Genomic DNA, 72,089 nt, shown 5'->3' on the forward strand with positions numbered 1-72,089 from the left:
GAGGGCTGTGCTGCCATTCAGAGAGACCTGGAGAGGCTGGAGAGGTGGGTGGAGAGGAACCTCCTGAAGCTCAACAAAGGCAAGTGCAGGGTCCTGCACCTGGGGAAGAATAACCCCATGCACCAGGACAGGTTGCGGGTTGACCTGCTGGAAAGCAGCTCTGTGGAGAAGGACCTGGGAGTGCTGGTGGACACCAAGTTAAACATGAGGCAGCAATGTGCCCTTGTGGCCAAGAAGGCCAATGGTATCCTGGGGTGCATCAGGAAGAATGTTGCCAGCAGGTCGAGGGAGGTGATTCTCCCCCTCTCCTCAGCCCTGCTGAGGCCACATCTGGAGTACTGCGTCCAGTTCTGGGCTCCCCAGTACAAGAGGGATGTGGCACTACTGGAGCAAGTCCAGCGAAGGGCTACAAAGATGATTAGGGGACTGGAGCATCTCTCTTATGAGGAAAGGCTGAGAGAGCTGGGCCTGTTTAGCCTGGAGAAGAGAAGGCTGAGACGAGATCTTATTAACGTGTACAAGTATCTGAAGGGAGGGTATCAAGGAGATGGAGCCAGACTCTTTTCAGTGGTGCCCAGTGACAGGACGCGAGGCAACGGGCACAAACTGAAACACAGACAGTTCCATCTGAACATGAGGAAAAACTTCTTCCCTGTGAGGGTGACTGAGCCATGGGACAGGTTGCCCAGAGAGGTTGTGGAGTCTCCTTCTCTGGAGATATTCAAAAATCCGCCTGGACGCGATCTTGGGCAACTGCTCTAGGTGACCCTACTTGGGCAGGGGGTTGGACTAGATGATCTCCAGGGGTCCCTTCCAACCTCAACCATTCTGTGATTCTGTGAAACATTTCATGTACCTTCATAATAGCGAGTTGTTTCCTGTTCACTACAAAGACATCTTACTGAAACAAATCAGAAGATTTATCTAAATAGAAAAACTTTAGGACTTCAAACTTGCAGTAGAGCCCCTCCCTGCTCCAGATAAATGACCAGATAAATGTTCTTTGCTTCGATGTTTGCAGAACTATGCAATTCAGTACTGCCTTTGGAGCAACAGCTCATTCTTTTCCCTATATGTTGCAGCTGATCTGCAGCCTGGGCGTTGTGAAACATTAGTGGAGTGACACGCTGAGAAACAACTTCAATATGAAATGTGATATTCTAACACTCAGCTTGCCGCTTCGGAATTCTTTCTTCAGAAAAATGGTGTTACTGAAGTACTTGGTGTACTTATGACTCTCGATGCAGTTTATTGTCTGTAAATTAGATCTCCTGCAAGACACCAGGCCTTAATCAGGAGTCTCAGCAGGTGCACTGTAATGAAGAATCTTTCTGTGAATTAATTTCCCCTACCCTTGGTTAGGGGTCCAGTCAACATCTATTCTGGGCTCCCCCTACAGACAAAGGAAGCAATATCACCTTCAAAGGACAATTCATCCCATCTTAAAATAAGTGTGATAAGCAGAAGGAATCATCCTCTAAGGGTGTCTTTGTTGTCATTGATTACAGGACATGCCCATCTCATTCCCTGCCCTTACTACTTTTTACTAGTGAAACTGATGACATAAGTGTCCTAGCAAATTCAGTGAACCCTGGTCTGTCCCTATTAACTCACAAACAAAGCTTAACAAAGCTTTAGATTGCAAACTTTCATATAAATTCTTTTAATAATAATAAGACCATATTCACGTAAATAGCAGTACAGTGTAAGATATCAGAGGAATCAGTACTGCTTATCTGACTCTGAAGAGCTGCAGTGCAACTCTGTGCAGTTTAAGTATGCCATCTGAATGTGAATCCATCTCTGTTACTAATTATGATCAAACTTGATAATTCTTCCTCTCATTAAAATGCACAGTCCCGATACACAGTTAGCTGGTTTTTCCACAGAAGACTCCTGTTGTCTCTAATAACACATCTACCCTTGGACTCGTGCCCTTTGTTAGATAACCTCTTTGGCTCATGGACCATCTAGTTTCAGGCAGCCTGCTCATCTGTGGAGCAGATATTTTGCTGTGATAACCTGTTCATCTGTGGACCATCCAGGCTCAGATTATGTGTCCATCCATCGGGGTAGATTTTTCTTCAAATGCAGATAGAAAATTCTTCAAGTAGGTAATCGCTGGTGATTTGCTTAGAGTTCTGGTGCCTCTGCCTTAACACTGCCTTTGCACTTGCACCCAATCCCACATATAATTTTCTTCTAAGGTCCTTGAATAATTAACTCTTTTGAAGAAAAGAAAAATAATGGTCTATTGGAAGATGTTGACATAGATATCATGCTTTAGTAAACAGTTTGCCATTAACCTCTCTCTGTTCTTGCAATATCACTGGACACTTATTGAAATTACTTTACGATAAGATGATGAAGACAGCTGTTCTGGGAAGCTGAGGAGCCTTTGAGACATATGAACGAAGACCCTTCCCCTGATTCTGGCAGGAGTTTAAGGACATCTCTACCTGCCAGAAAAGCTAGCTTACTTGTGCTACTTTGAGGGCTTAGAGGTTGTTCGACAAACTGTTGGCCTTCAGAGCAGAGAGCTGAATTGGGTTACTCAGCTGAAGAGTGATCTGCTCTGACCGTCCCTAGCAGGGAAAGCCATCAGTGAGGCTTAGGCAGGCAGAAATGTCCCAGGTAACACAGCCTTGGTTAGACTGTGCTTACAGTGGCTGCTCGTGTTGTGGAGTGGGGGCGACTCCTGGGACAATGAATGTGCAGTGCCATGTGTAAGATGATGAGTGAGGGAAGCTTGTCTCTTTGGGCTGCACCATGAGGTCTGCAATGTATTTGCATTGGACCGAGTCCTCTTCCAGACTGCATTAGACTGGCAATGTAATGGCTTCTGGAGTTCTCATCTAGACTATGAGAAAGCCGTGGTGTTCAGGAGATAGCTGGGTTAAAAGTGGATCAGCAGGTATTGCTTGTCTGGGTTATTTATCGTTCTTTGCTGCAGTCCTCTCTCCCAGTTTAGTCAGGAATATCTGAAACCTCCATGGTATTCTAGGAAGCATGAAAATGTTTGCTTGCAGAAAATTTGTACTTCTAGATGCTGCCAGAGTTGCTCTGGGAACTGACTGGTTATTGCTTAATGACACCTGTCAGTCTTAATGATAAAGCTGTGGATATGGAAGAGTGGAACATATTTCTTCCTCAGACACTACGTTTACACATTAAGGGGTCTAAGTGGTTCAGGATGGGCAGAATGGGTTGCTCTGAGTGATGACCCCCAGTGAGAGGGAGTGTAGCTTTTTATGGGACCTTTACTTGCAGTCCTTCCTAAGGATAGGGAAAAATGGTCTTACACCCATTTGTCCAATAACTCTGTGTATTGAGGCAGTGTTATAGCAGGTTACGTTTCCTTCTCCGTGCTACTTCCATGGCCAAAGCAGCTGAGACTGAAGTCTTTCTCTACTGAAGCCAGTGGCTTTTTGTTCTCTACGAGCCATAAACCTGAGCTGGTCACTCTACACTCTTCCTGTAATTCATAGATATAAATATAGACCTTTCAAGGGAGACAGAGACAGGTGTGATCAATCTCTCTTCCAAAACTATGGAGGCAAACAGACTTTTATTTGCCTTCATGAGCTATAGCAAGAGCCTACAAGTTTGGTTTATGCTTTGGCAGCTCATTAACAGAAGTCTAAACTTAAGTAGGATGAATCCCAGCCTCAGCATTTGTAAAAAATTCTTCTGTGTGCACATTTTTAGCCTGCGATGCATGTGAATTGGTTCAAGGATATTCACCCACAACAAAAGAGGGTAGGCTGTCCCTCAGGACCACCTGCTGTGTGGTAACTTTGTTCTTGCATGGAAGACTCGAGTCGCCCACATCACTAATACTGTAAACAGTCTAAGGTGCCTGATGAATGTGACCCACTTTTGCTAAAAGGTTAATGATCACCTTCAGACTGGGAGTCAGGAAAAGAAAGACTACAAGGATGTATGAGGTAAGGCAATGGAAACAGAACATGGAAGCCATACTGCTGAAGTGGTACTAGTTAGCAACAGTTGAAAACAAAGCTGGGATGTCTTCAAGGCATCAGACTTGAAAGTAAAAACTTAGGTGAAACTAATGGCCTTTCAAAAGTGTCACAATTGTACTTTCTCACAGTAAAGCTGTAGCTCTTGCTATTACAGAAAAGCTTTAAATATTACAGTTATTTCTTTCTTCGCTTCTGCATTCACTTTTCTCCTACTTCTGTTGCATAACGAGCAATTATTTCAGAATAAATTCATCCATGAACAGCTGTACTCATCATTTTAATTTTTTAAGCACCTGTTTTTTAAGCACCTGTTCCAACTCCTTTGGAGGTTTTATTGACTGACAAACAATTTTCTCCATGTAACAGTCTGTTCATTTACCTCCTTGGTCCTCAAGCTGTAGACTGTGGGGCTTACCATTGTATAAAACACAGACATCACCTGGTCTTGGTCAGGCAAGGAGCCAGAGCTCTGGGGTGTGTAGCTGGAGTGCCAAAGGATATGGCAAAAACTATCAAGTTTACAGGATGCACAGGTGGAGAAGGCTTTGTGCCTTCCCTCGCTGGAGTGACACTCCAGGATGGCAGAGATGATGTAGATGTAGCAAAATGCGTACCTCCAGTATGACAAAGATGTCACCTAAGATGCAAAATGCTGTGAGGATGATCTTGTTAACCCTGATGTCAGAGCAGGAGATACCACAGATCAGGGGTACCACACCACAGAAGTGACTGGTGATGCTGGAATGGCAGAAGGACACCCAAAAGGCACAGCTGCTGTGTATCATTGAGATTAGAGACCCACAAGAGTAAGAACAAAATCACAGCTGGATGCTGAGGCTTCATGACATGACAGCTTTGTATAGCAGTGGTTTGCAGCTAACAGGCCTTAATGGACCTGATCATCCTCGCCTGAGGCATCCACTTGCACCTCCTGCCCATGGCCCAGGAGCCCCATTTAAGCTCAACCCTGGGCCTTCAGTTTCTGTCTGAGCTACCCTAGAGGAGCACTGATCTCCAGCTCAGCTCAGCTGAGCTCAGCGTGCAGACTCCATTGCTCTGGACCCTGCCATGTGGACTGACTTCCCAGCTTGACCCTGGACTTATCTTGTCACTTTGGGCCTGCCCAGTAGGCACTGGACTCCTCTGTCCCTGGTTACCCTCACCAGGCCTGATCCTGACTCTGACCCGCAGGCTGACTTCTCAGCTTGACCTCATACCTGCTTCATCACCAGGAACTCTCCTGGTCATCTGGACTCTTGGTTGAACTCGGCTACCATCTCCAGGTCTTCTCTGCCCACCTGGCTCAGGGCCAGAGGGACAGGCCCTGGCTGCAGCCTCCTGAACTTATCATTCTACACATCCTGAATAGGGAAAAGGAAGGAAAAAATGGGCACTTCTATGGCATAACTCATCTCATCATGTAGCAGATGTCTAAGATGAACCATTCTGTAAAAACACCTGTTACTTTTTCTTCCTCCCCCTCCCTATTGAGAAGAAACTAAGATGGAAGACAGAAACGAAGGCATGCTTAAAGGTATATCTCTAGGTGAGATGAATTCCATAAGCAGGCATATGCATGTAGAGCTACTCCAGATTTATTACAAATAAACCAACTATTCCTTCAGTGCCATATTTATAACTGTGATACTAATATTTTTTTAATTCAGAAAAGGATATTAAAGTCCGCTGGTTGGATTCCAGCTGTTTCCAGTCAACTTGATGGCATTCCTCTAGACAAATGTCTGATAGAAAACACTCTTTGATTAATTCTGCTCGTTCCTGCACCAAACCAAGCTCCATTCACACTCATAACAAACTGACTGTCTGACTAGTAGGTAAACGGGTGTATGAATTCCTAAGCTGACTTTTGAAGGTGTGCAGGATATACAAAGTCACGTGCGAAGACAGAAATGGATGGTCAGCATCTCTGGGGAAAATAAGGTTTCAAATGCATTTGTCTGCATGGGATTACAATGATATTCCAGAGTAGATGTCAGCTGCACTTAAACTCCATGACTATGAAAAGAGTTAAATTCATATCCATTTTCACTTATCATGTCTTTATTAAACCAAAGGTAAGTAACTGCAATTTGTTTGCACGGAAGAATACATCACTACAGTCTGCTGCTGCTGTATCAATTCTATCAATAAATTGGACATACAAGCCACAAAGAACATGTGTGAAAATGAGGCTATTCTAGGATTCCTAGACAGTAACATTCTAGTAACACATTGTCCTGAAATGATGTTTTGCTAAATTTAAGTCTACTTTTAAATAGAAACAGACTTTATCTCTGTTATTTCTGTTTTGTATAACAGAGATGGTCTCTTTCCAAAATGTTGAGAAGATTTGGATTTATTCCACTCTTGGTAATACCCAGCACTCTGAAAAAGAAGGAGATCTGAACAGGCTTTTATCTATCTGGTTAACAATGGAGCTTCTATATGTGTGTATAGACATCTGGAGATCAAGGGTCATATGGCTCAGATATCTTTCTCAGCTCCAATATTTCAGGATACATGAGAAAGTAACCAGGTTATAATTACACTCACTGGATCATACAAGAACTTCCAAAGTGAACACAGATGTTACTTCCCAGTTGAGAAAGCAAGCAACTCCACCTGTGTTGAAATCCAGTGTTATAGCAGGCAGGATTAAGCAGTGGGTGTAAGAAAATGAATGGCCATCCTTCATAGCAAAGAGACTAGAGATGGGAAATAGATCTTTCAGCTACTGATTTCTAAGGCCAGGACAACACAAATTTCATACTAACCAGTGCAACTAGTAAATCCCCTCCTACATAATGTAAGAGTTAGAAAAAAGAAAAAGAGAAGTGTTTCTTTTTTTTTTTTAATTTGATCTTAGTATGTAATATGGCTCAGATATCTTTCTCAGCTCCAATATTTCAGGATACATGAGAAAGTAACCGGGTTATAATTACACTCACTGACTTGGATTCCCCAGACTGAAGGACAAGATGTGAGGTTTTTGCTGTCTGCACTTTGGCTGTCTATGATATAAGGTATATGATCTCAGAAGTAATAGCCTTCACCTAAGCTCTGCATCTCGTGTTCTTCATAGTTTACAAAGAAGATTCATGGATCCCGGGCTATGAAGATGTCTCTTCTAAGAAAAGATGAACAGTGCCCAAGAAGCGCCCTTTTATTTTTTTTAAATTAAGCTTAAAGGAAGATTAGATTGGTGAGGTCAGATGGACTCAAATCTGCTGCAGAGGTTTAAATTTGGGTAAGATCAATCAATGTGCTCAGCTATAACTGGAATAAGCTGGGACAGCCTTTTGCTCAAGCCTGTGACTAGATGCATAGTCAACTATCTGAAAAGAGCATGTCGGATATTTTTGTGCCACAACGCTCAGATATGATGCAATGCAATGTTGGTCAGTACAATATAATACAAGATAATACATTAAAACAAGTAGCAGCAGTAAACAATAAGTATCACCTATTTACAAAATAGAAGATCTCCAAATGATGTGTATATATAACTGATGGTATTATCAACAAATGTTGAAAAACGGAAACTTTCTCAACCATCTTACTTATTTAGAATTCTCATTTTCAAACAAATAGATAGGGTCCAAAAACTTTCTCAGCTCTGTGGACACGCTATGATCGTGCTTTGCCACCAGATGGCGAAGGCACACACCTGAGTGTATGTAAACGCGTATACGCTGGTGCTGATGTTTTCCGGTAAGTTGAAGACGGCTATTTTATTTGTTGGATTTTCTTTAGCCAGAGTAGGGCGCTATATTTTAAAAAACTTTTCTGAAAATTGTCATAATTCTCCTGCACAAGTTAATTATGAAAAGTCATACCAGGGGACATCCATAGGTAAAGGAGGAAGTGACACAATCCAGTATTATAGCTGGGGAGGCAGCACAAGTATTTGGGGAAGCAGAGTAAAGGGAAGACAAGAGGATTTTCTTCTGTGAGGTGAATTGAATAACTGTGAAACTTCCACCTTGCAGTAATTAAGTTACTGTGCTCCTTCAGCAAATTATCCATTATGAATGTATTAATTATGTCACCAAATACGTCAAAAGTTCAACATCTGGCAACAAGAGAAATACAGGGAGTTACATTATCTGTTTGTGTTAGAGTAACTGACTCTTAGGATTCAGTTCATCTCGCCTAAATTCACGCATCCTACTGAAGGACCTCATGCTGGTGCCTGGGTAGTTGGAGATCTCCCAGTAGAGATAAAAGGGAGAAATTAGGGAGGATTGTGGGTGAAAACGCTCATGTCATCTACCAGGAAGCATGTAAAAGCTTTGTCTGAATCTAATCTAGTCATCTAAACCCCCTCTGGACTCAACGGAGAGAGACAAGCAGCTCCTGGAGATGATTCAACTTGTCCTAAGGAAGAAGGGCTCTGTGAAGATGCTAACTTCTTTCTCTCTGATGAACACAGAGGAAGCCTGATTAGCTTTAAATAGGTCACTTGCATACAGCTAAAGCTCAGCAAGGAAGTCTTCCTGTATGTTTTCCCCAAGTATTTCACACCCATGAGCATTTGAAAGTGTAATCATGGAGCCTGGCCTCCTGCATTGCTGTGGTATGGAAATACGGTGTGATGGCATGGCGCAGAACTGCAGGCTTGGGAGGGTAAGGCTGGTGGATTTCCAGGGAAGGGTTTTTGGTTTTTTACACATGCACGTGCAATTTCACACATGCTTTCTCCATGTCATGTTGATTAGGCTCAATGCATCCCAGATTTTGGGATGTGCATAGTTTACTGTGCACATAAAGAGAGTCAGAACAGCACACGGTGCAGCTCAGTGTGATATTTCAGAGAATGTGAAATGCATCTCCTGGACAGAGCTGTGCAGTAGATCCAGACCCATCATGGATCTTGAGCACATGCCACATGTCTATACAGCAGATGGGATTCATCTCCCTGCAGTTAAGCTATTTAAAAGTTAGGGGACTAAATCTAATCTAGTTGTCTAAACTGCCTTTGTAGTAAGAAAAGGAGACAGGCCATTCAAGAAGATAATTCATCATCTCTCTCTTGCAAACTTATCTTACAGGGACGTGGGACATTTTCCATTTCCACTAATTTCCTGCTGGTATTTTAAATGCTATCTTAAATTTGCCCTCACTCCCACACCTGCAGAAAGAGAAGGAAGGTCAGAAGCAGTGGGGGAGTCATTGACATTCCTGGTGGAGGCTGCTCTCCAAAGATCTCCCATCTTTGGGCAAATAGTGTTTCTCTTCAATGGGGAATTCCTACTTCTCTAATCTTCCTTTTGCATGAGAGAGCAATGTTGAAACACTGAAATGTCTTCTGGGTCAATTACGCTAAATTTCAATTGAGAAAAATCAAAATGCTTCACTTTGATCATTTTGAATCATTTAATTTCAATAAAGAAATTATTAGATATTTCAGAATGTACATCATAGACATTGCAATACAGTCATATAATATGTAATAATAGAGTGTGTTTTGAATTAAATGAAATTGGCAAGAAGTAGGTATGAAAAATGCTTTGGAAACTGGAAGTGCTGCTCCATCTCAAATGTAACAATGGATCAAAGTCAAACTATACCAGCTGACTAGCTGGGCAGCTGGTTTAAAAGGAAGTGCTAAAAACCTGGGAATAGGAGCACTTACAGAGATGATTTATTTATTTATTTATTTGTTTATTTATTTTTCCTTGGGAGATGTTGTGCTGGAAGCGGGAAGGGGACCTGTGGGAAGATGGAGGCACTGCGGGATGCGTGGAGGAATACTGGGGCTATTAAGGTAGTGGGAATTCTGCATGTGTGTCCATCGCATGCATCTCTAAGCACATGAGGTTTATCAACTGGAAATAACTGAGTATGTAATTACCTCACAGGAACAGCTTTTGCGAAAGAGGTCTTCAGATATGCATGGGGGTGAGGGCAGACTGAAATAGCAGCAGGTGGCTATGGCCCAAAAGTGAAGGGGCTCAGCCGGACTTCAGGGAGAAATAACAGAATGGTGGAAACAGTGAATTTAGGAGCAGAGTTAGCCAGCTACAAACGAGGGACATGTCTGCAGAGGATGCGCAAATGACTTTTTTGCAATTGCTGATCGCCTCACAGCCTGTCATTGCTTGAAACAAGGTGAACCCTGGCCTCAGCTCAGTTCGGCCATTACGAGCATTCACAGTCTGTGTCGTTACCTGTGGAGGCTAGGTTGAGTGCCAGTCTGGACTTCCAGCTGCTTGAGCTTATCTAGGTAGTGCCCTGAACTGCACTTCTCACACTTGCTTCTGTCACTTGCTCCAATTACTCATTTCTTCTCCTCCTGCTACGCTGAGCCATGTCTCCTTTTAGTCCTCTCCTCCCTTCCTTTGCCTTCCCTCCATCCAGAGTCAGCGTCCTCACGCACAACCTAACCAGGCCACCACAGCGGGACCATTCTTTCCCCAAACAGCCCCTGGAGTCTTCCTCAGCTGAGTCCCTTGCTCCAGGAGTTCAGCCAGACCTTGGCACTTACTTCACAGACCCCCTCCGTGTTGGCTGTAGCCTGTGCAGCCACCAACACATACAGGTTCCCCCACCCCCTGGACTCTACCTTCTTCAGCCATGGCCTTGCAAAGGAGGCCACAGAGTTGTGCAGGGACAGCCCTGAAGAGCTGGAATTTACTACCCGCTGCTAAGGATAGAGAAAAAAAAAAGAAAAAGACACAGTTGCCAATTTGGGGAGGGGGCTGTTCTTCCTTCCCTGCCCCACTCCTTCAGTGACCACCTCCATTTATGCCCCACTGAAATTTTCCAGGATTCTGCTCTGTTGGGGTCTTGGCAATTTTGCCGCCATTACTTAGAAACCCCATTTTTCATTTAATTTTAGAATAAAGAACATTCTGAGGGAGCCTAGCAGGGAGGATGGAGCCCACCTGCAATGTGAGCTGCAGGGAGGGATTATTCCCTTGCAACAGAACTACCTCAGAGCATCTTGTCTCTATGTCTGAAACACAAATGGCCATGAAAGAAAAAAGGATCGTTCTCAGCCCCATGTCTAAAGGCAGCAGCTAAGCCTGTGATTGGCCTGGGCTTATAACGAGCATCCTTAGTTGGACAGCTCAAGACCTGACAAAGCTCATTAATCCCACTATTAATCAAAATCAGATTGCTTTGATCACATTACTCCAGGAACATAGTCCTGGTGTGGAGGCCAGAGTGCACGGTGCTCGAAATCTGCCACAGTCACTGCCCCTGTGGGCCCCTGCTGTGGAGGTTCAAGTTGGGGCCATGGGTCAGGAGGTCTCTGTGTTGGGCTCTGTGGGGCACCGGGACAGAGCTGGGGCCTTGGGGCAGTGAGTGGCAGCGGAGGCCATGGGGCAGGAGGTCTGGGCTGGGGCTGGGGGGCAGGGGGAAAGAGCTGACCGGGGCTCCATGGGGGCAGGGGCTGCGTCTCCCCAGGCTGAGCCGTGGTGCCCCATAGCAGCCCTGCTCCCAGCATGCTGTGGGGATGCCCCAAGGCATGCTGGGAGTGTGGCTGCCGCCAGCCCAGCCCTGCTGTGGCAGAGCCGAGGTGCTGGCAGCCTGAGGGCGCTGCCTTCCTGCCAGCTTAAAGCCATGGGCTCTATGCAGCCAGTGCGTCGCTGTCTGCTTTCCAGGGGCATGCAGTCGTGTGCCTTGCAACCACCTCGATCGCCTCCTTGGCGCACTCCAGGCTCCTTTGTGCGACCTTAGATCCCTTCTCCATGCATGCGCTGATGCTCTGGTCCCCTCACACCTGCTAAAGTCTCCTCCAGTCCTCTCCCTGCATCCTCAGGTTCCTTCCGTTTCCCTCCATGAGCACCTGAGCCCCCTGCTTTCCCTGCCCTCAGCACTCTCCTCCCTTCCATTTCCCCCAAGGATTCCTCTGATCCCCTCCGTTGCTCGCCACGCGCACCCTCAGCCCCTCCATTCCCTTCCCTCTGTGCTCCCGTCCCCTCCATTCACCTCCCGGCACGCTCGCATCCCCTCCCTTTCCCCCACTCACACTCACTTCCCCTCTACAGCTTCTCTCTTCTGCAGTCAGTGCTGCTGCCGAAGGCACCGTGCCCCTTCCACAGACCTCTGCAGCTGTACAGTTGGGGCAAGGGGGTCAGTAGGAACTCAGCTCTGCTCCCACTGTCTCGCTCACTCCATTGCTTCCTTTGAGGCTCCCTCACATTTGCAGGGCGGAAAATAATGTGCAGGAGATGCCTTTCAGGCACTCGGTGTAAAGCCACTCTGCTTTCCATGCAGCCATCTCAGCTATCTGTTCTGCTTCTGCAAGGGGTCTCTCAGCCTGCAGTGCTTACCAAGCAGGTGAGAAAGGAAAGACCTCAGGCATCGTTTCCTTCCGAAGAGGCCAGAGGGCCGGCCGCTCCTTGACCACCCTCAGGGCAGACTGAGAAGTAACCAGAGAGGGTCACCAGAATGTACTGCGTGCAGGCATTATTCCCGTGCCTCGTTCGGGTGTGTGATACTGCGTTGTCACGCTGTAGATGGGAAGCTGCTCTCAGTCTCCTCCACTGGGAACCCAAGCGGTGGGATGGCACTGCAAGTGTTGCAGGCTCCATCTGAGCATCACATTTTTCTTCTGCAAAACCAGTGACTTTAGAATGGAAATGGGCTTTTGGGGCTCCAGTGACAATCTCCACCTGGCGCCACCCTTCTTTTGGTTTTGTCCTGTTAGGATCACATCTTCAAAACCCCCCCAATTAGAACTCACCCCAAGAGCAGGATTCACAGACGTCGTCCCTAACGCAGAGAGAATTTAGTGCCGAGGGAAAGAAATGACCTTTCCGATAAGCGCTTTTATTTTTCTTGATTTTCCCAGGCTTTGACACCCTTTGGAGGCATTCATGGTGGATTTGCCTTAACACAGTTTTCGGGGTGAGAGAGCAAACCCCTCTGCTCCTTCACTAGGCCATGCCATCTCCATGCCTGTGGCCTAGGGAAGCAACAGCTAGGAGTTGGCCCTTCCTCCCCAGAGGCTGAGAGAGTGCAGTCACAGTTTTCCTCTTTATTCATCCACTTGCTCATTTAGGCCTTCCTTCCTGAGCAGAGCCTCTCCTTGCCAGCAGTTGTAGCCCCGCAACCCTGATCTGGGGACATTGCGGGAGTGGCATGCCTGAGGTGAGCCCCAGCCTGGGGGACCCCTCCTGTGGCTCCCCGTGCTCCCTGCTGTCCTTGGGGAGTGGGCAGTGAGGTGGGGGCAGCTCCCTAAAGTGCCCCAGGCAGCTCCCCTTGCCCTTGCAGGGCCCACCTTGGCAGCACCTGGGGGGTCAAGGAGTCCCTGCAGCCCCTCTGTGACATGGCCTGGGGCATCACGCAGTGCATCGCAGCAACAGCTGCGCCCTCCCCATATGGCTCTGGGAGCCTGAGCTGAGCCCAGGTGCTTGGGGCTGCTCTCGCCACGACTCTGCCCTGCCCTGCTCTGCTCTGGAGCAGCTGCTGTGCAGCGAGCAGGAGAAGGCGAGAGGAGGTGGTGGGACAGTGCGAGACGCTGTTTGGTGACCTTCCCAGCAGGTCGTTGGAGAGGAGCATTTCTTCCTGGCCACAAGAGCTCTTTGGACTAACTCAGTATGCTGGGAATTCCCTCTGTGCCCCTAGGGAAGTCCTCGGTGCTGCTGGGAATTGCTGCCTGCGGGAGCCCTCCATAATATGGTGCTGTCAGGGCTGCAGAACTTGCACGTTTAGAATCTTTGCTCCCCGGCAGCGCGTCCACCCCCGTGTTACTAGTCCCTTGTCAGCTGCGGTCATAGGACCTTTGGTCCTCGCTCCAGTAACTCTTTCCTCCTTTGCCGCTGTCACACCTGTGGTCCTTGGCACTGTGGAGCCAAGCTGGTTTGACAGGAGTGTTTTGGAGGTGGACAGTCATGGCTACTGGAGTCTTTGAGCACTGGGAAGGTGCATGAGAGGAGCACTTGTAAAGGTGCTTCATGTCTGAAGAATTTGCAGACGGCTCCTGTGTATTTCCCTGTTGCTGCTGTCTTCGGTTTTGGATCATCTTTCCAACCAGACCTTCCAACTTCTGCCCCTCATGTCTGTGGGCTCAGTAATTTACGTATTCTCTTGTGAACCAAACGCTTGCTTCACTCACAGGAGATTTACCTTGTCCTCTTCAGCAATTTTCTTTGCCTGAGAAACTTCTGCAAAAGTAAAGAGCTTTACTTCCATGCTTACAAAAGTTCATTTGTGGTTCATATGCTCTTTGAGTTCAGGTTCTGAGGAAGAATGGACCTCAGGCAGACTGAGCGAGTCCTTGCAGAAGTCAAAATGACTTTACCTTACTCCTTTTCGGTAAGTAATGGATTTCACACAGCACAGTGATGCCAGTGCACTTTTCGCTCAGCTGAGAAGAACTTCCTCCAAAGTGTACCACAGTCTAAAAGAACCTGTATCTTTGCTCCCTATAGGCACGCTATAGCGTGAGAGAAAGGAAGCCTGTTGTATGCTATCAAGCTCCACTGGAAAGTAGGTTATAGGCACAGCTTCTCGGAAGGGCTAATCTCTCGTGTAGAAGGGGGATAGAAGATGTTAAACGAAAATGTAGCTACGCACAGTGCAATCAGAAACTATGTCTAGGTTCTGTAATTGTAGGGCCATCAAAGGGCGGTGGACACCAAGAAGGGGAAGATGGCCAAGATGCTCACAAGGAGTATAACCTTCGGCGCAGGAATACTGTTGTCCAGTATCAAGAGCCTTTGGAATGTGGGTTACGCGCGCAGTTTGTCAGAAGGGCTGATTCCTTGGGCTTAAGGGTGGGAGCTATAAATTCTTGAATGAAAATGTGCATATGCAGAGACAAACAAGAAACGATGACTTGGTACTGTAATGACAGGGTCCTCAGAGGACGATGAAGAGCAGGAAGAGGATGACGGCGAAGATACTCCAAAGCCATCTAACCTGCGGCAAACTGCTGAAGACACTCAAGCCCCACTGGAAGGTAGCCTATATGCAGAGCCTCTCTGAAGGGCTAATTTCTTGTGCAGAAGTGGCATACATGTTGTTGAATGAAAAGCTATACGCGCACAGACAAATAAGAAGTTCTCGCTAGGTTCTATAATCATAGGGGCAACACAAGAAGGTGAAGGCCAAGAAGGGGAAGATGGCAAAGATCCCTGCAAGGAGTATAACCTTCGACCCAGGAAGACCATCACGTACTTCCAGCATCCACTGGAAAGTAGGTTCCATGCACAGTTTCTCGGAAGAGCTGATTTCTTGTGGATAGTGGGCTAGAGGTTGCTAAATGAAAAGACATATACCTCCCACCCAACCCCCCCCCCCACACACACACCTTTCATTTAAATTCCTTGCCTTCATTCTGCAGGTAAAACTCTCCCTTTGGGATCGAGATGCCTGTATCCTGCGCACACTGCAGTTCTTGGCCAGTGTGCATGCTCACTGCTGCTTTTCATTTCTTCAGGGCCATCTTCTCCTGACAGGCAAAGGGCTGCTCCGTCGCAAAGCCCATGCTGCAGAAGAACAAACAGGTTGGTGTACGGATAGTGATAGTTCTCAGGGATCCATAGCGGTGCCACTCCCATCACTCAGTAATGCTTGAAAAGATTTTCCGATTGATGGCCGTGATGGGAAAATCGCAGCATTGTAGCTGGCACAGCTGGAGGGTCTAGAGGAAGCAAGGCTTTTCCTTTGGGAGAGAAGATAACTTTCATTAGCCCACAGCTTTTAAAAAGGCAGGATTTGGGGGTCAGCGATGAGATGATTGCGGATTGTCCTGGCTGAGATTGGGGATCTGCAGTTCTTCTGTTCTGCACTTGAAGCCAGAATCCCCTTCCACAAATTGTCATTAGACGATTTCATCGTGCAGTATAAAAATGTCCACCTGCCTTTCTTCATGCTTGCATAGTGAACGCCAATCAAGACTAGGGAATATTTCATGGTTTGGGAAGTTTATGGCAGTGTATAAGCGCTTCTGCACTCACTTGCCAACATGAAAACCACAGCAATCCCGCTAACTGCATGTTCAGTTAGAAAGCCCCTTTCCCTTTCTCGTCCATTCACATCTGGTGTCTTCCCCAAAGCTCTGGGAAAGACGAATTCAAGGCAAAGCATGTGGATGGAAGGGAAACCGGAAGCACCCTGCCGGAAGCTGATCCAGTGCAAATCCAGAGTTCGGTAAGCAGTGGTAACTCGTTGTGTCAGTGGGGACTTTTCCAGGGGTCATGAAAACCTTCCCTACTGTGCTGCTGACAGCTCCCGGGCTTTACACTTTCCTCTCAGGGAACTTCAAGATCGTCCTGAGCCTTTCCTTTGTGCTGGCATAGGAAAAATTTGGAGGAAGCCTTTTTTTTCCAGGTGGCAGCTTTCTCTGACCTCTGACATGTCTTCTGTTGCATGTCTCTTTAGGTATGCTTTGATGGTGTGGGTGGTCTCTCTCACCACATTTCAGCCTTAAAGGAGATGGTCCTGTTCCCACTGCTTTACCCAGAATTCTTTCAGAGATTCCAAATCCGACCCCCCAGGTAACGGGCAGTGCATTCGAACTACAGAGCTAACTGCTGCAATATGCTTTTCAACATGAAAAGTATTCTCCTCTTTTTTTTTTCTTTTTTTTTTTTTGGAGGGGCAATATCTCAAGACATAATGGTTAGCTTTATATATTCTTGGCCAACAAAGCTTGACTCACTGGATGTTGAAATATGACTTGAAATCCTTTCCTTTCCATACCTTTAAAAGTGTGCAAATCTTCAGATGCTTTGCTGCTTTGGTCACAGGAATTCCCTTTTCTGGCTGATGTTTTAAGTAGGGTGTGGAAACACAGAAGACCTTTTTTGGCCTCCCAGCTGAAGGCTTCCTCCCCAGTGCTTCCAACAAATTCTGGGAGGCACAGTCCAAGAGACTCCAACTGTGGCAGGGAGAAAGACAGGCTTTGCTCGCAAATCTGTCTAAGACGGGAAGTGTTTTGGTTAGGAGGGAAGGCCGCTTTGCTTTCACAACGGGGGCTGTCATGGGCACTTTTCCATGTTTTTGTTGTAGCTACCTAAATCTCTTTTTTTCATGTTGCAGAGGCTGTCTGTGCTATGGCCCACCAGGCACTGGAAAGACACTGGTGGCTCAAGCGCTCGCAAATGAATGTAGGCAGGGAGACAAGAGAATAGCATTCTTCATGAGAAAAGGTGCCGACTGCCTCAGTCAATGGGTGGCAGAATCCGAGCAACAGCTGCGCTCATTATTTCGGCAGGTAAGGAGGAAATGCGCAGTAGGTTGGGTCAGAGTTGGACCTCTACTTTTCCGGGGTGGACGTCTTCCAGGAGGACTTGGCCTCTTGGGCAGTTTGGCAGTGTCTCCTGTTGAAAAGGGAACATCAGTGTTTCCTTTTCCCATGCCGTGCTGCTTTGCCTGAGGGGCTGGAAATCTTGCAGATGTTGGGTCCAGCACAGTGCCAGTGCCTTTGCAGCCATAATGTTTATCCTGCATGTGCTCGCTGCGTGGTGCTCTGTTTCACATACGTCAGTATGCCTGCATCTGTACTTCCCTTCCAGGCCTATGAGATGCGGCCTTCGATTATTTTCTTTGATGAGATCGACAGTCTCGCTCCTGTGCGCTCCAGTCGCCAAGACCAGATTCACAGGTACTTCCTTTCGCTTCCATCTCCATGTCATCTGCTTCATCTCTAGGAAAAGAAGACCCACCTGCTTCCCTTCATAGGACACACCCCCACCCCCACACTCTGAACTCCTCGAGTACAATGACACAGAGCTTCATAGCAGTTTAAAGGCAGGAGTTGAAATCAGGTCACTAAGCTTGGTGTCCGGACAAGGTCTCTCTCAAGACCTTGCCTCGCTTTTTCTGTCTTACCATGAGTCCTTTCGCTAACAACAGCTCATCCAGAAAAGCTTCTCCTTTCTGAGTGACGTGACTTTGGAGAAAGTCATGCCAAAGGTAACAAAAGCTACTAACCCAGGGAATCCAAACAACATTTTTTTGGTAGTTCTATTGTCACAACGCTCCTGGCGCTTATGGATGGCTTAGACAGCAGAGGAAGGATCGTGGTCATTGGAGCCACCAACAGGCCAGACTCCCTGGATCCTGCTTTACGAAGGCCTGGACGCTTTGACAGGGAGTTCCTTTTCACCTTGCCAAACAAAGAGGTAAGGCTGTTTCGTCAACCTTCCTGCTACTGGCACAAAGCCTTGCTTGACAAGAAAACTGGCTTACACCACAGCATCTCCGAGAGCGAGCAAGGAAACAAGTGGTATACGTGCTGCACACCTCCCGGTTCCCCATACAGAACTGGCAGGAAGGCTGCAAACAGGAGTTTCACTCCGCCTGGAGCACATGGACATTCTTCCTTGCCCAAGGGCTTGCTCTTTGCTTAGTTAGTGAGTCCACCTAGGCTCTTGCCTTCTGAGGTTGCCGCCTTGTTCTCAGTTCTCCAGTTGGGAAAGCCTCGGGGGAAAACTTGGGCTTGAGTGTGGCCGGGCTGGGAATCCTGGGAGCCGCCCAAAAGCATTTAGGGAGCTAACATTGTTACTGGTATTAGCAGGGAGCTCAGGCTCTCTTTCTTTTTCTTTTTTCTTTTTTTTTTTCTGGCTACCCCAGATTCTTTTGTCTTTAGTTCGCATTTTGTGGGGAAAAGGAGAAAAAGGTTATTGGATTGAAGGCTAGGAAAAATGCACAACACACTATACTGGACAGAAACAGGAAACACTTCACTGAAGCTCTGGCAAAGAGCAGCGATGAACATAGGCACAGCTTGACATTTGCTCGTTCAAGGACAGCAGCTGGAGTCAGAATTCTTGCTCCTACTACTGTCCTTACTCTTCCTATCTACTTGAAAAGTACTGAGCTTTGAAAAGCAGGCAGTGTGTTACTAGAATGTAAACATTTCTTAATTTTAGCAGAGGAAGACAAGCAATTACGGGAATGTGATGGGGGGAGGGGGACTGCGCATTGCTTATTTGCTTTTTGAGAAAGAGGCTTAAGACAAACCACAGTGTGACCACCTCGTTTGTAGGCTCGAAAAGAGATTTTCAAGATCCACACCAGAGACTGGAGCCCTAAGCCCCTGGACGCACTGCTTGAGGAGCTTGCTGAAAAATGCATCAGTAAGATGAAAAAATGCACCGAGTTCCTGCCTGTGCCTGGCTCCTGACAGCATCTGAGCTTGTGCCAGGCAGTACCCAAGCTGCTTCTGTCTCCTTGCCTTCCCTTGCCTCTGAGAACATGGAAGGCTCTGGGGGGCGTCTTCCTCAGGAGCTAAGGTTGGCTCAGAGGCCTACTTCCGAAGCACAGGCTGTAGGGCGCTGGGCCTCCCGTAATGCAAGCTCCCCATCAGGGCACTGCTCTGCAGTGCAGGAACTCTTTTGCCATTGCCCATGAAACTCTTCCCCTTTGGGCCACATGCAAAGACTTTGAGAGTGCCCCTCTGCAAAGCCTGTCCTTGACTCCTTTCTGCTGCCTGAGACTGACATCCCTTTGGATTCTGCTCTTGTTGCTCAGGATACCGCGGGGCCGATATTCAAGCCCTCTGCGCTGAAGCTGCCCTCTGTGCTTTGCATCGACACTATCCGCAGATCTACACAAGCAGTCACAAGCTGCACATCCATGTTGCTGCCATTGAAATCACAGCAACAGATTTTCTTGTGGCTATGCAGAAGACTGCACCAGCTTCACAGAGGGCTGTGGCTTCCCCTGGACAACCACTGCCACCCCTTTCCAAGCCACTGCTTCAGAACACGCTACAGAGACTCCTAAAAGGCGGGCAGAGGGTATTTCCCCACGCAGCACTTGCACTCCAGCAGGACCAACAGCCAGGTAGGGCTTCACTGCCTTCACCGCCGTAAAACTCTCCCAAAGCAAACACTGCTAGTTTGTGCAAGCAACAGAAACAAACCTTTCAGTCAGGATGAGGTGAAACTGAATGGTAGAGAGGGCAGAGCCGGGAACTCCTCCCACTTCACAGTACAGAACTCTATGTTCTCCACTCGAGCATCCAGTTTCTGAAGGCTGTCAGCATCATCTGTCCCGTTTGCAAGGAGAAAAGGAGCTTTCACCGCTAGCAAAACATAGCTTGCGCAAATCCAGACACTTAGGAGAGCTGTGTAGAGACTGAAGGCTTTGGAAAATGGCATTCAGCGTATGCCCCTCAGACGAAGAAATACAAGGCCCTGGGTTTCAGCTCGCATTTAGAAGCTGTCTTAGCACAGGACAGGGTGCAGACCCTTTGAGAAAGTTAACAAGCCTCTCTTGCCTTCTCATGGTACCACTCATTTCTTAGAAAATGACTGCATGGACATGACTACAGGCCAGTCAGTCTCACCTCCATCCCTGGAAAGGTGATGGAGCAGCTCATCCTGGAGGCCATTTCCAGGCATGTAGAGGAAAAGAAGGTGATCAGGAGTAGTCAGCATGGCTTCGCCAAGGGGAAATCATGCCTAACCAACCTGATAGCCTTCTATGATGGAATGACTAGCTGGGTAGATGAGGGGAGAGCAGTGGATGTTGTCTACCTAGACTTCAGCAAGGCTTTTGACACTGTCTCCCATAGCATCCTCATAGACAAGCTCAGGAAGTGTGGGTTAGATGAGTGGACAGTGAGGTGGATTGAGAACTGGCTGAATGGCAGAGCTCAGAGAGTTGTGATCAGTGGCGCAGAGTCTAGTTGGAGGCCTGTAGCTAGCGGTGTCCCCCAGGGGTCAGGACTGGGTCCAGTCTTGTTCAACTTCTTCATCAATGACCTGGATGAAGGGACAGAGTGCACCCTCAGCAAGTTTGCTGAGGATACAAAACTGGGAGGAGTGGCTGAGACGCCAGAGGGCTGTGCTGCCATTGAGAGAGACTTGGAGAGGCTGGAGAGGTGGGCAGAGAGGAACCTCCTGAAGCTCAACAAAGGCAAGTGCAGGGTCCTGCACCTGGGGAAGAATAACCCCATGCACCAGGACAGGTTGCGGGTTGACCTGCTGGAAAGCAGCTCTGCGGAGAAGGACCTGGGAGTGCTGGTGGACACCAAGTTAAGCATGAGGCAGCAATGTGCCCTTGTGGCCAAGAAGGCCAATGGTATCCTGGGGTGCATCAGGAAGAATGTTGCCAGCAGGTCGAGGGAGGTGATTCTCCCCCTCTCCTCAGCCCTGCTGAGGCCACATCTGGAGTACTGCATCCAGTTCTGGGCTCCCCAGTACAAGAGGGATGTGGCACTACTGGAGCAAGTCCAGCGAAGGGCTACAAAGATGATTAGGGGACTGGAGCATCTCTCTTATGAGGAAAGGCTGAGAGAGCTGGGCCTGTTTAGCCTGGAGAAGAGAAGGCTGAGACGAGATCTTATTAACGTGTACAAGTATCTGAAGGGAGGGTGTCGAGAGGATGGGACCAGACTCTTTTCAGTGGTGCTGAGCAACAGGACGCGAGGTAACGGGCACAAACTGAAACACAGACAGTTCCATCTGAACATGAGGAAAAACTTTTTCACTGTGAGGGTGACAGAGCACTGGAACAGGTTGCTCAGAGAGGTTGTAGAGTCTCCTTCTCTGGAGATATTCAAAACCCACCTGGATGCGATCCTGTACAATGTGCTCTAGGTGACCCTGCTTGAGCAGGGGGGTTGGACTAGATGATCTCCAGAGGTCCCTTCCAACCTCAGCGATTCTGTGATTCTGTGATGAGGAGTCACCTTCTGGTCCTGAAGATGAGCCGTTTCCTCCAAGGCCTGGCCAGCAAAAGCAAACCTTCCTTAACTGTAACAGGTAACTGCCCGTGTCCTTTCATTGAAATTCTTCTGATTGCTGGGACTTTCCAAGCTGTCGTGGCCGTTGCAAGTGGGAGGGGTGTTAGATGAGGGAGGACAGAAGAGTTAGTCCAGGGTGTTCTGGTATCAAAAACTGCAAGCAGGAAGCACGGAGATATAACTAGGTGCTAGAGTTGTAGGAAAGCAAGTAGCTCCAGCCGATCATCCGGAAGGAGCCAGCCTCCTTTTCCTCCACCAAAGACATCCACAGACAATTAGGGCATGCTGATTTCATGCATGCTGTTCTTCAAGGATTCAAGGCCAAAGAAACGTGATGTCTCTCCTCTTAGCTAAAAAAATGCAACGTGGGTTTGTGGAGTCACCTAGCTTCCCAGATTGGGAATGCAGGAGTGACTCAAGAAAACTGAGGAATGGCCAGCTAAAAGAGCATAACAAAAACCCTGCAAAAAAGGCTTCATTTGCGATCTTTAAGCCACTATGCTTACATTCATATTTTGATATTGCAATGTGAAAGTAATTCAATCCCACAGTGGAGAAGTTAGCTTTTGGGGTCCCAGCTGCATCAGTAATTTTTCTCACTCTCTCTTACCGTGCTGCTCAGGAAGGCTTCTGACCCACAGAACTTGGTCCAGTCTCTAGGCTCCTTGGCCTGAGCCAGAAAAGGTCCTGCAGTACTGGGAGGGCAAAAAAAGAGAAAAAAAAACAGTGCTATTCACAGATGTATTCCATGATAACAGAGCAAAAACCACAAGAAAGTTGTATTTGCAATCTAGGAGAGAGCACATAAGGAAAGATGAAACCATCTGAATGAAGGAATCTAATAAATATCCTCCAGTTCTATGTGTTTTGCACTTTGTTAGATACAGCTAAGGCCTTTCAGAGCCCACGGCATTTGTTTTCCCACAAGGTTCTTCTGCTCCTTCCCGACCACCTTCTCCATTTCCAGTGGACCCCCTGCACCTAAACTTGACCAAGGCAGAGGCCTCAAGGCTGCTCAGTCAAGACATACTGAACAAAGGAGCCTCACAGCCGGGGGGAAGAGATCCAGACCAGCATGTGCTGGACAAAGAACGACACCTTGAACATCTGTGTCTTGACTGATCACTTCCTTTGCAAACTTCTTGTTTTGCAGTTACGCTCCTAGCAATGCTTGCTGCCAGCCAGCATGTCACAGGCCCAGGTTCTTAATCGCTGGAGAGCCCGGGTACGGGCAAAGTTCCCACTTGGCGCCTGCACTAATACACGCGCTGGAGAGGTTTGCGGTTCACGTGCTGGACCTGCCGGCTCTCTTTGCTAGCAGCACCTCACCCGAAGAAAGATGCGCACAGGTACCTCTTCTCTCTGCAATCTCACAGGATGTATAGACTCAGGGGAAGTAGGCAGACCTCCCACAGTTAATGGTGGTGGCCTGGCTTTCCTCTGCTTGCTCTGGTGTTTATTTCGCGCTGAAAGAACACTTTTCTTATACGCTGAACAATGGAGAAGAAGGACGTTGTGCGTGAGCACCTTTTCCATTCCAGGCTAAACAGTAAGGATGTTGCTAGCAGCTCAGGGAGCTCCAAGATGCTCTTGATAAAGCCCTCTGCATGGCAAGAGCTGCTGCTCATGACAGTGGGCTCTCCAGAGTTGTTTCCCTTGCCTCTTCAGGCTCTGTAGCTCCCAGGAGGCGCCTCCGCCTCAGCCTGACTGCACGTCATGCCCTTTCTCTAGCCTCCCTCTTTATAACACTGAAATGCAACCCAGGCTTGGGAGGGGGGAAGAAAAGGGTTTCTCTTCTCTCATCACACCGCAGGGAAGAGGCAAGAACACACTTGCTGGATTCGAGCGGTGTAGCAGTGGCCCCAGGCTGATGTGGACCCTGCTGAAGGGCTGGGCCTGTTTTTTCAAGCACACTCCCACTCGCACCGGGCGTGAGGCTCTGGGCGAGTTACTTGACATCTAAGCAGTTTGGAAATCAGGCAGAGATTCAGGCCTGCCTCTCGCTGTGGAGAGGCTGAAGGAACTGGGTCCAAGCAGCAATGTTACCTTATTCTTGGTGGCTTGTTTGGACGCTTTGTCTTTGTGCACTCCCGTTTTGCAGGCAATTTTGATTGATCCATTGCTGTTCAGCAGCAGCCTCTGCTACCCGCTTCAACAGTCTTCTCCAAACTTCCTTTACTAGAGGGCATTCCAGCATATGCTCCAGTGCTGTTGCTCGCTACGTCGGATGTTTGCCATGCAGATCTCCCGCCAGAGGTATTTCTCTCACTGCCTTCCCGGCTTCTTTCAGTCTCATGTTAATTTATCACTCCATTAAGCACCCAAATACTGTGCGCTCCTAAGCCATTCAACACCGGCATTACTAGGGCACCCTGCTGGCATCTCTTCCCTCTGCAGTTGCCGCAGGCTTCAAACTGAAGGGCAGCAAGGCAAGTAAATCCAAAACAGGCAACCTAGGAGATGCTCAGTGTCCTCCCTTGGAGCACTGGAACCTCGGGTCGCTTCACAGAGCTTTAATCCTAGAGGTGTTCCTTAAAGAAGATGCCCTAAATTGCCCTGCCGACCCACTACAATCTTGCCTTTAAGGCCAAGAAGCAAACTTGTTCTAGTCTCTCCCTTATTCAAAGCATTCCTCAGCTTCACTGGAAAAGGAATTCATCTTTGTGGAGCAGAACACACATTTGGGGGGGGCTTACGGCTGCGCTGTCTTTTCTCCTCCCACCTCAGGTACGAGCTTTATTTTCTGAGCTTTATGGAGAAGTTTTCAATGTCCAGTCACCTAGCGAGGAGGAAGGGAGAAAGTTTTTCGAGGACTTGCTTGTCCAGCAAGCTGCTAAGCCTGCTGCACCACAAAAGAAAGCAGGTGAGCCTCTTCTACAAACACAGCGTTGCTATCTCTAGCTTAGCAGCCATTCGGCATTTGCTTTGGTAATAGATTTCCTGGCACGAAGGTTTACTCTGCTTGTGTCCGCGCATCATCACTTGACTAACCTTTTCTGGTTGACTGAAGCTTGTCAGGCACGGGAAGTCCTCCTGCCTGTGGCATTACCACCTGAGCCTCGACTGCTGAGAGAGGAGGAAGAGAGGCAGCTCGAGGAGCAAGGGGACGAGACATGGCCAGTGGTGCCTGCAGAGTCCAGTACACCCCTCTTTACTGGCAAGTCCTTTCTTCCTTTCTTCCTTTTTTCTTTTTTTCTTTTTTCCTTTTTTGGAGAAGGTGCCAATGACATTGATATCTTCCCTCTTGTCATGGCATACCTGCTTTTGCTGATGCCGGTGGCTTTATGCCAAAGGCATTGCATTTCCAAATTAGGTGCAGCATGTGAGGTCAGTCCCCAGGACAGTCACTCAACGTGCTTATGAAATAAAGCCCAGCCACAGAGCTTGGCTCACACTGTAAAACACTGGCCTCGATGGAACCGCAACGGCTAACTCCTCAAATGTAACACGTTGTTTAGAGCAGTTGCTGAACACTGCACAAGTTCTTATGGTAAGAGGAAACAGTGAGGATTTTTCCTTTGCTTTTGCTTCCTTTTTCTCTTCCTCTCCCTCTTGCCTTCCTGCCCGCTACCCGCGCACCAAGTAATGGCCATCTGTCTGTGAGGCTTAGGCAACCTCTGCTTTTGGAACACAGGGGAAGGAGAGCTTGTCTCCAAAGACTTTTCTGCTTCTCACCTCTTTTACTTCCTGTGATGAGAGATGAAGCCACCTGAGCTTATGACCTTGCTTTGTGCTCATGCCTTTGGTCTACAGTCTGCTCTGTGCACAAAATCGTCAAGGGCGTTCTTTTATGCATGATATAATCTAATAGTTCTTGCGCTTTTTAATTCTAATAACAATTGGACCCCCTTCGCTTGCTGCCCTCTCTCCCTCAACACATGCATGTAGTGAGCCAGCACAATGGTACTTCAGTCCCTCTCACCATTTCCCTTGTGCACCAAGTAAGACGACGGTGCTAGATTTTGCAGACAGAACTGCTTAGCTAATGCTTTGGCTTGCTTTTTCTCCTATCTCTGTGCAGCTGCCTGCAGACAAAAGCGAAGGAGGAACGCATCGCCCTCAGAGAGCCTAGCAGAGAAGAGGAGGAAATGCTCACCCCCTGCTGAGAAGGAAACCAGCGTCTCTCTCAGGGTAGGTTGGAGCTCACTGATCCACCTTTGCTTCCCGCTCTGCTGACGACCCTTGAGCTATCCGTTCTGCCAGCAGAGCTGCAGGCATGGGCAACATTCAGCTAACGGGGAGACAGAAGCACCTGAGGAGGCTCCCACTGCCAGCTGGCAGCCCTCTTTCTGGAGGCTCTGTGGCCTCTCTTCAAAAGATGCATTTCGCAGGGCCCTGCATTGCAGCCACAGAAGCTCATCCAAGGCAAGAGGGCCTTTGCTGTGGCAGCCGCTGTCCTTTACTACAAAACGGGCCATGGCAGTTCCTGCTGCTCTCAGAGAAGTTCACTTGCAGTTAGGATCGTGGAGGTGATAGCCTGAGGAGCAGCACAATGCTAGCTGAAACTGGAGCCTTGCTTTTTCTCGCAAGTCGGACACAGCAGCTCATTTCCTCCATGGAAATCTGCTGCGATAGTTAGTCTGTTCTTGGACGTTTCACTCCTTTTTTATTTAGCCATACAAGGAAGGAGGATGCGAGTTGTGTGGGACCATTTTCTTTTGTGTCTGAACACATCGAGAGCCTATTCAAATGATCTCGTGCTAACGCAAACTTGTACTGTCTCCCTTTTTTCTTCAGCAACTGCTGAATGTCGTTGGCGACGCAACAAAGCACTGCAACATCCGCCACCTCAAAAAACTACACCTGGTGCTCAGCCAGTGTGTTTACCGCCATCGGCAAGACGATGACAAAACGCAGTTGATAGAGGTACTTTGGTTACACAGCACTTCCTGTCACTGTTCTGCACTTCTTCCTTGCGCACATTGGATATCCTGCTTATTCGCTATTCCTCTCTTTCCTGCTTAGCAGTCCGTGTTACATACGAGTTGCTGACTTCCACCTGGAAGGCATCTACACAGACTTTCATTTTATACAAAGCAGCTAGCTACAGGATTTTACATTTCTATTCCAGCTTATAGCAAGTTTGCCTGTGTCTAGTGGCAATTATTATTCCTTTTTTATCTTTTTTTTATCTTTTTTTAGGAAATGAAGGAAGAAATTGAAAACTTCTCCCGTGCTCAGTAACAGGAAACATGCTTCTACTCTGTCATTCTTTTTCATTATTTGCTGTTTAGTCCTCAGTGCACAATTCAGTGAAGAGAGCCTGTAGTTATAATAGAAAGACATCTGTTTGTATATATATCCAAATATAGCGAGGCTATACCAATAAAGCTCATATAAATCCTTTTAAGCTTTCTTACTGGCTGTTTGTTGCTGTTGGTGTTCCAAACCTATTGCGTATACGTACATGATCTGTTGAGATCAATGTGTTTGGCCTTCATTTCGCATGTGCATTGCCTGAAAGTCTCGTGCCTGGCATTTTTAGGAGACCAATGGTCGTCAGTGCCTTTGACCTACACACATCTGGACGTCTTCCAAGTAATCTCAGTGCCTCTCTCAAAAGAAAGCAACGGAAAACTCGACCATCTTTGCCCAATCGGTGGCAGGCGGTTTTTCTGGCGCCGCCTGGGCTACTGCCTATGCCGTTGTCTATTAGGCAACGTTGCAAGGCAGCGCAGAGGTCATTCTTCTTCGGACCTGCTCGCGCCCCCAGGGGTTCTCAGAGAAGGAAAACAAACCTGCAGCAAGCGTCGGGGAGGAAAACTCTTCCCCAGGCAGCGGCACTTTGCTGTGCTCGGGGCGCCCCGCGCCCGGGCACGTCTCAGCCCGCAGCGCTGCCTGCTGCCCGCCGCCCCCCCCCAGCAGCTCTCCTCCGCCCGCTCGGCGGCAAGCGGCGCTCGCGCTCTCTCGGCCCCTCGCCTCGGCCCCGGCCCCCCTTCTCGGCCCGCCAGCGCCCCCGGCAGCCGCTCCGCCGCCGGGCACGGCTCTCCCGGCACAGCTCTCCGCCCGGGCGGCCGAGCCAAGCCGAGCCGCGCCGAGCCGCGCCGAGCCGAGCCGAGCTGAGCCGAGCCGAGCCAGCCCCCGGCTCCCCCAGCGCCCACCCCCGCCCGCAGCGCCCGCCCGGCCCCCACCCGCCGCCACCCGCCGAGACCCCCAGCGCCGCCGGCAGCCGCGCTCCGCGCCGGGAGCCGCCCTCGCGGCGGGAAGCGCCCCCGAGCCCCGCCGAGGCTGCGAGCCTGCCCGGGGCTGCAGCGCCCACGGCGCCGACTGCCCCCGCACCCTCGCCCCCGCCGCGCCTGTCGCGCTCTCGGCTCCGCGCAGCGGCCCCGCGCCCCGACGCCTCGCCGCCCGGCGCCCGCGCTCTGCCCCGCCGCTGCCCCGGCCTGCCTCGCCCGGCCGCAGCCTGTGCTAGCGCGCCCCACAGCCGTGGCGCTCCAGCCCAGCGCGCTGCTCTTCCCCAGCGCTCTCCTGCTCGCCCCGCCGAGGCTCAGCGCCCTCGCCACAGATGCGACCAGTGTGTTCATTGCACTGCTTTAAAGGCTCGCGTCTGGCATTGTAACACAGGAAATCGGCTTGGAGCAATGGTAACTCCCTTGCCAGGCTTGCTTGCCTGGATCGGCAGCGGTAATGGGCCTTCTTCGCAACGGAGAGCTGCCAGAGGCTGGTCACAGCCTGCCCTTCTGAGCGCAGATCCAAAAGCTGCCCTGGCAGATGGCCGTTGGCAGACGTCTGTCGCAGAGCAAGCGGCCATGGGAGCGTGGTCTTTCTTTTCCTGCTTCTGCCCGCTGCAAACAGAAATCAAGCAAACAGCAGGCAAGAAAATCAGGAGGAGAGAGCGCTTCTGCCCTTCCCCTTTGTGCAGTGCAGTGCTGTGCGATGCAGCAGGAAGAGCCGAGAGCGAACAGCTGAAGGCGCCACACACACTTTACCCCAGACTTTGGAGAAACTCCAAGGCAGCTAAGCGCTTACGAAGGAAACAACCACCCGAGCTGTAAAACTGTGAGCATCCCTCAAGGGACACAGCCTTTGCTGATCTGGTTTTACATTTGACTCTCTGTGTCCTCTCAGAGAGGGCTGCTGCCCAGGCGGTCCTGCTCCTCCACCTCTTCTACCCTTTCACTTGAAAAGCCCTCCCTCCTGCTTTCTCTCCTTGCTGCTAGCACTGGTGTCGAATGGCAGTGCTCCGAGTGGGGCTGCTGCTTGCCTAGGTGCTTGCCCAGCACTCCCTGGCAGGGCAGCGCTACCCAATGCAGTGCACTTGCCCCGGACGACGGGAGCATCAGTGCAGCCCTCTTTGGCTTCAAGAGGTTCAGAAACCTCTTAGCCTGGGATTTGCACCTGCATCTTAGGCAGGAGAGTGTGCTGGGAACTGACAAGTATGGACTTGGTGGTGTGGCTGTGTGTTTCCTTCCCCTTCGGAACGAGCAGAAGAAGAGGACGGTGAGCATAATCACGGTGAAGAGCCTGCCTGTTTGGAGGTGCTGGGAGCTGCACTTGACTTTGAGGAAGAGGGTGAGGCTGAATACCAGCATGAGGGGTGTGCAGAAGAGGAAGTCCAGGACTCCAATGGTGATGAGTAGTATGTGGCAGTTGCTAGAGGGGCGAACAGTGCAAGAAACGTACCCCAGCATGTTCAGCTGCAGCGAGAGGCTCCAGAGCAGGCCGGAGATGATGCCGGACAAGTGCTTTGGGCGATGGCTTCGGCACCAGATGGGACAGAGGACAGACAGGCACCTCTCAATGCTGATGGCTGTCAGGAGATACAAGCCAGTCCCGTACGTGAAAAGATCCAGGAAGAGGAATATCCCAAACTGTACTCCCACATTGAAGTGCATCAGGCACTGAACTGTTTCAATGGCGATGCAGAGCAGGTAGCCAAAGTCAGCGGCAGCCAGCTTCAGGATGTAGACAGTGAAGCGGTTCCTCTGGATGCGGAAGCCGAGGTACCACAGGACCATGCCATTTCCCACCATGCCAGAGGCAAAGCTGATGAGGCAGAAGCTCTCCATGAACCTGAGGAGAGCATATGACGGCTCTGCCTTTTGCACAGTCCCACTGTAATTAGTCCCTTCAGCCAGGCTTGAACTGCTTTGGAAGGAGAGCATTATGAACTGATCAGTCACTGTGAAATAACCAAAATGGAGAAAGTTTCTTCTTCTCTCTGTTTCTGCAAGAGACAGAGGGGAATTTAGTGACTGATACACTGCTTTTATACTTACAGCCTTGCGGCCTGGGACAGCTATCGCTCATGGAGTATGCATGGCTGATGTCTGGGAAGGTAACAGCAAGATGATACATATTGAGGAGAAGGCAAAATCATGCAGAAATTTGGAGAGGTTGAAGCAGGAAGACAGGGTGAGGCAGTTCAACAGAGTTAAAAAAAAGAAGCAGAAGGAAATATTGCTACTTATAGAGAGGGAGGAGCAGGAGATGGGGAGGGGGTAACTCTACGCAGTGATCGTGTGTGTGTGTGGATGTCTGTGAGAGAGGACATGAAGATGGAACAGCAGAGACAGAGAACATCCCAAAGCATTAATGATGGCAAGGAAGTGCTGAACCTATCCCAGAAATGCTTACCTTCCTGCCGCAGTGCATCGGAATTGACTGCTCAGAGAAGCTGGGACCTGGCATCAGCTCTAGTGTCTTTCTCTTGGTTTCTGATTCATCCCATGGATGTTCTGGGAAACAGTTTCTGTGAAAAAGACAAGGAAGTTCTTTCAGCCTGCAGATTCAGTTTCTGTCTCCTGTGGCGTAATGAAGCAGGTGTTGTCAGGAAGGAGTGTTTTCACTGTACTGAGGAGGCTGGGACGAAGTCAGCGGCAGATGAGAATGGGGCTCTCTCATGTTGTGAGGCAGTTTCCTATTTCTGCTCTACTCCTCTGGTTGCTTTTACAGTAGGTGGGGAGAAAATTACCTGCCAGGGATTCCAATCCCAGGGATGCTGTGGGATTTTGCATGCATCTGTGAAAGGCTCTTGGTGCGTTCGTACTCTGGCCAAATGCTGTTATAAAGGAGATGTACAAATGAGCAGTCAGTAGAGATTGCGGGAAGTTTTCAGAGTAACTGTATTCTGTTTTGTTTTTTCTTTCTTGGAACATGAGAATCAGCTGGAATGGGATTATTCCAGAGGAGGATGTCCCTTCTTCCAATGTTTCCTTCAAAAATCCCTTCCTGTGCAATGTCTCGCCCCAAATCCTGCCAAGACCCCCAGAAGAGAAACGGCTTGTCTGCTGCGCGTGGGATGGGAAAGGGAGATCAGACATTGAGGCCTTCACAGCCTGGGTGCTAGGCATCAATAAGCCTCTTTGGGCATTATCAGCCTTTGCCTGCCTCCCCTGAATGCTTCTGGGCCTCCCTTTGACAACATGTGTAAAAAGGTGCCTATTTCTTTCTCCTGCAGATAGGAGGAGTCTCCCCAAACTGCACAGGGCTCTAACAGCATTTGATGACTCGTCGTTCACCTCTGGCCCCAGAGAATTAAAGTATTTTAGCAGCTTGACCTGAAAGGGACTTTAGAAAAATAGTAAACACAGCGATTTATTCGCATTAATGCAGCAGAAACCCTGCAGACAAGAAGTATGCTTGTTGTGTGCCACTTACTTACAAAATAAAGAGGAAGAAAAGAGTTTTAACAGTATGATTGTGCAAGCTTCAAAATGGGCGGGTGTTGGCTCCAGAGGGACAAATCTCACTCAGACTTTGGGTATCACGTGGTGAAGCAGCAAAGGTCTCTCTCTCTATGCCTCTACAGTCAGGAATTGTCTTTGATTAGACAAATTAGACCTATTTTGTGATATTGTGACTTTTGTTTGCTACTTTTGTTTGATGTTTGTGGTAGGCTGAGGTGAGGGAGAGAAGAGGGTTGACTGCAGTAGGAGCTCTTGGAGTTGAGAGGGGGGTAGCTGTGGGAAAGGAAGGGTGGGAATAACTACTGAGGGCAGAGGCTTGGGAAAGGGAAGCAAATCAAGTTTTTTTAGAGTTTTTCTCTGACTCTTCTGCATGTGGTGAAAATTGGACTGCTCTGAAACACGCATATGCACCTACAGATTCCTTCCTCCAGGCCTCAACCACATTGCAGAAATACCAACAGTACCGTGAGTGCCTTATGTTGCAATCAATGAGAAAATAAAGACTATTTCAAACGCTGGTGTCTAGGAGCTCTTGTGATGAGTGGAGTCAGGTTTGCTGCCCTCAGGGCGGCAGGTGTCCCTTGCAGGCACCTCATGCCACTGGTACAGGGACTATGTTGAGGAACACACTCAGCACTAACATCCTTGGCTGCCTGTCTCCTTTCAACTGTCCCCAGGAAAGCAGAAATGTTTTTTTTTTTTTCAGGGCGCTGGTGGCCCCCGAGGAACGCATTCTTCTTAGCCATGACCACTGACCTTCTAGAGTGCTCTGTGTCCTGGCATCTTCCCAGAGAGATACTGAGCAAGTCAGAGGACAAACATAGCTCACTTGCTGAGGGCATGCTCCATGGTAGGCTGGGCTGGCTATCTTAATGTTAGTTCAGGGCAGAAGATTCTGCAAATGATCCCTATTTCCTTGCAGTCATCCTATCACTGACTTCTTTTGGACCACAAGAAATATATTGCAAACATGTGGCAGATGGCATCTCTGAGAATGCTTGTCTCTTACTGTCAATGATTGAGAGGGTCTACGATGGTGGTTTATATCCTCTGGAGGTGCCTCTCTCTCCATTGGGCATTCAGGGAATGTCAGGTAATTAGCTTTCTATCTAAGGCATTTCAAACAGATTTCATAATGTTAAATAGCATCAGCCTGGGCCATTGACATGTACTGTCATGTACTGTCATACTGGTTGTAATGGACGCCCTGTGGAGATATGCTGAATCATCAAAAACTTTGCATTCCATATAATGCAAGTGAAGTAACCATCCTATGACTTCCATAGACCGTGCAAAAGCAAGCTGAAAAAGTCACTCACATTTCTCATATAGCTCTTATAAGACTTTGGTAAGATTGGTCTCTTGTCTCCAAAGCATATTCAAAACCTGAGTCTACTTCCTTAACGAAACTAATTACTGAAAGCCTGCATCAAACACCAGCAGCATAGCTCTAGTTTCACAGACCTTGCAGAAGATGGCCTACTGCTGCTCAGGGTCACACAGATTGAGAAATTGTCAGTCCTCTTCCATAATGCCTGCTGCTGATTTCACAACCTCCCTCAACACAGCTTCTCATTCCCCAAGGGTCCACTGTCACTGCAGAACCTCCCTTAGCACACTCATCACTACCGAGTGTCCTCTTCTGACCTCAAAACCTCTCCCAACACAAGCTGTCACCATACATTGTCCCCTCCTACTTCACATTACCTGTTCTACGGTAGGGTCTCCTTGAACTCTGTAGCCAGCCTTATGACACCTCAGCAGCCACAATTTTGCAACCTCTCCTAGTGTTACCCTTCAAAACACGATGTCCGCTTCTGATGTCACAAGGTCTTTCAACACAGCTTAGCACCCACAGTATTACCTGCCACTTCATACGATCTTTCAGCACAGTCCCTCACCACACCTCAGGCACTTCTGATTTCACAAACTCCATGAAGACAGCCCCTGGCCATGTAGCATCCATTTCAAGTTTCACAACTTCCCTCTACACCGTGCCTTGTCCCCATCCTGCCCATCATCAAATTCACAACACACATTCACCATGGCTCTATGAACAACCCCCTTGCCAGTATTCACTATCCAGATGCAAAACCTCGTTCATCTCACCATGCACAGTCCCTCCTTGTCCAAATCACAGCTCCCCTGAGCATGACCTGCTGCCATAGTGGTGTCCAGAGCCAGGTGCCGAGGTAAGTGGAATGAAAATGGAGAAAAGACCTTTCTCCTTTGCTGGCACTAAGCACACCCCTACGGGGAATTATTTTGCAGCAGGAGGTAGCAGCAATTCTTCATTTGGACTTGTGCATTAAGTCACCTCTGGTAGTCCATTTGGCTAGGGAAACAAAAGGACATGAATATGATGCTAGCCAAGTTGCTGCCATGTGTGCCACTGGGTACAGAAAGTGGCAGGCTGACTCATACTAGGTTAGCAGGCCAGATGCTATTGGCCTGATCTCTGGCTTCTGTCATCTGTTGTTCCTCTTCCTTTCCCAAAGACTGGAAGACTTTGTTTACCTTCTTACTCAATACTCGTTTCCTGTAGTGACTACTGTTAACCCTCATTAATTAAGTTAGGGGACTATTTTCGCCAAGGCATTTCTTTACCAGTATTTATTCTCATTAACTGTAGGATTTCTGTTTTCACTGCGTAGATCGCTGGCATTCTGTGCAGAGGAGATGGAGATATTAACTATGTTGCTATCAGGCCATTCCACATTTCCAGAAATTTCAGCAAAACAAAGGAAAGGACAGTAGCTGAGACAATGTCTTTCCTGACATCCGTGAGGCATAAGCTACAAATACACAGTAGAGTTGAGAGAAACGATGAATTTGACTTGGGCCTTGGTTGAGATGATATGCTGATATAAATCAGCATGTCTGTTTGCTTCGTTTGTTTCATTTCATAGGTTCACCTTTGACTGCAGCTGCTCAGGTTAAGAAAAATGGGGCCCATCATGACAGTGAGATTTGTCCGCCCTAAGTTATTTTGTTTAAAAGCTAGATGTCTATTTCACACCTAATCGCATCCTAAAATCAGTTCTGAGGTAGATCAGATGCATCTGCCTCCAGAGACATTCATTTTTTTCCGCAGAAGAGCCTAGAGTGACTAAGTCAGGGTTAAATTCACTGACTTCCATCGGCATTAAATAGGTGACGTCCTCCCTCAGTTTCCCAATTCGTAAATGAAGGATTTTTTTGACTGACTTTGTAATTCACTGACCTCTGTTAAAACATGCAAATTCTTGCAAAGAGGCTTTATTCACTGGATTTCCAGTGATGAAATTTCTGGTGAGATAGGACTTGGAGGGTCATCAAGAGGTCACCCAGGACATCTTCTGTCCCTATAAAAACTTCATCGTAACCACTCCTGAGAGAAATGAGCCCAACCTGTCCTTAAAAGACTCCTGTGATAGGAATTCTTTACCATCCCTGAAGGATGGTGACTCTTCCTACAGCTTGAGGTTTCTTTCTTTTTTTCCTTTAATGAAGATTTCTCTTTTACATGTTTTTTGGAATACACAGAAGTTAAAAAAGGAGAGAAAACATCTAGATTACAAATGGACTGTTTTAGCATTCACAATGCTAGGAAGCCAGAGCAGTGGACCTAATGGCCCTTTACACATGGGAAATCCATACAACTATCAGCTTGGATTAAGGAAGACTCCGAGAAGCGTTAACTGGATAGTTCCATGCATATGCTTGTCCAGTTTTAATACTCAGCTACTCCTTTGACTGTTATTTCTTATGGAGAAACCCTGAAATGCCTTTGTGATATCATTATAAAAGCATTGACTGACAACTGTTTCTTTAAAATATATTTACTTAAACTTTTCAGTCAAGACAGAACTCATTCTCCTCCTTTGCCCCTTTCTTTCACGCCTTCCCTTCACGAAGCCTCCACCCCTCCCTCCTCCAGCCCCAAGAGCCCTTCAGGTGGAAGATTTCCTGGGAGAGGGTTAAAGGTTGGTACTTAAATGGTTTTCTTCTCAGCCCTTTGTGCAGCTGCTGGGATATGAAAGCATCATTCAGCACACCCAGGTCACATCATCCACACAGCCTATTAAACCACTTCTCACACAGGCAGGAAACATCAAGATACACTTGTGACACACGAAAGCAAGTAATAAATTAGATGGGACTGGATTATACACTAACAGCCACCTCCTAAGCAAGTCTTGGAAGCTTTCCAGAAGCCATTCTATGTTCTTTAAAGGTGCTGTGCTCTAACACATTCATACCAGGGGAGACAGAAGTTGAGGAGATAAAGTTGTAGAGCCCTTACACAAAATATTAGATCTCTAAACACAGGCGAGGTAAGTTTTGCAGCTTCTCTGCCTTCTCGCTTTGCTTTGCTTTGCTCGCTTTTCTTTCCTCTTCCTTTTCCTTTCTTCTTGCACAAATGTGATAATACAGAAAGGAACTTCCACTGAAGTTATCAACTGTCTCTGGTTATCTTTGGCTAGAATCATATACAGAGCTAGTTCTACAGCCGCAGATTCGATTGCTTCGAAATTATTCTTTTGTTTCCCATAACCACCTGAGATTTCAGGGAAGAATGCATGCAGTAAGGAGATGGTGCAATTTCTCACCCTTTTTGAGATGGTAAGAGTACACATGAGATTCATTTTATTTTGCAGCTGATTGCATTATGTCATATAGCTCAGGTCTACCCCTGCAAAGGCACTTGAAGAGATAAGCCATAACTGGTGGCAATCCTCTACTGAATTAGTCATTCTAGTAACCCTCTTAAAGTCAACAGTGAGAAACGGGTACCTGCAGCACATGATTCATCACATCTACAAGTAGACTGGTCAGGTGTAATATGCCTAGCTTAGGTACAGGTGCCTACCTGGCTTAGGTCGATGAGATGAGATCACACAGATGGGTAGTTTGTTAAATGCAGTTTGGTGGTGATGGAAAGGACCTTTTCAAGCAAGATACATAGCCGAGCTGTCTGAATTGTGAATCGGTCCTTTTGTAGATGCACACCTTGTTTTTAGCTCAGGAATTTGCCATCTGCTGGTATTCAGGCATACAGTTTCCCCTGACCATTTCTCTCTTGGTCACTCCTTTCTGACTGCCTAAATATGGCCCTGCGATTGCTGTGGTATGCTTCCAGTCATGCTCTGGCTTGGATGGAGCCCAGCTATTTCTTTTCGACTGGGTACTGCACAGCCATAAAGGTGTGCTCATTTCATCCCTGTCATTTATTTTGTTGAGAAGTCTACGTCGTTGCTCAGTAGAAGGAAGAGGGGTAGAAAGGATCACAACTTGGTAAGACGAGGAGAAACTGACCTCCCATTGTTCTTACTGATCCTTTTCCTTGTAGAAATATCTGAAGGGGAACCATCCATGCAAAGTTTACCGTTCTGCTTGAAAAACTTTCATCTAGTGTAAGTACAACTGTAAGCATAGGAAAAGTCCCTAACTTTGCCCATTTCCTCTCTCGGCTTCACTTTGTGGGTTTGAAAGTAATCTTGGGTTTTCTCAGTTTCAGTGTTTCCTGTGGATGCTTCATCACTTTGTGCCTGCACAAAAGTTTCTGATTATGCTGCAGATTGAAGTAGTTGGTAGATAACTTGGCTTAACTGAATCATTCTGCCGATTTGCTCACAGATCACCAAGACAAATGAGAAGACCTGGTTGTGATGTAATTCTGCAGGACTTAAAATGGTGCATTTTAACACCAGCTGATGGGGAATGCTTTGATGCTAGAAGGAAGCCCATACAGTGGATATTTTTATTAAAAGAGTGCCTGCTTTTGGCTGACCTTAAACTCTCTGTGAAGAGTTTCATCTGGTGGTTCCCAGACTTCTTTGAGCAAGGGAATTCTGGTGGTCTGGGTGCATAAAGGCAAGCTAGAGACGTTACACTCTTTCTAAAGATGTAGGCTACTCATTTATTAGTGACATGTAATGCTCGATGGGTTGTAGCTGGAATACAGGGTGAACCAAAGAAGTCCCATGTTTATGCTGGAATGTGACCTTGTCTCGAATGAGAAACTGTATGGATGTAGAAATGCCTAGGGACAAGGAGCTCAGCCATAACCTAAAACAGGTGGATGGCATTACAAAAAGCTCTGAGCTACTTTCAGGGACCAAAAGGGATTATTCTCTAAAGGTCATTCTAACCTGGTGGTGCTAATTTGCTTAAGCTCCTCATAGTGAATGGAGGAAAAAAGGGTTCTGCAAAGGACCCTAATTTAGTCATTCTGAATCAGCCTATAGAGAGACTTATACTGGCTGTTGAAGGAGTTTAGTTAGATTAGCTTCATTAAGCTAAGTTAACCCTTGAAAGGATCACGCAGAGTGTATCAAAAATCACACTAGGTAAAATCAGTACAGTGCTGGGACAGAAGATCTCACAAGAGTCTTTCATTCTTCCTTCCTCTGATAGAAACAATGCTGAGATTTAGAACAATGTGAAATGCTCCATTAAGTCATATGTGCAATTTTTTTCCCCTCCATGATAGATAACCTTCCCAGAACTCATTTTTCAGCCTGTGACATTTCATATTTACGTTTCAAAATGTCTATACACAAGAGAGTTCTTTTCTCTGCCTGTGGTTACATTTCCCTTCTAAACAAGAATTCAAAGATCATGTGTACTTATAAAGCAAATCATCATTCTGCGCAATATTTCCAGGTATTCTTAAAGACACCCATTTTACAAAGATTGCTGTGAGGGACTTTGTCTCCCCTGAGGGCAAACATACTGCATTATCTGCCTCGTAGTGCCCAAGGTGAACACTCTGGCCTTGTCCTTAGTGCATGGAAGGCTATCAGCCATGGAGCCAGTCCTTCAAGATCCTGGAGGACCAGGATTAAGGAACATATCACAGAGTGCACCTATCCCGTGCCACCAAAGCCATGGCAGAAGCTTTGTACTGTGGAGAATTAAATAGCTGTGGAAAAAATACATGACAGAAACTAAACGCTTCATAAGCTTAATACCAATGCTATATCTTTCTTGGTTTGTATCCACTTCTGATATAGAACTCATTATTAATAATGAAAAAATGCTGATGAATCATGTGTCTGTCTTTGTTTTCCCAGGTGTGTAAGCTGTATATTGCATATTGCCACCCAACTGACCAACATGGAGAACGTAAGCAGTGTGAAGGAATTCATTCTTCTGGGCCTTTCAAAGAACCAAGGGGTGCAGAAAATATGTTTTGTGGTGTTTTTGTTCTTCTATATTGTTACTGTGGCAGGAAATCTGCTCATCGTTGTCACTGTAGTTAGCAGTCAGAGTCTAAACTCCCCCATGTATTTCTTTCTCTGCCACCTGTCCATTGCAGATCTTTGCTTCTCTTCTGCCACAGCTCCCAAAATGATTGCTGACTTCCTTGTTGAGAAGAAAACCATTTCCTTTGGGGGTTGCATGGCACAGCTATTTGGGGAACATATCTCCGGCGGTGCTGAGGTCTTCATCCTCACAGTGATGGCCTATGATCGCTACTTTGCCATATGCAGACCCCTGCACTACACCACCCTCATGACCAGGCGTGTGTGTGGCTGGATGGTGATGGGTTCATGGGTGGGGGGCTTTGTGCACTCCCTGGTGCAGACCCTCATAACCGTTAGCCTCCCTTTTTGTGGCCCCAACAAAATTGACCACTACCTCTGTGATGTCCGTCCCCTACTACAACTGGCCTGTACAGACACCTATGTTGCGGGCATCATTGTTGTTGCCAATGGTGGAATGATTACTTTGGTCTCTTTCTTCATCCTGGTCACGTCCTACATTGTCATTTTGTTTTCCTTGAAAAGGCGAACGTCCGAAGGGCGGTACAAAGCCCTCTCCACCTGTGGGTCCCACATTACTGTGGTGATTCTCTTCTTTGGGCCATGCACATTCACCTACATACGCCCATCCAGCAATCTCTCAGAGGACAAGAGCGTAGCTGTGTTTTACACCGTCATCACGTCCATGCTGAACCCACTCATCTACACGCTGAGAAATGAGGAGGTGAAAAGTGCCATGAGAAAACTGTGGAATAGAAAAGTCTGGAGTGAAAAGGGTGAGGTGTAGAACTGTGGTAACATTTTCTCAGGAGCTGAGAAAATCAAGTCTCTCTCACTATAATTCCATTTTGGAAAATTTACTGAAAGCTCCCTTTTGAAGAAAAGCTTGGTTTTAGCTGTTGCAGTAATTAGGAAGACACTGAAAGTTCATGTTTTGATTGGAATGGTACTGCAAACTCTGTGACTAGCAGGGATTCCCTTTATGTTCTCTTTTTGAATAGCACAGGCCCAGGACCGGGGCTTCCAAACACTGCCGAGACACCAGCAAATAAATAAATGAATGTTATCAAAAATATTAAAATGTGTTCCAGGCAGAGCATCCCATTAGTCCGAGCTCTCCCAGGTGTAAACTTTCCGTCAGAAAAACTCCATCTACTCTGTAATCTACTCAGCTAGGAAACGATCGCCCAAGGTGTCTGCAAGGCTGTTGGTCACCTGCTGCTGGAAGCAATTGTGCCAAAGGCTTCCTTCCCCTTTACTTTGGAGTAAATGCCTTCTTAGGAGTACTGCATTGTCATATGCTGAATCCATGGGTTAGCAAGTAAACTGCTGATATTAGATGCTGGCTGGGTCATTTGCTGATGCAGATGATATGAGGAGAAGCTTCTCCCCTTCCCATTCCAGTGCAACTCTCTGCCTTTCTGCAGTAGTTCACCTATCACTAATGCCCTCCTTCCTAACCATCCCCTCTGCCCTTCATCTCGGCCTCAGATTTTGCATTTTACTGTTTAGACTAATAGAGAATCAAAGATCCAAGTGAAAGATAAATTGCTGACTGTAGGAAATTGTGGCCACCAAAGAAAGCATTGGGGGGCACAATTTTATGTGTCAGTGAAAAAAAAGAGTTGTTTGGGAATAATTCCTGTACGCCGGATAACTCCTAGCCCAACAGGGCACATCTACAGGCCCAGGCAAAGGAAGAAACATGTATTCCAAGGGAATAGCTGGAGCAGCTACTCCTGCAGGAGGGAAGAGAAGAAATGTGAAGATGGAAGATTAAATCATCTCAGAGCCAGGCACAGCTGCCACAGGGAGGTTAGTTGTAGCAGCTAAGGTTCTCCACAAGGACGAAGGAGCCACGAGGAGCCACGGGACCCTGACTCCTACCCTGCCAGGAGGAAAAGAGCAAATGAGCTGCGTGAGGGAGAAAGACATCTGTGTAATGCACTCTGAAAGTAACTAAAGCACTTTCTTTTTTCTTCCTTCACTTCATGTTCCCTATAAACACTGGCTTGCACTTGTGTTGCACCTTAACATGGCTTAAGTGTGGTTCAAGATAAGAAGGTGTTCCCTGCAGAGGAGAGCGGCAGATCTACAGACCAAACCCTGGGACAATGTCAGAAATGCTCTGGTTCCCCGAATGTCCTCTGCTCTATGCAGGGGGTGGCAGAGTGGGTTCCCGTTTCACAGGCATGCACCAGTACACTGCGGACGTCTCAGTGTCTTCTCCTCGCCATAGTGGGTTATGTGGATGGCAGCCAGCAGGACGGAACTGGGATAAATCCTGATTCTCAAGGCTTAGAGGGATAGTGTCCCTCAGGCCTGGGCCAGCATGTCCCTCACCCTGCATTCACACTCTGTGGACACAGCTAAAGGTGGGACCATCCCCACCTATTTGTAGCAGTCTAAATTCTTCATGCAATGAAGGACAGTTGTCTAGCTCAGCACCATTGTCAACAGAGAGGGACAGGCGCCTTCAGAGGCTGGTCTGTCTCACCCTGTGTGGGGCAGGTAGAAAGACAGATGGGGCCCACTGACCCCCTTCATACTGAAACTGCTGAGGGGTTAGGGCACACGGCCAGTTCAAGCTAAGGCTTATAATTTTAAAACTGTTTGTTTTTTTGTTTTTTAATCTTTTGGGGAAGAACGCCATGATTTTTCTGATTTCTCTTCTGGCTGCCGGATGCTAGCAGGCAACAGCGGGACCATAGCTTATGGAAAGCAACTACAACAACAACAACATTTGATTCCTCTACACATTGGCCCAGATTCTTATAATGACTTAATATGAGGACTAAACAGCTGCTTCTATATTTTGCATTGCCTGAGTAAAAATACCTGGCAAGTAGTGAGGCCTGACCACAAACATTTTTAAAGTCTTGAAATGATTTCCTCATTTACTTCCTGTTTCAAACGTGTACAGACCAGATGTCTGAGTGCCAACAGTCATATAGCACAGTTATGATATCTATTTATGCTGCAAACATGAAATGGTAAGAGCAAGCTAATACGAAAGAAGAAAGCATATGTGAAATATTGGCTTAGAAGGGAAAAATATCTGACACGTGTAAGAGACATCTTTACGCAAAAAATGTTTGATTGCAAGGGTAATGTGAACACAAACTCTTGCAAATGGTCAGCCATGACGTTGATTTTAAATAGAAATGTTTCCAAAAGAAGCACATAGCTAATACTAAATGAAGTCCATTTATCTGGACAGCATTGGAAAGCAAGCAAGAAAGCAAGCAAACCCCCCCACAATGTGACATGGTCTAGGTGATCACGCTCCACAGTCACCCTGTAGAGATTACTCTAATAGCTGTCCAAAATATATATTTTAGCTCCCCGTCCACTGATTCTTTCTGACAAAGAAAACTTCACATGCCTCTGCGATCTCATTGCTTCTGGTAAGCTTGTGCTTCTGCTGTGCAATTTACTTGAAATATTTCTGCCACAACTTCCCCATCTGGAGAGAGAGAGAGAGAGAGAGAGAGAGTTGTTCTTGCAGATGCTCTTGGAAGTTGTTTTTGCAGAATGAGAAATGGAGCTAGACATTCAGGCTGTCCCTTTCATCCTCTGCAGTTTTCAGCCCTGGCAGAGATGTGGACTGCTCTCGTGTCACATAAGAAGCAGCTTGGAGCTGAGAGGTTTTGATGAAACTGCCTAAAGTGGTCCAAGGGGTCATCAGAGGAGAATAGCAGGCAAACTGTTGGAGACTAGCAAATATAAACTGTGTAAGTTTTCTGATCTTGCTTCTTTGTTTTGTTCAAGCATGACTATGAAATCCTGCCTTTGAAAAGAGGCATCGCTGTCGAGTGACTTTTGTGAGGTGCATTTTATGAAGTAGAAAGAACTCCAATTTTTTTACCCTTTCTTTTAATTGGTGTCGTCTTTGCTTATTTTTCAGTTATATGCCATTTCCAGAAATATCTGTCAAAAGGAAGTTTCTGGTGTTACAGAGTCAAGGAGTCAATAGGTAGCTGCAGCACTGCCTATGTACTCAGTCTTAACTTGTCCCCTCTAGCTGTACACATCGTGGCAACAATGCTCTTAACACACACGCTTTGGGCCTCCCCACACTGCTTTCCCTCTGCCCACGGAGTGGCATGGAGATAGGGACAGAGACACGAAAGAATATTTCCTCTGCTGCTGAAGTTGGAGGGTGGAAGAGGCAGAGACCTCGTGAGAAAGAACTGATTGACCTGTGATTGTGGAACAGGATTAAGATCCCAAAGGATTTGCCTGTATTGTGGACATTGTTATGCAGCTCTTGCCATCTATCTTTTCAGTGTAGAAACTGAACACTAGTGATACTTGCGTACTGCACTAGAGTGCAGCAAAGGTGAATACAAGGGTGTTGGTGAGTAAAGGAGATTCAGCAGTGGTGTATTTATTACCCCGGTGGCATCACAAGTGTGTTTATGGGGGGTTCCATGCCTAGTCCAGAACTTGGCTGAGGTGTACAAAAACCTTACTGACACATCATTAATGCAGATTATCTCCAGTATTCACTCATGTACTGTAGGAAAGGTGGTCTGAGGAAATACAAGCCTGCTCTTTTGGAGACTGAGGTCTCAACCCAGAAACTCATGAGCAATAACTGGAACCAATCCACACAAGATGTAGCCCAGTACAGCACATATAGGACAATGACTCTCCTGCTTCAGGTTTCCTGGCATCCCTTGAACATGGTCTGATTTCACTTAGGGCGCCTTAAAGACAGTTTGTGCCTAAAGGCACATCTCTGCTAAACAGACATGAGGTAGGTGTCCACTTTACCTCCTCCAGAAGGATCTACACTGAGAGTTGAAGTGATGTTAATTAGCCAGCTGCCTTGTGTCATGATGTGAATACTGATGGTTGCACAAAAATGCATGGACATTCTACCAGAGTCAGAGAGCAATAGTAAGGACTAGTTCTGTTGAATTCCCTCAGAGGGTTGAAAAAGAAGGTACGTTCACTGCTTGAGCAGAATTCCTTAGGGAATGACTAGCGTGTTGAGACTCAAATGGTAACATGCACTATCCATCTCAGTCAGTTTTTCATTTCCAAATCAACACTCCAAAAGTGGATGTTTAGGGAACCTAGTGACTAGTCTTCCTTTTTAAAAGGGGCAAAGATCAGAAATAAGAATCTGGAGGATATTTCCACCAACTCCCTCAAATAAATAAACGGAGCTCGCTATTACACACTTCAGTAATACATTCTGAGTTAGATATCAACTGTCACTCCTTGAGAGAAGCATTGACTTTGAAAGGAAACTTTCCCCAAAAGGCATAAAAGGGAATACATTGATATTGAACATACCAGTGATCGACATGGATGTGTACTGATAACACTGTGTTTCTAATGCCATCTCAGGTGGCTTTATTCTGTGCTTCAGGTCCTGTCTACATGACGTATGTGAAGAACAAGAACAATGTGACGGAGTTTGTCCTCCAGGGACTCACACAAGATGATACATTAGCAAAAGGATGCTTCACATTCTTCTTAGTCTTCTATGCCACTGTTATTCTTGGAAACCTGCTTAGCATCATCACTATACAGAACAGTCAACAGCTGGACTCTCCCATGTACTTCTTCCTGAGCTGCTTGTCCTTTGTAGATATCAGTTACTCTACTGTCACAGTTCCCAAACTCATTTATGACCTTCTTGCTGAAAAGAAGACCATCTCTTCTGTGGGCTGCATAGCACAGTTCTTTGGGGTCCATCTCTTTGCCTGCACGGAGATGCTCATCCTCATAGCAATGGCGTGTGATCGTTACACTGCTATATGCAAGCCGCTTCATTACACAAGCATTATGAACAAGCATGTGTGTGGCCGGCTGGTGGCAGCTTCGTGGGTGGGAGGCTGTGTGCACTCCCTGGTGCAGACCCTGCTGACCACTCAGCTAGTGTTTTGTGGGCCCAATGAGATCGACCACTACTTCTGTGATGTACACACTTTGCTGAAGCTGGCCTGCACTGACACCTACGTGGTTGGTTGCATCGTGGTTGCCAATAGTGGTCTGATTTCCTTGGGCTCTTTTGTGGTTCTTGTGTCCTATGTCATTGTTTTGGTCTCTTTGAGGACACGCTCTTCCAAAGGGCATCTCGAAGCACTCTCTACCTGCACCTCCCATATCACTGTTGCACTTCTGTTCCTTGGGTCATGCATTTTCATCTATATGCGCCCTTCCACCATCTTTTCAGCAGACAAGAGTAGAACTGAAACTAAATTCAAGGTTTCATGTAGCTCTCATCTTTCTTTGGAAACTGTCAGTCAAAAGGATGTGAGCATATTGTCACCAGTCAAACCCGAGCCTTTGGGGTGGTATTGTGGCTTTTACCTTTAGACACCTTAGAGCTGTGTAAGTCTCAGGTCTAGGCTTCTCCTGGCATTAAGAGGAATAACTAGGTATTTTGAGAGGTTATGCTTTCCCACTAGCTCCTACGAGCTTCGGAGAGTGGTGTCTGCTCACGTTTCTACACAAAAAAAGTGATGGTGGTGCTAAGCTTCCAAGAGAAAGCAAATCCTTCAGGATGGCACAGCACAAGCAGGTTTCATCTCACATATATTGGTGTGCTGACATGAGGTGCCTCATCTTGAGAGAGCTGCTGAAGACAGCAAGAGACCTTTGAGGGGACTAAGATTCATTGCATGGTAAAATAGGAGCATGAGAGGAGCAGGATGCTGCACTAGGTGTCTGCCTTACAGTGAAGGGTGACATACACTGTACTAGACTTTCCAAGGCTCCCAGGAACACTGATGGACACAGAGGCCGTTCCCCAATGCCAGGCATTAACTCCGATTTTCATCAGTCTGTGCCAACCTGGTGTCTCTGGGAACGCTTCATTTAAAGGAGCTCTGCTAACACCTTTCCAAGGCCTTGACCTTATGTCATAGCTGAGCTTTATAATCTATCAGAGCAGCAATCCAAGCATGGTTAAATACCGTAGTCAATGATGGAGCCACAATCCAGTTCAATTGTCGGGACATTTTTCACCGCTTTATTTAGAGACTGGATGAAGTTTCATACTTTGGCCAGTCGTCTGGTGCTTTACACTATAAAAGTCTAAGGAATAGGTATCTCAGTGGAAATACGGGGATCCAGTATCTCTCCATACTCCATACAATATAACCTAATTCCTAGCTGAACACTGAAAATTTCCCTAAAGTTCTTAACAGTAGTGTTCTTGATCCATCGAGTTTTCCTCAGCTGTTTGCAGCAGGGAAACCCCCAAATGCCCCTAGGACCTCCTGACTCTGGGCAATGCTGTTCTACCGCAAATGGACTTACTTTAGCATTGCTGTCATGACAAGTGATTCAAGGCCAGGATTTTCCCAGATCTCCTCCTGGAACTGAGATTTGGGGAAGGGAAGAAGAGGAACAGGATTCTGGATGTTGGATCAGAAGGCTTTCTTAGAAAAGCAAACTGTAGATTTGAAGAGACAGCAGCTCTTTAACTTTTTAAATTCCCTAATTTTGTCTGGGTTTCTCCAGGTGGAGACTAAGGGATAGGTGAATGCAGGACTTAGATGAATGTGGGGCTTATGAAAATCTGTTCTTTTTGATGATATTTGTCAGAAAGCATATTTGGGTTTGAGATTGTGATTCTTGATTGAAACATGCTGCCGGTTCTGCTGATGCTTAGCTCTAGATGGCTTTGACCATCTTAAACATCAGCGCAGAGAGAGGTGTGCAGACATGACTCATTGCTGTGCAGGGAAGCTCTTTGATGACAACCTACCTGTCTTTTTCTGGAAGAGTAGTAGTGTACATTGCTCTTCCCAGAGACCTGTAAACATACACAGGAAAATAAAATGATGCCTGTGATTTCTTTTCAAGCTATTTCCTTCCTTTGAGCTGGGAGTCCACTGAAAGAGACAATTTTGAACACCTCAGAAATCTGGTTTAAAAATCTCACTTCTCTGTTCAAGATAAGGACAGCACAACAATGATACGTGTAAAAACTGTGAACTTCACATACCTGATGATACTTAATAATCAGAAACAAGAGATAAACCTTGAGCTTCAGCCTCTGCAGCAACAGAAAGATGGCAACTAGCAGGACCAAAAGGCTACATTTTCCTGAGACGTGTAAAATCCTTCTTTAGGGTGCCATAGATGATCACAGGGACACAATCTTTGCTATAGTTATGCACAGCTTTAAGGAGAGGAAGTCAGGGGAAATAACAGCCCTAACAGGCTTGCAGTGAAATGCAAAGGGAATCCGCAAGACCTCTTTCCATCCCCCTTTGACTGTAAACCTTATGCAGAGGCAGGAACCTCTCACCCGTCTGAGATTAATTCTGTCACTTTCAGCTCAATAAAGATTTCAACTCCTTCTGCCAACTGAGGGACAGCATTTGTAAACTCAGCCAGAAGCGATGAAACATCTATTAGCGCTAGAACACCTATCCTTAGAGCTAGCTTAGTTGAATTGATAAAAGGATTCCAAAGCCTTTCCCAACTTTCTCATCTCCCAGAAATGATTGGTCATTTATTCTCAAAATCACATTGATGGCAGACATGTAGTTGGTAAGTCACCATCTTATTCCGTCATTCTTTTAAGTGAAAGAACACTGCAGCTTGATTAACTTTCAGATTATGTCCAATGTCCTTAAAATAACTACCAATTCACTCAGTTGCCTCAAGTGGATTGCTGATATGTGGAGATGAAAAGCAGGAATAAGTTCTTGTTACTTCACAATGGTAGCAAAATTAGAAGTCAATCTTTTCTGCATTTCTGTAGTTTTTTCATGTTTCCAGGCAGAAGGGGAAAAAGGAGGTAGTAATGAGTGACAGAAGAGGGGGATTTAACAGAAGAGGGACAGTTACTTTCCCTAGTGTTTGGGGGGCAAAAACACGGGTGTCTGTTCTCCAAGATTTCCTTTCCAGAACTTCAGGTTCTGTGTGTTGCACTGGAAGAGGCTACGCCTTTCAAATACTGAAGACGTAGCAGAAATGGCCATAAATTCAAATCACATTGCTTTTCTCCTCTTGAATATCTTTGAAAGCTTTTTCTCATCTTGACAGACTGGTGTTTTTCCTACATGAGCAAACGTTCCTAAAAGAACAGAGAACTGCAGTTCTGTGCCACGCACTCCTCAGGCAGGAGTCCTGTTTGTGCTTGGAACTTGCAAGTTAAGAGTCAGGATTCCTCCAGCTTTCAGCAGCAGAGGAACACAGTCTTTCAAGATAGAAGTTGCAGATACAACCAGTTAAAAGTCCACCTAAAATCACTTCTAATAATTTAGTACCTTTCTGAATCTCACCCTTGGAAGCGGATCAAATCTTCCTTGGAAGTCCTACTCTTTGTACCAAGGTTTTGATAAATTTTCCCCAAACAAAGTTCTCTTTCTAACAAGTCTGCTGAAGTTTCTCTAATATGACCTAAAACTCTCCTCAGAGCATCCTCCACCTCCTTATTCCTTAGGCTGTAGCTGATAAGATTCAGCACTGGAGTCACCACTGTAGAGAACAGAGAGGCCCATTTATCTCAGTCCAATGAGTAGCTGGATGTTGGGCTACTGCACATAAAAACGGTGCTGCCATAAAACAAGAAGAGAGCTCTCAGATGGGAAGCACAGGTGGAGAAGGCTTTGCATCTGCGCTTGGAGGAGTGGATCCTCAGGGTGGTGGAGATGAGGTAGATGGAGGAGATTAGAATTGCCAGAGATGTGAAGATGCCACGAAACACACCAAAAATGTGAAGTACCATCTCTTTGCTATAGGTGTCAGAGCATGAAAGCTGGATCCTAGGGGGATGTCACAGAAATAATGACTGATAACACTGAAGTCACAGAAAGAGAATGTGAAGGTGGAGATAGTTTGCGCAAGTGCGTGGACAAAGCCAGTGAAAGAGGAGATGATTACCGTCTCTGTACAGGCTTTTGAGGACATGACAGTTGCATAAAGGAGAGGGTTACAGAGAGCCACATGCAGTCATATGCCATTACTGCCAGCAGGAGACACACAGCACTAGCCATGAGGAGACAAGTGAATAGCTGTGCCACACAGGCACTGACTGAAGTGGCTCTCCTCACTGCTGAAGAGTTCACCAGCAACCTCGGGGAGAGAGCTGAGGAGTAACAGAAATCCACAGAAGCCAAGTTACTGAGGGAAAGGTACACAGTGTGTGAAGCCGGGGGATCAACCTTCATCTACATGATCCTTCCAAGATTCCCTATTAATGTGCTTAAAAAAAGCGGGTTACCTTCACCTCTTGGCTTTCTGTTAGTCCAGAGAGGATGAACTCAGTGGCCACACAGTGATTCCTCTCAGGCATGTTGCTAGCACACTCATATTGTCTCCCGACAAGAAACTGGTTCAACACCTAGAAGTAAGGGGAAACTGGCAACACACAATTGATTGTCTCAGTAGCCACAAGGAAGTACGGCGCATTTTCATCACAGCTTCTGACTAGACTTCTTTAATTACGCATTGAAATGACTTGTGAAACAAGGGAGTACTGTTCCTATTTTCAGGTGAGATAAGAAAGCACAGAAAGATAAAATAATTTATTCAAAAGGCAACAGCAGCACTGTGAAACACAAGTCCTAGTCTGGCACTACAATGGTTTTTGTGTGCCCTCTTTCTCCTTTTTTAAGGAAAAAAGTCTGCTTTTCTTGAGGACATCTATGGAGCACTCTTCTCCCCTCACTCGTGACCACGGTTGCGTGTACAGTATCATCCAAATGGCCCACTCCAAGGGCAATGGCCCGCTTGTTCCTGAAGATACATGGTCTTGACACTAGTTCAGACATCATTCTTCCTGTATTGCAATCACCAATACATTTTTTGCCTACTAGCTAACTCCCCCGGGCATTGGTAGCAGGGTAGTTAGAGCTCAGTATGGGCCACAAAGTCCATTAACAGGACAAAGCAGCCCCTGTTCAGCCTTGCTGAAATATGCATATAATAGTTAGGCTGCAGCTGTGCCAACTTGGTAGGACCTGCCTTAAATACATGGACCTCCACCACCCTGACCTTTGGGACTGCAACTTGTAAACATACAAATAACAAATCCACATCCTGGCAGAAGAAAGTAAGAGTTTCCTCTCTTGAAAGAAATGGTGGCAAGCTCTAAATGGCAACAGCAGCAGGAAAACTCAGCTTTGCATCTTCCCAAAGAGGAGCAGATACCACAAGATCCTCCAGGTTTGGCTGAGAAAGGATTTCTCATTTCCTTGCATCCTTGTTGTCAAGGAAAAGTGGCCATTTTCTGCTCAGGAATAAATTGGGAAGAGTCACCAAATGAAATACTTTCCATTTAGAGGGTGAAAAATCTCATACTAAAAGGGAAGGAATCCTGAACAAGAAGGGAATCAGTCATCCCTGTAAAGGTTCTACCAGCTTCACCTCACATGGATAATTACTGTTAATCTATTGGAGGTTACCAGTAACCTGGCTGATGCTCTCAAAGCGGAGTTCTTATCATGTGGGTGACTGAATGGAGGTTTCAATTCTTGCTGAGGTCTGTTTCTAGCATAGGCTTCAAGGTATTGCATATGTACAAAACTATTCTCTTACTGACCTGTTTCATCCAGAAAGGCAATAGTATCTACTCTGTACTGTAGATACTGTAGATACTGTCTATACTGTAGATACCAAGCCAGTTTATTCCCCCCTTGAGCCATATCTTCAGAAGTACTTGCCCATTTCAAGAAGCAGACAGCAGGATTTAAAACAGCCTATAATGGTTAGGTACACAGTTTAAGTGAGCAAAATGCTTACCCTGCTTAGATGCACAAAAGACCAGACTGCCTTTACACACTGAGTTAGCTTTGCATAGCTGGCTGTTGTTTATCTCCAACCTACCCAACCTTTTCTGCCCTAAAGCACAGCAAGTAGCCCAGTGAATTCTCAGAAAAGGGCTTCAATGAGCTTGCTATCAACAGGTTGCTCTCTTCCATGGACTACTTGGGAAACTGAAGGAGGAAATTTCCCTCTCCTGCCCCAACGTGAGTGATCAAACACTGGATTAGGTGCAAATTTGTACAATCTCCATCTGTGCTGACATTTAAAGTTCAGCTGGATCAGGCCGGAGCAGTCTGATCTGACTGAACCTGCTCTGAGGAGGAGGTTGGACTTGATGACCTCCAGAAATCCTTCCCAACCTAAATGATTCTATGATTCCATCTGCAGATTGAAAATGATCTTTTTCATCTCTAAAATGAAGAAATAGGCCTACCTTCCTTGCATGAAGGTGCGAGATATTTTATGCCGTATTAACCCCAGAAATAAACTCTTATTTCAAAAGCTACAAACATTTCATGTACCTTCGTAAGAGTGAGTAGCTTCCTTCTTCACTTCAAAGACATCTTACTGAAACAAATCAGAAGATTTATCTAAATAGAAAAACTTTAGGACTTCAGACTTGCAATAGAGCCCCTCCCTGCTCCACCTGCCCAGATAAAGGTTCTTTGCTTCGATGTTTGCAGAACTATGCAATTCAGTACTGCCTTTAGAGCAACAGCTCATTCTTTTCCCTATATGTTGCAGCTGACCTGCAGCCTGGGTGTTGTGAAACATTAGTGGAGTGACACGCTGAGAAACAACTTCAATATGAACTGTGATATTCTAACACTCAGCTTGCCGCTTCGGAATTCTTTCTTCAGAAAAATGGTGTTACTGAAGTACTTGGTGTACTTATGACTCTCGATGCAGTTTATTGTCTGTAAATTAGATCTCCTGCAAGACACCAGGCCTTAATCAGGAGTCTCAGCAGATGCACTGTAATGAAGAATCTTTCTGTGAATTAATTTCCCCTACCCTTGGTTAGGGGTCCAGCCAGCATCTATTCTAGGCTCCCCCTACAGACAAAGGAAGCAATATCACCTTCAAAGGACAATTCATCCCATCTTAAGATGAGTGTGATAAGCAGAAGGAATCATCCTCTAAGGGTGTCTTTGTTGTCATTGATTACAGGACATGCCCGTCTCATTCCCTGCCCTTACTACTTTTTACTAGTGAAACTGATGACATAAGTGTCCTAGCAAATTCAGTGAACCCTGGTCATGTCTGTCCCTATCAACTCACAAACAAAGCTTAACAAAGCTTTAGACTGCAGACTTTAATACAAATTCTTTTAATAATAACAAGACCATATTCACGTAAATAGCAGTACAGTGTAAGATATCAGAGGAATCAGTTCTGCTTATCTGACTCTGAAGAGCTGCAGTGCAACTCTGTGCAGTTTAAGCATTAAGTATGCCATCTGAATGTGAATCCACCTCTGTTATTAATTATGATCAAACTTGATAATTCTTCCTCTCATTAAAATGCACAGTCCTGATACACAGTTAGCTGGTTTTTCCACAGAAGACTCCTGTTGTCTCTAATAACACATCTACCCTTGGACTCGTGCCCTTTGTTAGATAACCTCTTTGGCTCATGGACCATCTAGTTTCAGGCAGCCTGCTCATCTGTGGAGCAGATATTTTGCTGTGATAACCTGTTCATCTGTGGACCATCCAGGCTCAGATTATGTGTCCATCCATCGGGGTAGATTTTTCTTCAAATGCAGATAGAAAATTCTTCAAGTAGGTAATCGCTGGTGATTTGCTTAGAGTTCTGGTGCCTCTGCCTTAACACTGCCTTTGCACTTGCACCTAATCCCAGATAGATTTTTCTTCTAAGGTCCTTGAATAATTAACTCTTTTGAAGAAAAGAAAAATAATGGTCTATTGGAAGATGTTGACATAGATATCATGCTTTAGTAACAGCTTGCCATTAACCTCTCTCTGTTCTTGCAATATCACTGGACACTTATTGAAATTACTTTACGATAAGATGATGAAGACAGCTGTTCTGGGAAGCTGAGGAGCCTTTGAGACATGCGAACAAAGACCCTTCCCCTGATTCTGGCATGAATTTAAGGACATCTCTACCTGCCAGAAAAGCTAGCTTACTTGTGCTACTTCGAGGGCTTAGAGGTTGTTCGACAAACTGTTGGCCTTCAGAGCAGAGAGCTGAATTGGGTTACTCAGCTGAAGAGTGATCTGCTCTGACCGTCCCTAGCAGGGAAAGTCATCAGTGGGGCTTAGGCAGGCAGAAATGTCCCAGGTAACGCAGCCTTAGTTAGACTGTGCTTACAGTGGCTGCTCGTGTTGTGGAGTGGGGGCGACTCCTGGGACAATGAATGTGCAGTGCCATGTGCAAGATGATGAGTGAGGGAAGCTCGTCTGTTCGGGCTGCACCATGAGGTCTGCAATGTATTTGCATTGGACCGAGTCCTCTTCCAGACTGCATTAGACTGGCAATGTAATGGCTTCCGGAGTTCTCGTCTAGACTATGAGAAAGCCATGGTGTTCAGGAGATAGCTGGGTTAAAAGTGGATCAACAGGTATTGCTTGTCTGCGTTATTTATCTTTCTTTGCTGTAGTCCTCTCTCCCAGTTTAGTCAGGAATATCTGAAACCTCCATGGTATTCTAGGAAGCATGAAAATGTTTGCTTGCAGAAAATTTGTACTTCTAGATGCTGCCAGAGTTGCTCTGGGAACTGACTGGTTATTCCTTAACGACACCTGTCAGTCTTAATGATAAAGCTATGGATATGGAAGAGTGGAACATATTTCTTCCTCAGACACTACGTTTACACATTAAGGGGTCTAAGTGGTTCAGGATGGGCAGAATGGGTTGCTCTGAGTGATGACCCCCAGTGAGAGGGAGTGTAGCTTTTTATGGGACCTTTACTTGCAGTCCTTCCTAAGGATAGGGAAAAATGGTCTTACACCCATTTGTCTAATAACTCTGTGTATTGAGGCAGTGTTATAGCAGGTTACGTTTCCTTCTCCGTGCTACTTCCATGGCCAAAGCAGCTGAGACTGAAGTCTTTCTCTACTGAAGCCAGTGGCTTTTTGTTCTCTACGAGCCAGCTCCCTGAGTCAGATGGAATGTGATCCAAAACCAGAACTCAGGGCAGCATTAAGCTGCATTAACGTGGACTTGAAATAATTCCATAAACCTGAGCTGGTCACTCTACACTCTTCCTGTAATTCATAGATATAAATATAGACCTTTCAGGGGAGACAGAGACAGGTGTGATCAATCTCTCTTCCAAAACTATGGAGGCAAACAGACTTTTATTTGCCTTCATGAGCTATAGCAAGAGCCTACAAGTTTGGTTTATGCTTTGGCAGCTCATTAACAGAAGTCTAAACTTAGGTAAGATGAATCCCAGCCTCAGCATTTGTAAAAAATTCTTCTGTGTGCACATTTTTAGCCTGCGATGCATGTGAATTGGTTCAAGGATATTCACCCACAACAAAAGAGGGTAGGCTGTCCCTCAGGACCACCTGCTGTGTGGTAACTTTGTTCTTGCATGGAAGACTCGAGTCGCCCACATCACTAATACTGTAAACAGTTTAAGGTGCCTGATGAATGTGACCCACTATTGCTAAAAGGTTAATGATCACCTTCAGACTGGGAGTCAGGAAAAAAAAGGCTGCAAGGATGTATGAGGTAAGGGAATGGAAACAGAACATGGAGGCGATACTGCTGAACTGGTACTAGTTAGCAACAGTTGAAAACAAAGCTGGGATGTCTTCAAGGCATCAAACTTGAAAGTAAAAACTTAGGTGAAAATAATCGCCTACAAAAGTGTCACAATTGTACTTTCTCACAGTAAAGCTGTAGCTCTTGCTATTACAGAAAAGTTTTTAATATTTAATATTTATTTTTAATATTTAATATTACTACTGTTTTCAGGGTCTGAGGGCACTAACAGGCCTTAATGGGCCTGATCATCCTCGCCTGAGGCAGCCACTTGCACCTCCTGCCCATGGGCCCAGGAGCCCCATTTAAGCTCAACCCTGGGCCTTCAGTTTCTGTCTGAGCTGCCCTAGAGGAGCACTGATCTCCAGCTCAGCTCAGCTCAGCTCAGCTCAGCTCAGCGTGCAGACTCCATTGCTCTGGACCCTGCCCTGTGGACTGACTTCCCAGCTTGACCCTGCACCTATCTTGTCACTTTGGGCCTGCCCAGTAGGCACTGGACTCTCTCTGTCCCTGGTTACCCTCACCAGGCCTGATCCTGGCTCTGACCCGCAGGCTGACTTCTCAGCTTGACCTCATACCTGCTTCATCACCAGGAACTCTCCTGGTCATCTGGACTCTTGGTTGAACTCGGCTACCATCTCTAGGTCTTCTCTGCCCACCTGGCTCAGGGCCAGAGGGACAGGCCCTGGCTGCAGCCTCCTGAACTTATCATTCTACACATCCTGAATACAGAAAAGGAAGAAAAAAATGGGCACTTCTATGGCATAACTCATCTCATCATGTAGCAGATGTCTAAGATACTTAGATGAACCATTCTGTAAAAATACCTGTTACTTTTTTTTCCTCCCCCTCCCTATTGAGAAGAAACTAAGATGGAAGACAGAAACAAAGGCATGCTTAAAGGTATATCTCTAGGTGAGATGAATTCCATAAGCAGCCATATGCATGTAGAGCTACTCCAGATTTATTACAAATAAAACAACTATTCCTTCACTGCCATATTTATAACTGTGATACTAATATTTTTTTGTATTCAGAAAAGGATATTAAAGTCCACTGGTTGGATTCCAACTGTTTCCAGTCAACTTGATGGCATTCTACTAGACAAATGTCTGATAGAAAACACTCTTTGATTAATTCTGCTCGTTCCTGCACCAAACCAAACTCCATTCTCACTCATAACAAACTGACTGTCTGACTAGTAGGTAAATGGATGTATGAATTCATGAGCTGACTTTTGAAGGTGTGCAGGATATACAAAGTTACGTGCGAAGACAGAAATGGATGGTCAGCATCTCTGGGGAAAATAAGGTTTCAAATGCATTTGTCTGCATGGGATTACAATGATATTCCAGAGTAGATGTCAGCTGCACTTAAACTCCACGACTATGAAAAGAGTTAAATTCATATCCATTTTCACTTACCATGTCTTTATTAAATCAAAGGTAAGTAACTGCAATCTGTCTGCACAGAAGAATACATCACTACAATCCGCTGCTGCTGTATCAATTCTATCAATAAATTGGACATACAAGCCACAAAGAACACGTGTGAAAATGAGGCTATTCTAGGATTCCTAGACTGTAACATTCTAGTTCCACATTGTCCTGAAATGATGTTTTGCTAAATTTCAGTCTACTTTTAAATAGAAACAGACTTTATCTCTGTTATTTCTGTTTTGTATAACAGAGATGGTCTCTTTCCAAAATGTTGAGAAGATTTGGATTTATTCCACTCTTGGTAATACCCAGCACTCTGAAAAAGAAGGAGATCTGAACAGGCTTTTATCTGTCTGGGCAGGTGGCTCTCCATGACCCGAGGTTACACTAATAGGATAAAAACACGAGAAACTGCTGGACATTACAGAGAGTGAAGGAGGCTTGTCAGGAACTCCCCATGGGTGAAGGATATTGAAAGACAGTGAAATAGGATTGCTGTCTTAGCAAAGTTGCTCAGGAAGGCTACGCTTATCAACATAATCATATAAATAGCAAATACAGGTGTGAAACGAGCAAAACAGGAGTCAAAAGGGAAAGCATAGTTGGGAGGGGAAGAGAGGAAAGAGAAATATAAGCTAATGACATTAGGGCTGCTTGTGGGTACCTGTTGATTAGTCCTGAATCTGATCAACACAGCCTGGAACAGGACAATAAACTTGTATTTCTGACCATACCACAGGTGTCAAAGTTGCTTCTGCAGTCAAGGAAACCTGCACTGTTTCTCCTAACATCGATGAAGGGGTCACCCCGGAGGGCGTAGAGGATTTCTGCAACATCTCAGGGAATATACATCCAACGCAGAGGGAAAGGAGAGAGATTCCATGACTAATCCCTAAAACCACAAATTAATATGCTTCATATTCATACTCATAGGGTGAGGTAGGAAAGGGCATGTGGGTGGCAATCACAGCTGTTGCTCCTATATAAATGCCATTGTTAGCCACATCTGTGTTTTTTTCTGTAAAGGAGAAGAGGGGGAATTGTTCTCTAGTTGCTGAAAGCAAAGGTCTGTGGCAGTTTACCTGGGATGTGTATTGCCTAACAAATTCTTTAGCTTGGAAGTTATCCTTGGCAAGGTAGTGTTGTGACCAAAAAGCTTAGATGCCCTGAATGCCTAACTCGTAGTGCTTCTAGCTTTTAAAATTTTATCAAGAGGTCTTGCTTGGTTAGACTTGTTCTTTTTCAGTCTGTCTAGGGGTGTTCGGCTCCTGTTGATTTCCTTCAACTGTAGTATGCTTTTTCTTTTTTGAAGTGGAGATCTACAGGGTTGTGAAATTGTGGACTAGTTTATGTTCAATGAGTTCTCTGCAGGTCTCCTAATTTAGTCTTTTGCTCAAAGTAGGCCTAATTAGATTAAGACATTAAGGGTCTTATCCAGCTGGTTTTTCCCTGTCTCCAAGTATGAAGGTTTCACAGTCTCTCTAGGCTTCTGTCCCAGTGTTTTGTCACCCTCTGGATGAAAAATGTTTTCCTTGTTAACAAACTTGTTTGCGTTGGAATTTTTCATCTTGTAAGCACCATGTGTAAACAGTGAGAGGGGGAAGCTAGTCTATTTAGTCTACGCCATGAGGCCTGGGCTATCTTTTAATAAGTCCTCTTCCAGACTGGCTTCAGGGGACTATGTATGAAAGTGGGACCTCTCATTTCTGTTTCTCTGTGTGTCTAGTCCCCATGTACTGAGTTCAAGGGAAAAAGTCTGTATGTAGGTGAGAGCAGAAATATTCAGTACTACTATGCTTGCTAACATGCGTGCTATTTCCAGCCTGCCTTCAACCCCCCCCCCCCCAATGTCTGATATGGGGAAAGAACTCCTTCTCCTGCAAGGTATTGGGGAATTCAATAAATGCTTGTTACTTAAATTACTGCTTGCCTTGGTCAGTGAGGAACAGGACAATGAAGCTGAACCAGGTGTCTGGGTTACATAACCCATGTCTTTTCTCTAGTCTTCTCTCCTCACTCAAGCTAGGAGAGAATATCTATGAGGCCTGATTCTTAGGCTTCCTTGAGTCCACATGCTGCATAATGCATGTATGTGATCTATTTGCTCTGTGGTGTGGTTTTCTTTTTTTTCTTTTTCTTTTTTTTTCTCCAGGTGACTATTCCTGTATCAGGATATAGGAACTGTCTCCCAAAGTCTGTGCCCATCTCATAGCACTACCACCAATGGCTTGCCTCAGTCATTTGGAGGTCCTTAACATAGACACCACTTGCTCCATCAGTCTGACTACCTGCAGGACCCTGTCATGATTCCTGGTGGCCACAGCTTGTGTAGAGCCTGCATCACCCACTACTGGGAGCCAGTGGTCAAGGACTTCAGCTGCCCAATGTGTCAGCATGTTTGTGCTCAGCAAGTCATGTACCCCAACCGGCAGCTGGCCAGCATAGTGGAGACAGCCCGGCAGTTGCCTTTTGTCAAGGAAAAGATGCAGAACAAGAAGCTCTGCTGCCGGCACCATGAGGTCATCAATCTCTTCTGCAAGGAGGACCAGGAAGCCATGTGTGTGGTGTGTGCAGTCTCCCACGGCCATCTCACTCATACAGGAGGGCCCCTGGATGAAGCCCTCAAACAACACAAGGAAAGCAAATGGTATCTTCCAGAGGTACTGCTAGAAAGCATTTCCTTCACAAGGTTTGAGATACCTGGCATTCCACTCCAGTCTTTAAACTTCTAACCATCTCATCCTAAGTAAGGCAGTAGGGCAGTTCAGACCCACCAATACTTGTTAAGTCACAGGAATGCAGCAGAACAGTCTGGGAGCAAGTGTTGCATCTCTAGTTTGACTTTGACGCTAAATATTTCAAAAGGGTGCTAGTGACCAGAGAAACTCTAGAGAAATTTGTATTCAAGCACCACAGTTTGGAAGTGGAGTCTAGGGATCAGAACATGAGTAGATTATGAAAGAGGATGTAGGACCTCCCCAGTTCTGGGAAGGAGTTTAATCTAGGCATAAGAGCTGAGTGTAGGCCCAGTGACTACTGGCTCCTACCCGCTCTAAGCAGCGAAGCAGAACTTATTAGTAGATTCCGCTCTTCTCTGCAAACAGGGAGGAGAAAGACAGTCCCTGCTACAGAAGGAGGAGGGTACGTGCTGGGGACTCAGGGTTTCGTTTCTATGATCCAGTAAAGAAACTGGAGTCTAATGGATAGAGCAAGGAGGAACAGGAACTAAGGCAGCTCTATGTAGAAATGTACCTATACCTCATGGCCAGCTTGAGGTGAGACCACCCAAACCTACAGTAATGATTCCGACATCAGAAACTGATGTTACTGCTCATGGGCTCTCCATCTTGAAGCTGAAGAAACATTCCAGCAGCTGAGTGGGATGTGTGCTTCACCCTCTGAGGCAACTTCAACCAATTGAGCTAGCTGTGTTGGTGGCTAGAACCAACAGTCTGACAAGTGTACTTATTCACTTCACCCGACAGTAGATGCATGGTCAGCTAATTAGCTTTCTAGAATACTCCTGTGACTATACTGACATCTAGTGGAATTTAGGCATCTAATTCATCCAAATGTAGATGTCTTAATCTTGGACAGAATCCCAGCCAAGGTGTCTGCACAAGTTGCATCCAAAATGTTGGAGGCATTTTTCAGGGCCCCCTCCATTCTTTTTTTTTTTTTTTTCTCGGAATCACACCTTAGGATTCGATTAGTCGTTTTCAGAGGCAGGAGGGAGTGTTAGTGCAAAATTTGTGATGTTCCACTGAGTAATTCCTGCTGTCCCATGTCTGAGGGTGGAGTCAGAAGTTCCATTTTGATTCAGAGATACAGTAGGTTTCCTGGAAAGTTGCTCTTTGATTGACTCCCTAGAAAAAATTAAGCTATACAGTGTAGAACTTTCTTGCTTTGACTCCTTGTCTGCACTTCTAGCTGCTGTTCAGAAGCTAAATTTTGAAGGCAGAGGTATATTGTAACATGTATTGCTGCTGCACACACAGGTGTTCAGAACTTTAACCCAGAAACACTCTGTGTAGTACCTGATGCAGATGTTCAGTGTGAATAGCCAGAGGATTGCTGGAATTTATAATTGACACCCCATGAAAGCAAAGTGCATGAAGTGACATGTCAGATCAACTGGTATATGATTCTCAGCTGGTATGATCCAAGCCTCCTCAGTGCTGGTTCAGCATCTGATGCCTTGGACCATTTTGCCTGAGTAGAATCTCTTGCCCTTCCCTCTCCAGGATAAGCTACAAGCTTGCGTGGAGCATCTGGGCAGAAAAGCAAAGGATTTGAAGGAACATTTATCCATGGAGGAGAAAAAGCCCAAGGAGCTGAGAGTAAGTGGAAGAAGGGGCAGAGCTGGGAGGAGTGGCGTAGGGGCCTTCTCTTTAGGCCCACCCATCTGGAGTGAACTGGAGTGGTATGGTGAGCTCAGAAGAGTTGACAAGAGGGGCTCTTTCTTCCCTGGGGGTGTTGCCTCAGGTCAGTCCCCAGCTGGGAGATGCTCTCTAATCTCCTGGTGACTTCTCTGTCACAGCCTTTCAAAGAAGCTCTTGTGGCAGTCCCTTTCTCTGGGGCAGGGCTGAAGCTCTGCCTTGCATTTTGAGAGGTCACTATTAATCTGTATGGCCCTCTGCAACCAGGAGCCCTGGATCTCCCTGTTGAATCTCTTCCATGTGGTCTAGCTGAGAGCAACATGACTTTCATCTTTCTTGGTGAGGTGAGGAAAAGGCTGAGCTTTAAACTTAGTCATGGTAGGTCTGCACCTTGGAAAGCAAGACTTTATACCCAAAGGGTAAAAATGGGGTGTGACTCATCCAGATGTCATGAGCCAACCTCACAAGTGCTGCCTTTCTTTCCATTTCCCCCAAATAATTAGCAGAATTAATGACACCTGGGTTAAATAAAGCCCAGCACTAACAGGCAAAAGGACTACTGGGCATGCAGACACACCCTACAATATTTATGCTGATGGGGGTTTTTTGGTGGGATCTGACTTGCTGTCTTCCCTCTCCTTTTCTAGGACATGTAGAGTGTCCTGCAGAGGTGATGTACCCTATTCCTCTTCCTATTTGGGGGGAGGGGAGGGGATAGGGAAGGAGCCGTTAGTAGTTGAAGATGCAATTGCTTGGTAGGAGTGCTCCTTTCCTCTGGGATTAATGCCATGCCAGTGTTTCAGTGCAGTGTTAGGAGACTGGCTGCATTGCACTGTAATAGAATGATCCCCCTGGAAGATAAAACCTGATATATTGGTGGTCAGTTCCATCCTTTGCCTTTTCTCAGACCAGGATAGTCATACTGACTCTGGGCCAAATCCCAATATATATGAACTGTCAGCTTCTTCCCCTTAATTTTTTCCTGTCATGGTTTCTCAGTGGGAATATAGACTTTTGGTAAGCTTCCAGCATTTCAACCTTAGCATAGTAATAATTCCTAGAAACAGCTGCTGTGATTGGCATCTTCTAGACACTGTGATTGATTCGATTACTAGATGAGGTCACTTCTTTCCTTAGGTATGAAACACTTAAGAAGCTGGAGCTACCTTCTGTCCCTCTTGAGCTGAAGAGGGCAATGGCCTGTTTCCCCAGGCTGTTATTTCAGCTTAAGAAGATGCTGAAGAAGTACACTGGTAGTCAAGCTATATAGAGACCGAGGTCTGGGACCTGAGTCCAGTCCTTGGCTCTGAAAAGTGTCTTCTGTTTGGCATTCTGAATTCACCTGTATGTCTAGGCCTGGTTTAAAATGTTGAAGTGACTAGACTTGGCTCTTCTCATTTAAATGGTTGTCTTGTTGGTGAACCCAATGAATGGACCTGAGAGCTCATTTGTGGGCCCCTTTGTGGAGAAAGCCCATTATATCAGTGCATGTGCTCAACAGCACCCCTGTCACTCTGCCAAAGTGCAGAAGTGCCCCCTGGTGCCAGTATTGTTGGTGCCTGCCTGAATAAGGGGTCAGGAGTGGGGCGCTTGAGAGATGACATTGTAGACTATCAGAGGAAGGTAAGCAACTTCAGGAAAAAGGTGGCATAGCATAGAGCTAAGACAATTTGGGGTAGGGACTCAGAGAAGGCAATTCAAGCGTGTGGTATGGTGAGGAGATGGGGCATGGAGGGTTGACAGATGCCCAGCCGCCTTGTGGTCAATGGGCAAATGGCTGTGTAATTGCTCTTCTCCAGCTGATTCTTCTGGGGTGAGGTGTGTGAATCCATTGCTCCCTCCCCCTTGGTTTTCCCTGCTTTCTCATAGTCTCTGCTCTGCTAAAGGAGATGTGTCTCTGGACCCTCAGACAGCTCATGCCAGTGTGGTACAGACATGGTCCCTTCAACAGCGGGGATGTCATATCTCTGAATACTGATTTCAATCTTCTTTCTCTATATTGTCAGGAGGCAGACACCTGTGGTGCAGGATGAGCACAGAAATAGTGTGCCCCTCTCTACAATCAACTTAGATGTTGCAGATGAAGTTGAATGGGTATGATGTACAAGGCAGCAGCTGAAGTACTTCCTTGAAGCCATCAAGTTAAATTTGACAAAATTTAGGCTCTTGCTTAAAATGCAATCTGTTTCAAGTGTGAAGAGAAGAGAAATACTTGAATGAGCAGCTGGAATGCATGGAGCTCTCCCTGGGGACAGGTGAGGGACCAGCTGAGAGCTCATGGGTCAGGACTGGGGGGCAGACCAGCACTGGTGACCATGTAATGGGTGTCTGCTGTAGACAATCTCTTCAGGAAGAAGAAATAGGTGAGGCATTCTTCAGAGAACTGGAATAAAGTTTATGTCCATAGGCCCTGGTCCTATGAGCTTCAACCACCCTGATATTGGCTGGCTGGACAATGGAGTAGGGCACAAGAAATCCAGGGAGTTTATGGAGTGCATTGATGACAACTTTCTAACACAGGTGATCAAGGAGTTGAGGAGGAGAGGCACTCTGGATCTCATACGTACAAACAAGGAAGGACTGATTGGAGATGTGGAAGTCGGGGGCAGTCTTAGCTGCAGTGACCACAAAATGGTGGAGCTGAGGATCCTGTGAGGAGGGAGCAGAGGACAAAAAGCAGGATCAATACCCTGGGCTTGAGGAGAAGAGAATTTGGCCTGCTCGGGAAGGATTCCATATGTTATGGTCCTGGAGGGAAGAGGGGTCCAAGACAGCTGGCTGATATTCAAGGATCACCTCCTCCAAGCTCAAGAGTGGTCCATTCCAACAAGCAGGAAATCAAGCAAAGGTAGCAAGAGGCCTATGTGGATGAGCAAGGAGCTCCTGGCTGACCTCAAACCTAAAAAGGAAGTGTACAGGAGAGATTCCCAAGGACTGCAAGAGAGCAAACGCCCCTGCTACCTTCAAGAAGGGCAAGGAGGAGGATTCAGGGAACTACAAGCCAGTCAGCCTCACCTCAATCCCTAGGATGGTGATGGAGCAACTAATCCTGGGCATCATTTCCAGACATGGGAAGGAAAGGTGATAGGCTGGAGGTAGACAGGATGGCTTTATGAGGGGAAAACTCTGCTTAACAAAGCTGCCAGCCTGCTCTGAGGAGATGATTGGCTTGGCGGGTGAGGGGAGAGGAGAGGTACTTGTTTACCTCAGTTGCAACAAGGCTTTTGACACAGTCTCTCATGACATCCTGCTAGAGAAACTGATGAAGTTCAGGCTAGATAGGTGGACAGTGACAGCTGACATCAGGGCATCCTTTCCACCTGTGTTTCTCAGGCTGTGGATCAAGAGATTTAGCATGGGGATGACATCATATAAAATAGTGCTCCAATTTTGCCTTGCCGTTGTGAGCTGTTGCACTGAGGTTGAACATAAACGCAACTAGCTGTTGCATATAGCACGCTGACTGCTATCAGATGGAGAAATTCTTTTCTGTGAGCTGATAGCATCCTCAGGATGTTTTGAAAGCCCCCTGCAGTGTGCTTAGATGCCACTGAAGATTTTCAGTATTTTACGTTATGCATTTTGTTTGCACTGTCAGCCTGAGGAGCGGAATATATTGACTCTGATTTGGATGTTTCCCTCTAAACTAGAGAGACAGAAGAACCTTTAGATGGTGATTCATTTCATTCCTGGAGAATTATCTTAATATACAGACAGTATTTATTAAATATGGTGGATATAAATAAACAACAAGAGTAAAACTACAGGAAAGCAGGCATGTAATGGAAGAAGTTTCTAAGTCCTTTGCGTCACTGGCCTTTCATTCCATAGATAGGAAATCCATAGGGATTTACAAGTGATTGGTCTAATATCCAACAGCAGAGCAGGGAAGAAAACAGAGGTGTACTACATGACATTCTACAACATGCCCCTTTTGTCTCTTCCACCTATGATTTAGTTGCAAAAGGTTTGAGAAAAGACTTCTGTCGCAAAAGGAGTGATGCACTTCCCTCGTAAGAGGGAAGCAGCACTACGTTTACTGCAGTAAGACAGCGACTTAACAAAGTTCAGTCGTAAATAAGAACAATTTAACGAGGTTCGATTGGCAAGGTTCTCTCAGTTATTCACTGCATGAAGGACAGGGTCAGATGCGTGTGCAATGGAGACCCTCCCATTGAGTCACGAGGTTCAGACTTGGCCCCCTTGCTTTCTAAACTCCTTTGGAGAGAAGCCCAGGTGCAGCTGGATCCAGTCCTAGTCCCAGACTTGGTCAGCGGTTCATATCTAAAGGAGTGAGTGCAAAGGGAACCCTCCTGTTGAGTCACAAGATTCAGACTGGACCCCCTTGCTTTCTAAACTCCTCCGAAGAGAAGCCTAGGTGCGGCAGAATCCAGTCCTAGTCTCAGACTTGGTCAACGGTTTATGTGTAAGGAATTAGGTGTGCTATCAGTCAGGGATATAACTCAGGAAAGTTTTGCGAAGTTCACAAAAGTTCAGCATGCTGTTGATCACTTACTGAGGATCTGTGGCGGGTAAGGAATCTCTCAGCCTCGAGGAGTGACCTTGAGAGGCGCTCCCACTCAAAAGGAGGTTCTGCAGTGCAGCCCGCTGCTGTGCAGGAGAGTTCAATGGTCTCTGGGCTGCCCCCTATTTATGGGGGGGAGATGATTGACTCATGGTCGTATTTGCATGCTAGACAGGTCTTAGCTGGTGCATGCTCAACTAGCCCCTACATACGTGCTGTTTACAGGGAGGTCAGGTTGAGGGGGAGAGAGTACATCAGTGGGGGCAGAAAGGAGCACACCGTCACAACTTCTTTCCTTAGTCCACTCACTCTCAAACAACTGTATATGAGGCAGAGAGGAAGAGTCAGAAAAATTTCTTGCATCTCTGAATTTTGCATTTTCCTGTATAATCCCACAAGGCTTTCAGGGTGCTGCAGTCTGGTTGCATCTCTGCATGCTGCTCTTAGTAGGGCTATTGTTTCTACAGCAGACAATCTCCTTCCAAAAAAAACCCAATCTTCTAGATCAGGTATTCAAACAGACAGATATCCATGCTAAACCCAACAGAAGCAGCAATGACCAAACCTACCTCAAGCACAAAGAAGCTAATCCCTACAGCTTCTAAAGGCCTTGGCCTCTGTTCCCAGCAGAGATCACTATACTATTGTCACACTTTTTTTTTTCTTTTAACCCATTACATCAGGATTTCCTTGACAGTGCTGTCCATTCCCACTCTCAGACAACTGTTTGATATGCAGTTCAAAGTCACCTGCATATCATTTTGATTAGAAAGAGGCTGTTAGAAACAGCTGACATTTGCTCAAGCTTTTATCTGCTGTGAAATAGTTTGTGGCCAAAACAATGGAACGCACATATCATTTTAAAATATTATTAAACCTAGTTCCAGACCTTTCACAACAGCTCAGTCTTAGATGCTTTAAAGAAATTTCTTTTCAGAATATTCTTTTCAGAAGAAAGAGTTTTAGGAAGTGTAGTGCCTTATGCTGGTCATCCATCTGGGTTAATATTCATTTTGAAAATCTTGATTAATGAGAAGAGATATGTTTGTCCAGTCCCCAGCTGTCTGCTTCATTTCCCAACTCGGAAGCAAATGTTTGGAAATTCATGGTCATTAACTTGCCTGTAGCTTTCAGAAACATCTGAAGTGTTTTTTGATGGTGTAGCTACAGAAAACTTTTCCATAGTATTCAGACAGTGCTAGTTTAGTCCACAATTCGTAAGAGATTCCTTCCATTTATAGAGGTAGTAAACGTTGTTGGTGACTGCGCAGCCTGTTGGTACCAGAAGCAATGATCTGGTTGCCTCAGTTTGTTGGTGAATATTACATTGGTATGACCTTACTGAAAAGGGTAAGAAAGGGTCTTCCAGCTGTCAATGCAGACTATTGTTCCCCAAAACTATGAGAGTATAGCATGGCTCACATCCAAATGGGTCAGTTCTCTTCTCCCATTTACCACTTCAGAAGGGGTTAGCCATGGGCAAACTATTAATGAGCAGTCACCCGGCACTGTATGCTGTCATTGTCTTGGGGGTAGAGGGGGAAGGGGAAGAGATAGACGGACATGGATTTGGTGCATGCCAACGCTGTGATAGGCTCTGTATTATTTAAGTACTGACAGTCATACCAAACCAGTTCTGGAGACAATACCCTGCTGGGTTTTATTTAACTGCAGATGTAGGAATTGCCTAGTTCGGACCCTGAAATTACACATCCGTGCGTGGCTCCAAGGCTCTTTTTCAGCTGAGAGAAAAGGTGCTATGATGGTGCAGTTCATCTGGTGTAGGAGAAATATTTACTTTGGGATGGGATGAATGCCAATTCTTGATTTCTCTTCACCTGCTGCACAGGGAACTGCACAGAAAGCCCTGGTACAGATGCCTCACCTGCACTGTTTCACATCAATCCCATCCATAACAACTCTGCTGTGATGTCAACATGAGAACAGAGGCAGCCCCCTTCCCTCCCCCCCCCCCCAAAAAAAAAAAAAGCTTCATGAAAAATTCATGGAGGCATTTACCAACTTCTTAAAGTTTGGCTTTGGAATTTAAATGGTTTGGGATAGGAATGGACAATCATGCTATTTTTAAAGTTGTTGAAATATACTTTAAAAAAAATCAGAAAATGCATTATGAACCCCTTGTCAACATGATGACCCACAGCTGAGGGTGAACAAAACTTAAATTACTTTCATACTTTCACTGATTTACTGTTAAGAATGCACATTCATTAGCACTGAGAGCTGAGCTCCAGCAGGAAACAGTCATGAGCTTAGCCTTTACAGAAAGGCAGCAACCACAATAAAAGGCCCCTGAGAAACACATCCTTGACACTTGGTTTCAGTACAGAGCAGTGTGCAAACAACAAAGTCCTCTCAATTATTCTGCACCAGGCACCACAGCTGGAATGCCATGCCATAGCGCTTTAACAAACCTGAGGTCTATCTCCAGCCATGAGTGTTCATCATCGCAGCACAGAAGCATAGTTAAGATGCACCCAGATTTATCGCCACAACACGCACGCCCAGGAGTCTGCACAGCACTCTGCCTCTTACCAGAGCAAGTCCAGTGAAGGGCCATGAACTGATTAAGGCACTGGAGCATCTCTCTTACAAAGGGAGGCAGAGGACTGTTTAGCCCAGAGAAGAGAGGGCTCATGGTGAGGGATCTTATTGATGGTTTTAAATACCTGATGGGAAGGTGTGAAGAAGATGGAGCCAGACTCTTCTCAGTGGTGCCCAATGACAGGAAAACAGGCAATGGGCACAAACTGAAGCTCAGGGAAGGGATGGTGTACCCAGAATGCATTTTGTTCTTTTGGCTTTATCTGGGGGGATACAAAATGGAATATAATCCAGTATCTGATAAAAGACTACACTTCTTCCTATAAATTTTGCCCTGTAGACTTTCATAACAACGGTATTATCACCTTTAGGATCTACTCAGACGTTTAATTTTTTCCCCTCTCCCAGTGCATAGAAGTCTAGGCAGACTTGGTGTTGAAGGATCTTTCCATATACCTTGCATTACTATATTAAACAGTACCTCAGTACTTGCAGGAATGACTTACACACTGGTTCTATAGCGAGAGCTCACAAGAATATTCTAGCTGAATCTTATGCAGGAAATTCTTTACTGATAACCATTCTAGCAATTCATTACTATGATCAGCTATGATTTTGTATAGGCCCTCCAGAAATGACAAAAGGTAAACCACTTGTGAAATCCATGCACTACTTGAAGTGCATGTGTAGCCAGGCATAAGAATGAACACAAATTACCAGCACTACTTCAGAGAACAATCAAAAAAAATCCCACTCTTGTTCCAGGAAGCATCCATGCATTTATTTATTGCAATGCCACTTTCCCTCTGGATGCACAGCTTGGTGTATATGTTACTGTTCCAACACTACCAACCAATAACTTTTGCAGTGTTAACGTGGATAATATTGTTGATCAATCACTCCTAAAGCCTCTTCTCTATGTTTGCAGTGTGTGCCTCTTGCAAAACTAAGACTCCCATGTATATGTTAGAAGATATGCTGGTATTCTCCAAGGATTACCAAACACAGGTCTACCTTATGCAATGCTTGCATAGACCTTCGGCTGGAATAAATGCATGAGGTCCAGTTCTCTTTGTGTGTACTGCAGTAAGCCCTAGGACCATCAGAAATCACGTATCCCGTGAAGTTTTGAAACAGAGAATGGAGCTAATCATTAGGTAATAAACCCAACAGATGCCAGAAATGGACACAGTGAACAGATACATTTCATGTATGCCTAGGAGTAGAACTAGGGCTGTGCCCTTCCGTCTTCCCAAACTGGCTTAATGTGCTCTCCACTAGCTGAAAACTTTCCGAGTTACCCATCTTTTGTTGGACAGCCACAAGAGGGCAATACTTCATACAAAATCTCTCTGTGATACACGGCTCCAAAATACAGTGCTGTACAGATAGCCAAGTGATGATGTGCTAATACTAGCCAAACGAATGCACCTCCTGCCTGTGAGATACTCCCTTTCTGGAACTTCTAACCTGAGACCTTACATCTAGATCCCAGTGCTGATAATCCAATCCTGTCACAATGCAACGTCTGGCATTCTGCTAAACCATACATCGCTAGCCATCAGCATGAAGTACGTGGTAAAGCTAACTATCTCATCAAAATGCACACGTCTAAAAGGTAGTGGTGTAGTTGTATGTGAAAGTATAAACAAGTTCAAGGAGAGCTTCACGTCATGTATCTTAGAAACCTCTTTCAGGTTGGGATGCATTGCCCCTTCAAGGTGAGAGTCTCCCATGACTATGGAGAGAGCTTTGGGCTGCTGGCTCTCAGTGACACCTCTAGTTTTCAGATGTGTCATTGTAGGCATGTTCTTAGTTGTACCGGGTAATTAAAAGTAGAAACATAGGGCAGTGTCTGAGATATGTTCTTAGCCAAATCTAATGAGGCCTTCCAATTAACCAGGTTGGTTGTGATGTTGTTAGCCCAAGACTACAAAGGTCTAGGCTTGTGCATATGATGTTACTGATCCTCAAGATGCTTGTGAACTGTATGTGCCACTATTATGTACCAAATGCAAATGTCAGCTTTAAGGCCTCAGGAAAATATCAGCAATTACCAAAAGCGTCCTCAGCTGTGTCTGTATTATGCTGTTCTTTTTATCAGCTTTGTCATATGGTTACCAAGGCCTAGTGAATTTTACCTAAGTAGAGAAATATTTCATAACAATAGCATTACTAGCCTCTCTCTATTCTAGATACTGAAATATTCAGTCCATATGCAATAATTGCAGTACTTGTGAAGTATTGCTCAGGAAAAAAAAATGAGGCCTTTAGGCCAGTTGCAAGTAGATGTTACATATTGCTTGTAAAAAGGGCATTCTGCCTGTGGATAAAAATCCCATTTCACAGGTAGTATTCTTCACCTACAAATACTTCAAAGTAGTTTGGAGGTACTTGGGTGGTGCAACTCCCTCGAATGTTACTATTTCATATGCCTAACTTGCAGGATATATGTAGTGCAGCGTAAACTCCTTATTCCAGATTTTATTAATCCCAATGGCTCTATCATCCAAAGCCACCTGCTACTACTCAACCTGCTTATTTTGGTATGGTCATCACAGGAAATTTCTAATTGAGAATGCGCACTTTAAATTACAGTTCTTCCATTTTGTTTTATGATGAAATAGTAATTAAAACAAAAAAAATCTCAGGAGTCTATTTGGAGAATACATGCATGCACTAGTTGATGATATGCTGGGCTCAGATAATCCCAGGCCTGTTGGGGGTGCAGTTTAAATCAAAAGTTTTGAACACACGCCTCTGAATTCAGTGAGTCCTTGGAAAAATAGTTCTTCCTTTGAGCCCTGCTTTCCAGGTCAACACCTCTCAGTGGCATTTTTGGTTGCAGAAAACTCAGCCCTGGCCCTCTTGGCCCACCAGGAGAGTCTCTCTCCCTCTGTCACTTCAGAGGCCTTGCTCTGGCCAAGTCCTGCAGCACACTGCCCCCCTGCAACTCTCAGCTGTCTCTAATCTGCATTCAAACTGCAGATTCCCTACCAAACTCCTGCCCTGCCAAAGGCACTTGCTCTCCAAAAGGCTCTCTAAGGTCAGGATGCTTGGGGCAACTGAAATCTCCTGGAGTTTCATCTCGATCCACAGTGCAGCAACCAGGACAAGACAAATAAGCAGCCATTCCCCCGGTGCCCAACCACATGCTTTTACATCTATACACTCATTATTATCGCAATTTCCTGGCTGTTTTTTTTTTTTTTTCCTAGATTTTGAATCCTAGCTTTGGATCTCAAAGCAAATAGAAAGCTTGGAAGGAGAGGAAAAGTCTTTTTATACATGCCATGCTGCTGTTGAGATTTGTTTAGGCCTCTTCTTTGCACTGTGCATGCTACTGCATTGTGTAACCCTGCAGACTGGTGCTTCCACCGAGGGTCCTTAGCCTTATACCTGAGGAGCCGTCACTATGGGGTTTATGTAGGCAGCAGAGGGGCAAGTGTTTGTCTGGAGAAGGGCTTTGTTCAGCCCTCTCATGCCACACCAGGACTATGTTACTGGAGCAATGCGATCAAAGCAATCTGATTTTGACTAATAGTGGGATTAATGAGCTTTGTCAGGTCTTGAGCTGTCCAACTAAGGATGCTCGTTATGAGCCCAGGCCAGTTACAGACTTAGCTGCTGCCTTTAGACATGGGGGTGAGAACGATCCTTTTTTCTTTCATGGCCATTTGTGTTTCAGACATAGAGACAAGATGCTCTGAGGTAGTTCTGTTGCAAGGGAATAATCCCTCCCTGCAGCTCACATTGCAGGTGGGCTCCATCCTCCCTGCTAGGCTCCCTCAGAATGTTCTTTATTCTAAGATTAAATGAAAAACTGGGTTTCTAATGAAAACTTTGTCCCCTATTTTCCAGGTTCTGCAAAGGAGATGGAGTAGCAAGAAGAAATCTGCAGAGTAGGAGGCCTGGGACAGCAGAAGAAGAAAGGGAAACTTGTGAATTGGCCTTATCTTTGCCAGAAACCATTATGAGTTTACTGCCTTTGCTATGTAGACCAAATTGGTCAGTCAGCTGTGTATCATCCCAGCAAAAAACAGAGCAGTTCAAAACCAGCTCAGTCCAGGCAGTTTTAAGCTGCAGCCCTACTAGTGCAATGCAGCCAGCTCTGTTTGACCCATCATCTTTAAATGAAATAGATTAGACCGGGGTCTCTGTGGGGTTTTTGGAGATACAGCAAAAGCATTGTAGAGATCCTGCCAGTTTTCACAGGCTGCTTTTCCTTCCAGGCGGTCTGTCACTGTCCCTAGATTAGAGCAATAATCACATCTGACTGTAAGATGAGAGAGCTGCTAATTTCAAGGAGTGAAAGAACTTGAGCTTTTAATGATGCACACTGGAGCCAATTTAAACACACTCGCAAACTCACTTGCCAAGTTGCATCATTGCAATTTGTCAGGCACAAGTTTCTTAACTGTACCTACGGAGACCTTACTAAAATCATCCTAAGTCATTTCCTGGAAAGACAAACCAATTATATTAAATTGCTTGCCTTGAGTCTTTAGACACAGGCTCCTTAAAGCTGTAACCTACCTGGAATTTGCATTTGGCTTCCTTGTCAAAGTCAGAGTGATTAGTTCAAATCAATACATGTAATAATCTGCGTAGGGTTTCCTCAGAGAAAAGCAAAGGAAATCACAGACATTTCCCCTGGAGGAAAGGTAAAGCTTAAAAAAAGAAACTAGGAAATTACAGTTTCACAATTACAGATGAAGCAATTAAAAAAAATCTGAAATGCCACAGTTTTGTTCTTATGGCTATGTTAGCATCCGTCAAATATTACTAGTCATCAGTTAATAAGTTTCAGCCAGACGTGCCTGTTTTCCACAGTCTCTCCATTTTGCCTCACCAGTACAAAATGTCTTCTTAAAGGCATACATCTTAATGCTGAGAGAAATCAAACTGGCAACTGAGGAATCCAGTGCTGACGTCCATCACTGCCACAGGTTATGAAACAGGGTGCCCCTTCTGAAAAAAAAAAAAAAAAAAAAAAGAACTTTAATAATAAAATAATTGAAATTTGACAGTATACATAATCCAGCCCAACTTGTTCTCTCTCCTGCCACCTCTCTCAGGTTATTAGGCAGAGCAGAGGGGTTGCCTTGGGCAGCAGATTAGCAATGGCAGCAAAATTGCCAAGACCCCAACAGAGCAGAATCCTGGAAAATTTCAGTGGGGCA

General features: G+C 46.0%; 1 protein-coding gene across 1 annotated transcript; it reads left to right on the top strand.

The window, feature by feature from the left end:
* Window positions 1-38,369: 38,369 nt before the first annotated feature.
* On the top strand, window positions 38,370-49,254 carry LOC136991806 (olfactory receptor 4S2-like). Its single transcript, XM_067295259.1, has 2 exons — window positions 38,370-39,242; window positions 49,114-49,254. Exons 1-2 carry the CDS (start codon window positions 38,370-38,372, stop codon window positions 49,252-49,254), a joined length of 1,014 nt encoding a protein of 337 aa, XP_067151360.1.
* The last annotated feature ends 22,835 nt before the right edge of the window (window positions 49,255-72,089 follow it).

This window comes from Apteryx mantelli, chromosome 4 (genome assembly GCF_036417845.1).
Source record: "Apteryx mantelli isolate bAptMan1 chromosome 4, bAptMan1.hap1, whole genome shotgun sequence".
Classification (NCBI taxonomy): domain Eukaryota; kingdom Metazoa; phylum Chordata; class Aves; order Apterygiformes; family Apterygidae; genus Apteryx; species Apteryx mantelli.

Coding starts and splice junctions, on each gene's coding strand:
- LOC136991806 (XM_067295259.1), top strand. CDS start 38,370: ATGGAGAACGTAAGCAGTGTGAAGGAATTCATTCTTCTGGGCCTTTCA. Junction 39,243..49,113: donor ACACGCTGAGAAATGAGGAG/GTGAAAAGTGCC, acceptor TCCTTTTTTAAG/GAAAAAAGTCTGCTTTTCTT.